At 37.8% G+C, this 72,089-nt stretch overlaps 5 protein-coding genes and 1 long non-coding RNA gene across 13 annotated transcripts in view; 3 read left to right on the forward strand and 3 right to left on the reverse strand.

Annotated features, from left to right (window-relative positions):
• ist1 (IST1 factor associated with ESCRT-III) overlaps positions 1 to 1,799 on the forward strand; it is an 8,805-nt gene extending 7,006 nt beyond the window's left edge. For all 5 annotated transcript variants that reach the window (XM_053634785.1, XM_053634783.1, XM_053634786.1 and 2 more), the window contains exons 9-10: positions 113 to 149; positions 244 to 1,799. In XM_053634785.1, the coding sequence (XP_053490760.1) occupies positions 113 to 149; positions 244 to 410 (204 nt within the window). In that variant the 3' untranslated portion in view covers positions 411 to 1,799. The remainder of the gene's footprint in view (positions 1 to 112; positions 150 to 243) is intronic.
• A 3,793-nt stretch (positions 1,800 to 5,592) lies between these two features.
• LOC128613732 (uncharacterized) lies at positions 5,593 to 7,987 on the reverse strand. Its single transcript, XR_008386930.1, has 3 exons — positions 7,858 to 7,987; positions 6,046 to 6,130; positions 5,593 to 5,909 (listed from the first exon to the last, which is right to left on the reverse strand). It is a non-coding gene; the product is annotated as an uncharacterized LOC128613732 (long non-coding RNA).
• A 2,237-nt stretch (positions 7,988 to 10,224) lies between these two features.
• LOC128613324 (polycystic kidney disease protein 1-like 2) lies at positions 10,225 to 21,405 on the reverse strand. The gene is made up of 17 exons (XM_053633989.1): positions 20,705 to 21,405; positions 18,822 to 18,947; positions 18,608 to 18,682; positions 18,464 to 18,522; positions 18,304 to 18,366; positions 18,029 to 18,172; positions 17,789 to 17,907; positions 16,070 to 16,187; positions 15,752 to 15,880; positions 14,273 to 14,486; positions 13,560 to 13,747; positions 13,210 to 13,440; positions 13,002 to 13,103; positions 12,081 to 12,259; positions 11,766 to 11,909; positions 10,986 to 11,188; positions 10,225 to 10,466 (listed from the first exon to the last, which is right to left on the reverse strand). The coding sequence occupies exons 1-17, from the start codon at positions 21,042 to 21,044 to the stop codon at positions 10,225 to 10,227; spliced, it is 2,676 nt and encodes an 891-aa protein (XP_053489964.1). The 5' UTR covers positions 21,045 to 21,405.
• Positions 21,406 to 24,587: 3,182 nt separating this feature from the next.
• dhodh (dihydroorotate dehydrogenase) lies at positions 24,588 to 34,722 on the forward strand. Of its 4 annotated transcripts, none has more exons than XM_053635284.1 (9): positions 24,588 to 24,658; positions 25,674 to 25,886; positions 26,615 to 26,814; positions 31,425 to 31,507; positions 31,634 to 31,821; positions 32,492 to 32,605; positions 33,393 to 33,546; positions 33,952 to 34,111; positions 34,204 to 34,722. In XM_053635284.1, exons 1-9 carry the CDS (start codon positions 24,641 to 24,643, stop codon positions 34,301 to 34,303), a joined length of 1,230 nt encoding a protein of 409 aa, XP_053491259.1. In that variant the 5' UTR covers positions 24,588 to 24,640; the 3' UTR covers positions 34,304 to 34,722. The 4 variants fall into 4 exon arrangements, with proteins under 4 accessions (XP_053491259.1, XP_053491260.1, XP_053491258.1 ...); XM_053635285.1 differs by having other exon boundaries at positions 24,651 to 24,713; XM_053635283.1 differs by lacking the exon at positions 24,588 to 24,658 and adding an exon at positions 24,887 to 25,077 and having other exon boundaries at positions 31,637 to 31,821.
• A 7,744-nt stretch (positions 34,723 to 42,466) lies between these two features.
• Positions 42,467 to 45,302, reverse strand: LOC128614250 (trace amine-associated receptor 13c-like). The gene is made up of 2 exons (XM_053635634.1): positions 44,976 to 45,302; positions 42,467 to 44,014 (listed from the first exon to the last, which is right to left on the reverse strand). The coding sequence occupies exons 1-2, from the start codon at positions 45,238 to 45,240 to the stop codon at positions 43,149 to 43,151; spliced, it is 1,131 nt and encodes a 376-aa protein (XP_053491609.1). The 5' UTR covers positions 45,241 to 45,302; the 3' UTR covers positions 42,467 to 43,148.
• Positions 45,303 to 60,098: 14,796 nt separating this feature from the next.
• On the forward strand, positions 60,099 to 63,314 carry hp (haptoglobin). Its single transcript, XM_053635415.1, has 4 exons — positions 60,099 to 60,309; positions 60,512 to 60,597; positions 61,214 to 61,500; positions 62,733 to 63,314. Exons 1-4 carry the CDS (start codon positions 60,302 to 60,304, stop codon positions 63,246 to 63,248), a joined length of 897 nt encoding a protein of 298 aa, XP_053491390.1. The 5' UTR covers positions 60,099 to 60,301; the 3' UTR covers positions 63,249 to 63,314.
• The last annotated feature ends 8,775 nt before the right edge of the window (positions 63,315 to 72,089 follow it).

Here is a 72,089-nt window from a genome sequence, read left to right on the forward strand (position 1 = left end):
GATTTCCTTTTCCTTAGAGGAATAACACACTAACCCCAACGTCTAATCTATAATATTCAGAATAGTAGCACGTTTTGAATTCTCTCTAACATGCTTTGTGCTTTTATTGAAGATTGATGAGTTGGCTGATTGTCCCCAGGTTGTCCCAGGTACGTATCCCTATTCCCTGACTACCGAAACCTCACGTCGTGGTTGTAGATGTTCATTTCCTCCAGACACCTCACTGTGCGTTTCTCTGTGCAGCCTCTGGCCCGTCTGCTCAGACCTACGATAACAACATGCTTCCCGAGCTTCCCTCGGTTCCCGACACACTCCCTAACTCGTCCTTTGGCGGCAACAACGGTGCGTCAGACGACATCGACTTTGACGACCTGTCACGGCGCTTTGAGGAGCTCAAGAAGAAGACCTAATCTCTCAGAAGCCCACGTCTGTCCACATGTACGTCCGGTGGATGGAATCTTCAGGAGAAGAGGGCCAAAAAGAAAAAAAGCCCTGATCAGATTATTAACCCCAAATCTTCATCTGGAGCAGTGATTTCTAATTACTTCAGACATCAGTGTAACATTTACCTCATGTGGAAAAAAACACACACAAAAAAAACAAAACGCACTGGTGTCTTTCTGGTGGAGGTTATTTTAATCATAACATCTCAACATGAAGGCTCTGATGGAATTTTCAACACCATAAATCAAGACTTTTCACTAGACTATTGCTATAATCCCTTTTTTTAAGCACTTTCCATATATGGCCTTTCTGTAATGTAATGTAATGTAATATAGCTAGAGCATTGCCACGCCCAGATGGTGTGACGTCATCGCCAGGCCACTGTTTTACTTTGTTACCGTCATTCATCTGGATAAAGGAATATGATTTAGTTATTAATAAGAAGAAAGATTTAATCCAACCCTTAGTGTTCGTACTATGTCAGAGGTGTTGAATGACTCAGCAGTTGTTTTCAGTACTAACAGCACAGACAGGTTGAACCTGTTGCTACCGATCACACCCAGTGTCAAGGTAGGGACTTTTCGAATGACTTAATCCACCACGTGGGCTACGTCACTGTTCAACAGGGCTAATCTGATTCGTCATGTGACCTGAATATCTCTGGAATGACACAGCTACCTTTTAATTTTTAATTTGAATAAATTAGCAAAGCATCACCTGATTACTAAGTGAAATATTAAGAAGTGGCAGACTTGCTTATTTGTACTTAACGCTAGGAATAACCTTATTAGCAGATTTACCATTTTTTGATGAGATGAAAATTTTCACATGGTCTTACCACATGATAAACTGACTCACTGGTTTTTATCTTCGAAGCAAACACTCCCAGAGTATTATTATCTTCGTCATTATATTACCATCTCCTGATCTGTGGCCTTGCCTTTTATTCCAGTTAGGTCCAGTTTCTAAATGTGTGTGTGTGTATATATATATATATATATATATATATATATATATATATATATATATATATATATATATATACACATTTTTTTTTGGTGAAGGTTTTCCTTTTGTTTTACTTGGCTTCTGGAGAGTGTTAATACTTTCGACATATACAAAAACTGTTTTGTTTGTGTAGTTCCGAAGGGTTTTCTTTTTTTTCCCTTTTTTTTTTCCCTCCCCTCTTTCTTTATTCCCCATCCCTGTAACACTACTGTGCACCAATGGGAGCTTTAGGAATGCTTGTTACAAGTTTTACCATGTAGTGGACACATATCAGAAGGTTATATAATAAAGTATATTTGCTCAGAACTTTTCTCACACTATGAATTTTATTAAAAGGACTGATTTGAGCAATGTATTTGTAAGGTACGTTTCTTCATTAACGGCATGTCACCTGATTTTAATTCCACGTGTATTTACCGCGGTACACTTTGTAAAAAAAAAAAAAATAACATCACATGCCAACATTACATTCTCAAAGTCTTCACCAGAGGGTGTGCTAACTTTTAACTACGGCTTAGTTACAGTCTAACCTCAAAGTGCTTTGGATAAGCAGTAGCAGCTTTTTATTATAATTTAAGAGCATCACAGCCGCTTTACATTAATGTCCTATAGCTGTGTTTACTGCATTAAGTACTGAATAAAACGCAGTGGTGTGTAGTGTGATGTGTACCATTCAGAAGTTGTTTATTTGCCTCTAACAGCATGTCCTGAAATGTTTTATTGCTTTTACACCTCAGCAACATGCCAACAGTTGCGATCTTCCTTTAATAAAGAATGACGTGTCGTACTTTTTTCAGTTTATAATTACAATTGTACAACAATTAACTCAGTTTCGCTTATCTGATTGGACGAGCGTTCCAAGAGTGCTTATATTTAGTATAACCGCATTGGGATGTTTCACTGTGTGTATCACTCTGCTAGTGTTTGTTCACCACGTACGATTACATTTCTAGTAGCGGTCTCACTGAATCTGTTCCTACAGTAAAGTTGGTGACATCATCATTGGACGTGGCATACGAAACACAGCAAGCAGCAAGAAACCCCTCTGTCCAGAAGATCTCCCACGGCCGAAACATACCGACTATTACAAACCGCTGACGATGGAGACTCTTTCCTTAAATGTTAAATGAATGTCTTTTTATAGAAAATTTCACCATGATCAATAATTATTATCATTGTTAAACGATATTGTTTTTGGCTTTTTAGTCTATTCTAAATTTTGTTCCAATAATGCACTGTATAGGGAATAGTTTCAGACGTGACAAGAATTAATCCAGGGTCAAGGTTGTAATCGAAAGGTTAATGTTTTAGTCATTGGTTTTGTTAAGTCATGGTTAAAATCAAGCGCTGCAGGACAACTCAAATCTAAGCTGAATAAATCTAAAGTGACCGAATCCTTTATTAAAGCTAAACTCTATTGTTGGTTCAAACCACGACAGTCTTTTACGAGTCCACCAAGCAAGGACACCGATAAGACACTTCAGCACTTTCTTCCTCTCGCTACACTTTTTCTCCCACTCTTTATCTGTTAACTTGCTAACGTGTCATAAGTTCATCCCTGCTGCATGACACACTCATAGAAAAGTACGCAATTTAGATAACCTACGCTCTGTGCAGGTGGCCACACTAGACTCCTTGTTCTTGATTGGGTTATGGTTATGGAACTGCCAATCAGCTGTCAACAAGGCTGATTTCATTCCTGCCTTTGCCACCCACTCCTATCGCAGTGTACTGGCTCTGACTGAGACCTGGCTTCGAATAGGGAACACTGCAACACCTGCTGCCAAAGTGTCCAATTTCAACTTCTCCTACCCCCTCAAACATGGAAATTTACATCTGTCTCCCCCTTGCTCTAACACTTCCTTTGAAGTTCAGGCTGCAGCCATTACTGACCGGGCCAAACTGCACTTTATCGTTATATATCGTCCTCCAGGTCAACTGGGCAAGTTCAGTAAAGAGCCTGGTCCACCATTCTGGATGATGGAACTCCTCTTGTGGTCCTTGGTGACTTTGATATCCACCTAGACAAACTGCATACATCTGACTTTCTTGCTCTCCTTCCCACATTTGACCTGAAGCAGATCCTAACCTTAGCAACTCACAAAGCCGGCAAACAGTTGGACCTCATCCTCACGTGTAACTGCACCACACAAAATCTTCTTATGACTCCTCTCTACACCTCTGACCAGTTCTTTATCCAGTTCTCTATTTCTCTCCCCTCACCCCTCTCACTGCCTCCACCTCTAATCTTCTTTCTTTACAATCTTGGCTCCCTTTCCCCCACACACTTTTCCTCCATTGTTGCCACCTCATTTCCCTGTAATAACCACCTCTCCTCACTGGACTTAAACATGACTCAAACGTCCCCTGACATCATCTGCCTCCAAACCTCCAGGCCAGCTTGCACGTCACCCCTTAGCCCTTGGCTCTTTGTAACGACCGGACCAAGCTCAGGGCAGCAGAAAGGAAATGGCGTAAATCAAATGATCCGACTGACCTAACCAATTACCAAATTATTCTCTCCTCCTTTTCCCATGGTATGTTTACCACTAAAGCTGCATACTACAAGGGAAAGATTGGCAGCTCTACTAACACTCCACCTCCTCCCCCTTCCCCAACTTCTCTGACTGCAAATGACTTTGCCACTTTCTTTTCCAACAAGGTGACAATCAGGAACCAATTCTCCACCCCAGACACCCATAGACAGGCTCCTCCTACATGCAACTCTCAACTCGCCTCCTTCTCCAATCTCAGGGAGACTGATATCTCCAAGCTCTCTAGCCATCCTACAACCTGTCCTCTAGACCCTATCCCTTCTCACCGTTTTCAGGCCATCCATCTCAGCACACATCTCTGCCTGCCTGTCTGACATCTCGGACTGGATGAAGGAACGCTACCTTAAGCTCAGCTTGGCAAAAATGGACCTTCTCGATATCCCTGCCTGCACCTCAATCAACCACAACCTCACCGTACAGCTAGGCTCAACAACACTAAACCAACCATGACAGCCAGAAACCTTGGGTTGTGTTTTGATGACCACTTGAACTTTACAGACCACGTTTCTACAACTGCACAGTCCTGTGTACAAGAAAATAGGACCTTAGCTCACTGATCAGGCCACATAGCTATTAATTCAAACTCTTGTTATCTCAAAACTGGTCTACTGCAACACACTAATCCCAGGCCTCCCAGACAGCTCCATCAAACACCTTCAGATGATTCAGAATGCTGCAGCACGCCTTGCTTTCAACCAGCCCAAAAGAACCCATGTCGCATCCAGCTTCGTCTCCCTCCACTGGCTACCTGTAGCCGCCCGCATCAAATTCAAGGCTTTGATGCTGACAAACAAGACCTTGTCTGGAACAGCACCCCCTTACTTCAACACTCTCCTTGAGGTTTATGTTCCCTCACGCAACCTGCTATCAGTTGCCAATCGACGACCGATGCCTGGTAATACCTATTAAGTGAGGCATGAGGTCCCTTTCCAGGGCCTTCATACTGACAATCCCTCAGTGGTGGAATGAACTTCCAACCTCAATCTGGACAGCAGAATCCGTCACTATCTTCAAAAAACTTCTGCGAACACTTATCTAAGAACTAACTTGTCCCCACGCAACAAACAAATAAATAAATAAACCTACAGGTATGTAAAGTATGTAACACACTGTGAGATTTCGACTCAAAATAAGATATGAGAAGCCATTTATTCCAGAATTTCCATAAAGATACATGAACAATCAAATAGAGAAGGAAATTAAACTGATCTGGTAATGTGTCAATTTCTCTTGGATTTTAGGATGACTGAAATAAACATATGAATAAGGATATATTTACACTTACACCCAACGCTCTGAAATGGAAAACCAGACCACTTTTTCCACTTTGACATTCCCACAAAGCTGTGATGGTGGTTAATTATTATTATTATTATTATTTTTTTTACACATTCTAATGCTAATCATATAATAAAATGCACAGTTGTTAAAGTTTTACTAAGACTATATATTGTAAATAAATTGCAAAAATCAGCGCACTCTGTAAGCAATTCACCAGTGACTCGATTTATTTTAGTGCAGAGGGCTATGGAATTAAATATGGCTCCAATTTGGACGTAAATACCTTAAAGATGACGTTGCACTTTGACCGCTTAAGTTATTTATTTCAAATCCTGTGTGCACGTTGTGTCACTTTATAGTTACTTACAGGTTGCACTGCACTTTTGCATGCATTATGGGTTTTTATTAGGAAAATAAAGATACATATAGTACACATTTATGATACAAAAGATAAAACCTCCACCGTGATTGTTGTTTACATCAAGAGTCAGTTTAGGATTTTTGCATTGGTCAAAATCACATTATCAAAGAGGATCCGTCTACTCGTCCGAGTGCCGGACTTTACTCAGAACCATCAGTGCATGTGGCGTCCGCAGTATGACTCGCATTTTTCACGTTGTTCTGCAAAAATAAACATGATCCATTAATATGACTCTTAATAAGACATTAATAAATATCAGAAGCCAAACCTGCTATTCTTAATAAACCAAGTCATCAAAAATATGCTGAGTTGCATGCACTCTGCTTTAGTTCCTACCGTCTAGCAAAATCTCAACCTCCTGGTTGTCCTCGACTGCCACCGGCCTCAGGATGAGAGCGAGGAAGATGGCCAGACCAACAACCTGTAATTTCAACCAGCATCCATGAGTTACAACATGCTCCATATCAACACACTGCACATACTGATGTCTAGTGATGTCGTGATGTCATGATTGCATGTACTAATGCCATTACTGCATGTAATGGTGTCATTACTGCTTGGAGTGATATTACTGCATGTACTAGTGTTATTATTGTATAATACTGATTTCATTACTGCTTGGACTGATGTTATTACTACATCAATACTGAGGTCATTACTGATCATTACTTCATGTACTAATGCCATTACTGAGGTACTGATATCACTATCATACTGATATCATGATATCACTGATATTATGTATTGAAAGCATTACTAATGTACTGATGTCATTACTGCATGTACTGATCGCATTACTGATGTACTGAAGTCATTACTGCATGTACTGATGTCATTACTGCATGTACTGATGTACTGATCGCATTACTTATGTACTGATGTCATTACTGCATGCACTGATGGCATTACTGATGTACTGATGTCATTACTGCATGTACTGATAGCATTACCGATGTACTGATGTCATTACTGCTGTATTGATAGCATTACTGATGTACTGATGTCATTACTGATGTACTGATGTCATTACTGCATGTACTGATAGCATTACTGATGTACTGATGTAATTGCTGGTGTACTGATGTCATTACTGATGTACTGATGTCATTACTGCATGTACTGATAGCATTACTGATGTACTGATGTCATTACCGATGTACTGATAGCATTACTGCATGTACTGATAGCATTACTGATGTACTGATGTCATTACTGATGTACTGATGTCATTACTGCATGTACTGATAGCATTACTGTTGTACTGATGTCATTACTGATGTCATTACTGATGTACTGATGTCATTACTACATGTAGTGATAGCATTACTGATGTACTGATGTCATTACTGATGTACTGATGTCATTACTGATGTCATTACTGATGTACTGATGTCATTACTGCATGTACTGATAGCATTACTGATGTACTGATGTCATTACTGATGTACTGATGTCATTACTGCATGTACTGATAGCATTACTGATGTACTGATGTCATTACTGATGTCATTACTGATGTACTGATGTCATTACTGCATGTACTGATAGCATTACTGATGTACTGATGTAATTGCTGGTGTACTGATGTCATTACTGATGTACTGATGTCATTACTGCATGTACTGATAGCATTACTGATGTACTGATGTCATTACCGATGTACTGATAGAATTACTGCATGTACTGATAGCATTACTGATGTACTGATGTCATTACTGATGTACTGATGTCATTACTGCATGTACTGATAGCATTACTGTTGTACTGATGTCATTACTGATGTCATTACTGATGTACTGATGTCATTACTACATGTAGTGATAGCATTACTGATGTACTGATGTCATTACTGATGTACTGATGTCATTACTGATGTCATTACTGATGTACTGATGTCATTACTGCATGTACTGATAGCATTACTGATGTACTGATGTCATTACTGATGTACTGATGTCATTACTGCATGTACTGATAGCATTACTGATGTACTGATGTCATTACTGATGTCATTACTGATGTACTGATGTCATTACTGCATGTACTGATAGCATTACTGATGTACTGATGTCATTACTGATGTACTGATGGCATTACTGCATGTACTGATGGTGTTAGTTGATGAGTGACCAAAGCATTCATGTTCACCTTCAGAGGTTGGATGATGAAGATGCTCTGGAACATGGACAGCGACAGGGTGATGACCCATTTAATGGAGGACTCCTTCCCGTACTGAAAGCCGTAGAGCAAGGTGAAGAAGGTCGAGATGCCGCTTATGGCAACGAGAAGACCCCAGCCGATAAAGACAAACCACCAGGGCAGCTTGCAGCCGGTTTTTTTCTTCTTCTCTTGCACAGGCACAAAGCTGAAAATGAAAAATGAATGAGGGGGGGAGTAAATAAAAGTGATAACTAGTACAAAAGTCTCCCAAAGAGGTTTTATTTAATCCAATTTTTATTATTTGGTTTATTACTAGTCCAAAATACTTCATTTAACACATTAAATTCTTAGCTTGTTATGGTTATCTTTATTTGTCAGGATCTACAGTGAAACTAACTGGAAAGGAGTGTAGCGTACCACAGTCGTCGGCGATTTATGGGTTAAAACTGAAATAACGCTCGTAAACAAACTGAATTCCTATTTGAGGCATTACTGCATTTGATTTTTTATTACTGATGAAACGAGAACACTTTTTGGCAGGCGACAGACCTTTAGACCATTAGAGCAATGTTTTGAGCCAAGAGGATTTAAAAAAAATCTGTCCTTAATTATTCTATTTCTTGCTCATTTGTGTGATAAATACTCTAGTAAAGTGTTTCAGGGCATAACACGTACCCCTTGACAAATACAGTATCTCACAAAAGTGAGTACACCCCTAAGTGAAAATGTCCAAATTGGGCCCAAAGTGTCAATATTTTGTGTGGCCACCATTATTTTCCAGCCCTGCCTTAACCCTCTTGGGCATGGAGTTCACCAGAGCTTCACAGGTTGCCACTGGAGTCCTCTTCCACTCCTCCATGATGACATCACGGAGCTGGTGGATGTTAGAGACCTTGTGCTCCTCCACCTTCCGTTTGAGGATGCCCCATAGATGCTCAATACGGTTTAGGTCTGGAGACATGCTTGGCCAGTCCATTACCTTCACCCTCAGCTTCTTTAGCAAGGCAGTGGTCTTCTTGGAGATGTGTTATCATGCATTTCACTTAGGGGTGTACTCACGTTTCTTGCCAGCGGTTTAGACATTAATGGCTGTGTGTTGAGTTTTTGAGGAGACAGCAAATTTACACTGTTACACAAGCTGTACACTCACTACTTTACATTGTAGCAAAGTGTCATTTCTTCAGTGTTGTCACATGAAAAGATATAATCAAATATTTACAAAAATGTGAGGGGTGTACTCACTTTTGTGAGATACCGTATTTAAAGAAATCAACCAAACAAAAGTGTTCAGGAAACATCAAATAAATGAGTGAAGAGCAATGAAGAAGAAAGAAAATGGCTGTAAGAGAGAAGAGAAAAGAAAATAGACACAGAAATCGACTAAAATGTTGTTTTTTTTTGTTGTACAACTATTGTAAAGTTACGCTGCTTCAAGATAAGAGCCCAAAGAACCCTCAAAGAACTCCCTTTTCTAAGAATTTATGTATAATGAATACATTTTTGAATACAAACTCCACATTTCTGTTATTTATTTTCTTACTATCTAGAACCTAGAATTTAAATGGAGCTAAATTCTCCCGCTACTTGTTTTTGTTTTTTTTTTTCACGCGTTCTTTATTGGTTCATTGGATAATCAATTGTTTGTAGATAACTCAGAATTCTGACCTCTGCACTGGGTGAGTGCTGGTCAATGCCTCAGCCTTCTTCAGCATCAGGTTCACCGTGTTCTTGGCCAGATTGAGGTCCTCGGGGTGAGGGAACACTTTCTCTCCGGCGCGATCCAGTAACGACGACAGATGGCATGAAGTGTGAAAGACAAAACGGCTGCAGTGGGCCCAGTGCTGATCCCCGACAGTCTGGCCTGAGTGGACGGAAATGTATGAAAGGTTTTTAGTCTTATCTTCAGAAGAAAGAAAGCATATCACGTATTTCAAAATAGTGTTAACGACGTATTAGATGTAAAGGTGACACAGTGATTAGACGCGTTTCTGTAATGCCTACCTTGTATATGCATTGTGACGTCGTGCATCTGATTAAGCGCAGCGAACAGATCGGCGGTGGTCTCGAGATTTTGCTGCAGTGCAATCACGCAATTTTTGGGGCTTTTGCTGAGGAGACTCACAATATCCTGCGTGTCCTGAAAAAAAGACGACAATTACGTACATAAGATACAGGTGATCCCCTTAGGATGAAATGAAGGCAAAGAAATTCAGGAAAAAGGAAAGGACATCAGTTCTTCTCCCCCCCTGATATCATCCCATGACCGAGGAGATGCAAACGTTTAGTCTTATTAATTGTATTAATAAGTTTAAATCTTTAACATTACATGTTCATTATACAATAAATAATCAAATGTTACGGAGAGCAGAGCAATGACAATATTTCAGAGCTATTTGACTTGAGGACCTTGAGGATAGTCTGCATGGAAGCAGCGGAAGATTTGCTGCTGTTGTTGATCTTGGCCTTGTCCTCGTCTTCTTTTTGCACTCGCGGTTGTATGCTGCGGAATATGGTGACAATGAGGATGTTAATCGGGAACATGAGCAGGGCGCTTTCCACCGCGATCATGATCTGTTGCCAGGTGAGTTCAAAGGACCCTGTGGAAGCAACAGGACAAGGAGTTAGATTCTGTATTTTGAATATATTTCACTCTTTACTATGTAAGGCATAAAACGTGTTGAAGGAAAATAATCAATGACAAGGTGGTGTGATGTAGTGGTTAAGACGCTGGATTACTGATCGGAAGTTCAAACCCCAGCACTGCCAAGCAGTCATTGTTGGGCCCTTGAGCAAGGCCCTTAACCCTCAACTTGCTTGGTTGTATAAATGAGATAAATGTAAGTCGCTCTGGATAAGGGCGTCTACCAAATGCTGTAAATGTAAACCACGGCAATTTGCCAACGATTACCGTTTTTATTTGATTAAAGAACGACACATCGTAATTTTAACCATTTACTGTACAGTATAATTACATGTACCGCTCTATCTGGTCCAATGTGTACTGTATTCCATGTACAACATAGGAAATATGTCGATCATATATGGACTGCACATTAGCGCACGGCCAAAAAAAACGATGATAGTCAAGAGTATGAAATGTTTAACATCACTCTGACCTAACTTAACGATGACAGGAGACTCTCCATCTTTGGGAATGTTCCAGAACATGATGTTGATGACCATGGTGCACAGGAGCAGGCACATACAGCAGGAGACTCGCTGCACTCGGCTGAACGGGCTGTGGCGTGGAGGATTCACGATAGACATCCAAATGTGCTCGTCTCGGAACCCAGTGGATGTCCGCGCGTGGAATAAATTGCTGGAGTGGGTGGGACACACGGAACGGGAGTGTGAGCGGCATTCTTAGAAATAAAGGTTAAATCTAGAACCCTTAAATGTTTTTCAGTTGTCCGTCTAACGGGAGCTTGTATGTAGAACCTTACAGCAGAGTATTTTCCAGTCAGAACGTTCCAGGTAGAACTCATAACCCCTTAAAATCTCAGCTGGTTATTTAGTTATGCGTTTTAAAGCATATTATTCACTAACTATAGTGGAACGTTAGGAAACGTGTCTAAGTATGTAGGTCTGGATCTACTGACTAGCCAACGAATCTATCTATCCATCCGTTGAAGAACCATCAAGAGTGTAATTATAAACCATAATAAAGTGTAATAAAATGATATGAGCACAAAAGTATTAATCAGAACCATGATAGAAAAAAAAAACATAGAGTTCCTCTATGGTTTTTTGGTCTAGCTAGAACTGCTACCCAACCTCTCCAAAGTTCTACATAGAACCTTCCCAAGGTGGAACAAGCTGAAGCTTTTAGGGTGCTAGATGGATGCTTTTCGCTAAATACTTTTCTAAAACAATTTGTATTTAATTCATCATGGTACCCAAAACTGGTGATCTCGTTCTTCTTTGCAGGATTGAAGGTTCTTTTACAAGGTGTGTCGCCGTTGCCCTTTAGCCAGGTATTACACAGGAAGTGCCAGACCTGACGAGTCTGCAAGTCCTGCACTGTCACCTTCTGCAGGTACCTGATGGGAGACAATTCGCTCGAGTTAATATCACCATCATTTTCAATAATTTGGCTTTGTTTTCCAAAATGTACACTGTTTGAGAAAATCTCGTCCCTATCTACCTTCCTGCTTCTGATCTATTCAATGTATTAAAACCCTGTGTGGAAAAACGAAAGAAGACATGTTCACCAGTCTGGACTTCCTCCAGTGTTGTCATGCCACAGTTTAATGTTCTGCAGCTCTCCCAGAGGGAACGGAGTGCTCAGCATGAACATGTCCACTCCTCCTTTCTCAAATGCAGGCTGGTCTGGGTAAGCTAAGTTATGGATGTCGGTCTCGCCATCTGTGCCCTCTACAGTCATCATAACCTGTTCAAAACACACACACACACACACATACATACATAACACGACCGCAGTGTCACCTATGAAAAATATGTCTGGTGGTCTGGGAAAACCAAGGCTGAAAATGACTTTGTGACTTTTTCTTGTATAAGCCATAAGTTTGAACCCCCTGAAACACTTACTGATCATTTCAAATGCTTACTCGTGGGTTTCTGACAGCACACAGACAGCGCAAATGTTTAGATAGTACATGTCAAATCATTCGAAGTGCGCTATAACAGTATTCATGAAAGGTCAGCATTATAGTTTCGCCATATTTAACCTACCCAAACGTCGAATGAACACGTCTCTTAGTCTGTTTAATCACATTTTATCGGGTACCCGGTGCTACGGTGAGAAACAACCTTGAATAATCAAGGATTGTGCTTTTTTTCCTGCTTCTGTTTGAAAGCCAGCTAGCTAGACTCCAGGGATATCGAGGTGAGAGCCGATGAAGGACTGAAGGAGAAAAAGAAGCTTCAATCTGGCTTAATGAGGTAAAATGACATTTGACGCTATGACTAGCATGCTATTTTAAGAATTTTTAGTAGAACTGTCATTAACTGTGACGCCTTTTATTTCCTATGCCTATTAACGGACCTTAAATAACTCAGTGATAAAAAAAAGGAAAAATAAAAATATACATTGTGCTTGTTGGATTCTTGGATTTTAAAGGGATAAGTTCTTGTGATGTGACAAATTGCCCGATCGGATCACTTGTACACACCTTGGCCGTGGTTCCTGCTTGCTTCCGGTTTCCTGTCTGTATATTCAGCAGGTAGTTATAATGAGCACATGGATGATTGTCCTCCAGCAGCATTACCTTGCGCTGAAAAGATACAGAAAGAAAGTATTCTCATCTCTCTCTCTCTCTCTCTCCCTCTGGTTAGCATTATCATAATTTCAGATCATATGAGGATGGAAGTGGTCTGTACCGTTCTCTGTGCTTTTTTGTCAGCATACCGTGCCCAGGCCACAAGGATCAGATAGAGGAAAAAGAAAGCACCTAGGACAGAGGCAACCACATAATTCTGATTGATGGTGGCGAAGAGCGCAGCTGTTTTTGACAGGTCTATCGGATTGGGCATCACGAAGAAGGAGCTCCCGTAGAAAGTGTTGTGGTTACACAAGCAGTGAGTCATGTTCGGTAGTGTTTTAGGACCAACCTGTGTGAAAGAGTTGACACAGTTATCACACACCGCACACTGTTATCTCCAATCACTTGGATTATATTGGTACTCCGTTTGTAATTCTGTGCCATCTTTATAGATAATGACACACTTACCCAGCAGCCATCTCTGCTCCAATCATTTTGGTTTACATCCCAGTACACGCACTTAAAGTTCATAAGCGTGACATTGACGGTCACAGGACGGCTTGACGTGTAGTTGAACACGGTTATGTTCACATACATGGTCCCGTTAGTAGTACCGTTCAGCATCTCGGGGTGGATGAGCCAGCGATAATTATCGCCTTCACGTGTGACAGTGAGAAAAGAGAAATAAAAATCACATGCGAATCACACGGCGTATACAAACATGCAAAAACGACATGATTACTGAGAAGGAAGTTGCATTAAAGCTATATTTAACAATCAAGATTTGAACTCTAGGACTTTTTATGCGAGCAATATTTTGTTGTTTTTTAAAACAACCAAAAAATAAATGAATGAACTATTTATAAACTATAAATTTCCTTCTTCGGTCCACATTTTCTATTCCAAATTCTTTTCAGGCTTAAAGGAAAGTGCTTGGGTATAAAGGAGGTGGTCTAGACGCTCCTGAAAACCCCACACAAACCACTACTTCTAAAGAAGAATCTGGCAACCCCGGAGACGTAAACTACACTCAGGATGTTTGTATGTTCTTTTTTTTTTTTTTTTTAAGTTTTCTATTGCATATATGCCATCTGAAAGCCTGATGGCTTAAATAATCTCAAAGATTTCTATAAACCTTGATTTTTTAAAATTTTTTTTTTGCTTTCCAAAACACTCCTTACCATGGCCAGTCAGGATGGTGCGCTGACTGAGATTGTTTGATTGGTAAGTGGAAGACAGGAGCAACAGAAGAGAGACATTTTGATCTGGTACTGCAGTTACAAGGACAGTTGAGTTTGGATCAGTGATGTTGAAGGATGTGATGAGAGCAAACCCATATTTCACAGGCATGCTTGCAATTGCTGGCTCAGTGGCTCCAGGACGTGGGAGAAATATCTGCACAGGGGAGAGAGAAGAATGTGTAATTTATGCCATTACATGATTCAGATGTGAAATTTAGTCGTGGTTTTTACAGACTTCACATGTTAATGTTTCATACATTTTTCACAGCTGGGGTTTTTCCCATGTAAATTTTCCCCACGATTCATTTTTCAATGTATTTATTTTCAGGTGACTTTTTGTTTTCTTTTTAGATAATTGTTTATTTTGCATGATTTTCCCCATATGATTCAGTCTTTACATGAGTCATTTATTTTCATGTATGATTCCCCAGCCCCCCTCATGTTTTTTTTTTTCAGAATTCTTTTTTTTTTATGATTCATTTGTTTCGCAGGTGCTTTTGCACTTGATTCATTTATATCACCTGATTGTTTTCACATGACATTTATTTTACGTCATTTTTTCACATGATTCAGTTTTCACATGATTCATTTATTTTACGTGTCATTTTTTCACATGATTCAGTTTTCACATGATTCATTTATTTTACGTGTCATTTTTTCCACATGATTCAGTTTTCACATGATTCATTTATTTTACGTGTCATTTTTTCACATGATTCAGTTTTCACATGATTCATTTATTTTACGTGTCATTTTTTCACATGATTCAGTTTTCACATGATTCATTTATTTTACATGTCATTTTTCCACATGATTCAGTTTTCACATGATTCATTTATTTTACGTCATTTTTCCACATGATTCAGTTTTCACATGATTCATTTATTTTACGTGTCATTTTTTCCACATGATTCAGTTTTCACGATTAATTTATTTTACGTGTCATTTTTTCCACATGATTCAGTTTCACATGATTCATTTATTTTACGCGTCATTTTTTCCACGTGATTCAGTTTTCACATGATTCATTTATTTTACGTCATTTTTTCCACATGATTCAGTTTTCACATGATTCATTTATTTTACGTGTCATTTTTTCCACATGATTCAATTTTCACATGATTCATTTATTTTCACATAGGATACATTTTTCATGAATCAATTATTGTCATGTGATTTACATGATTTTTTTTACATGATTCATTGTGTGCATGATTTATTTATATCACCTGACTCTTTTCACATGATTCATTCATTTTCTTCGCGTTATTCACAGGTTGTGCTTACTTAGTTCACTTGTGCAAGTTCAGGGCATACCATATAATCATATACACCTGTGAAATAGATGTAATTTTTTTTTCTAATGGTGAGCCTTGTAGTGTAAAATGAGGGCTCAGTAAAGAGGTCACCGGAACTCACCTCGATGAAACTTGACAGATTGCTGAGTTTGACATTAGACTGCCCATCCGAGAGTGAGAGGCTGCAGATAGTGCCAGTCAGGCTAAAGTTTGATTCCGCAGCCATTGGGTTTGTATTATAACTGAACATCTGCACAGAGATGAACAAAAACAAACACATTTTAAACAAAGAAAATGGTGGAAATTATATTAGAGCTTTTATTATAGGTATTAGGTCCTCGAATGCTGCCATATCTTCAGCAGACAGCTGAAAATCAGCGCTATGTGCTACTTGCCTACACAGACATGCCAGTAAAAGTCTCTGATTGGCTGAACAAACCTGAACGTCGATAGGGCTGTTCGGCAGCTGTGACTTAAATGTATCCAAAGAGGGAAACTGGACAACACTCGTGTCCGTACTCCCAAGCGACAAGTTTTCCATATTTTCTGGGTTCTGTCTTTAAAAGAGAGAGAGAGAAAATGTGTATGAAATTACAAACCTATTCTTTAAAAGATTTTTAAAAATGTTTTTATTAACCAGGTAAGTACTGTATGGCTTCATAACACCAGCATAAGCTTTTTATGACAACTTACATAAACCTACATAAACATTTACAAAGGTGTTTTAGCAACACGCATCAGCTGAAAAAGACTGCCTTCTTCAATTTTTATTTTGAACTCTTGGATTAAAAGGTTTATATCGAGTGTCACGAAGGGCTTATGCAGGTGTCCTGTAGCCTTATGAACACTACCATTAATTAAAAACTGAAGAAGCAGTGATTTATTTGGAGGCAGAAATTTATTGAAATAATCCTTTACAAATGATTATGTAGGTTTATGTCAGTTGTCATGAAGGGCTTATTCAGATGTTGTGCAGCCTTATGAACACTACCCTTATGTAAAAATTGAAGAGTGCCGTCATTATGTCAGCTGATGTTTATTGAAATAAACCTTTACAAATGATTATGTAGGTTTATTCCAGGGGTAATGAAGGGCTTATGCAGGTGTTATGTATGTAGGCCTTATGAACTCTACCTTAAGTAAAAAAAAAATAAAAAAAAATGAAGGCAGTCTATATGTCAACTGATGCCTGTTTTTGAAACTCTTAAAATAATTATATACATTTATGTCAGTTGTAACGAAGGGCTTATGTAGCTGTCATGTAGCCTTATGAACACTACCCTTAAGTAAAAATTGAAGAAAGTAGTATTTATGTCAGCTGACAGTTATTGGAATAAGCCTTTATAAACGATTATGTAGGTTTATGTGAGTTGTCATGAAGGGCTTATTCAGGTCTCATGAACATTACAATTATGTCAAAATTGAAGGTAGATTAAATATCAGCTGATATTTCATGGAATAAGCCATTATAAATGTTTAGACAGTTTTAAGTCAGTTGTTGTGAAGAGCTTACGCTGGTGTCATGTAGACCTATGTCAGCTGACATTTAGTGGAATAAGCCATTATAAATAATTACATTGTTTTTTATATAGTTTTTATTATGTCAGTTGTCATGAAGGGCTTATGCAAGTGTTTCACGTAGCTGTATGAACCCCAGCCTTATATAAAAAGTAAAGAAGGCAGTTTTTATGTCAGCCATTATAAATTGCTGTGCAGGTTTATGTCAGTTGTTGGGAAGGGCTTATACAGGTTACATGTAGCCTAATGAACCCTTAAGTAAAGATTACAATGCCGTCTTTATGTCAGCTGATGCCTCTTGTTGAAGCTCTTAAAATGATTATATAAGCTCATGTCAGTTGTCATGAAAAGTTTACGCAGGTAAACTTGAAGAAACTTGAAAACACCTGAAGAAGAAGAAGGCAGTTCTTATGTCAGCTGGCGTTTATTGGAATATAAATGCTTATGTAGGTTTATGTAAGATGTCATGAAAGGTTTATGTAGGTGAGCAATACCTTGAGTAAAGTGTTACAAAAAACGTTTTTATGCAGTACTTGAAAGTATGTATCATATACTTACCCAGTTAATACCTACAAGAAAACCTAATCCCAGTATATAACAAATCAAAGTTTGTAAGAGTGTAAATATAAAATATACCTACTTGGTTGCAAAAAGCGTGCCTGATACAAAATCCAAGACATATATAATACCAGTGTCTTGCTTTGTCAGTATATTTATCTCCTGATAAATCTGGACAGCCAGAATAAGCAGCTCCTCAAGCTGTTTGATTCAAAGACACACACATTAAAAAAATAAAAAAAGAACAGCACATATCGGTGGTTATGAAATGCTATATGCGTCCCCAGAAATTCTCCCTCTTTTTTTTTGTTCTTTTGCTTACATATTCTGGGCTGTCATCTGGTCCACACTGCTCGATGGTGTACAAAATGATGCCTCCGGTACAATTAATAGTGAGGCTCTTGCTCTGGTCATCTATTTTTGTAAGTATCTTCATGGCTTTTAGTATACTGTTTAGGTATTTCTTCTGCGAGTTGAAAAGAGTATAACTGAGATCACACACTCACTGACAAATGATTTTTTTTTTCCATCTGACACTGAAAGAATCATGATAGAGTTATTTTTAGAAATGGCTCAGAGTATTTGGAGACATGTCACCTTTGAATCATGCGTTATCTCCACCGGTTCGTTCGCAATTTTGACTAATATGTTCTTAGCGAGCTGCAAAATACATGACAAGATTAACGGCAAAGAATATTACAAATCGCCTCATAGATATGTAATGACTTTTTTTTTTTAATGTATAAAATTCACTGACATCGAAGAGAGCTTGCAAGTCCGATGTTGATGAATCCATTTGTGTTAACCATTCAATTACTGAAAAGAAAGAGAAAGAAATGTTCAAAGATCTTTCTACAGAATATAAGGTCCCATATTTTACTGTCATATCACAACGGTTTACTCGTGTTATCCGTGCTCCTCCGGACCCGGATGCTCCTCTGCTCTTGCATATTTTCATCTTCATCTGCTTGGGAATCTGTAAGAGCACAGCATCTGTTATCTTCGGTTTCATTTAAAGAACCGGATATACCTTGTGTTACATAACACAGTGGAGTTGGTATTTCTATTGGCTCAAAATACATGTAAAAAGCGTCATATGGAAATTTTGTTTTTACCGTGAGTACACAGGTAACCCAAGGTCATATTGCAGTAGGGCGTGGTCACCAGCTGTAATGGCTCCATTATCGCGTAGGTGCAAAAAGGTGGACTGGGTCTATCAGCAGGTTGAGCAGTGGGCATTGCTGCACATTTAGCATATGAAGAAAAAAAAACATTTACTCTTTATATTTACAGCGCATAAATAAATAAGAGATATGGTCATGCAGGTAAATAGTAAATATGTGTTTATGTTTCATTCCTTAAACAACATGCTGATTCAAGCATATTATTCAGTACAGACTACGAACAGAAGTGAAATGAACATTAAAATAGAGGCAGTTACTGAAGTTACTTATTACAGTAACCACAAACATTTGCATATATTTAGAACAAAATGAAAAAGTAAAGAAAGGTATTTTTAAAGCAATTTCACAATGAATTTGACATCAGTGCCTTTATTATCACGTAGGCCTAGGTGATACGATGACGTAATATCAATATTGTGATAAATATTGATCAATATTGTGATAAATTATGTCACAAAACACTTTTGTGGATACTGTAATATTGTAATTTTCTTTAATAATTACAAATTGACTGCTGATTTGATGTTCAAATTTTGTATCTTAATTAAAGAATTCTCCTTTTAGAGTTAAATATATATTTTTTTTATAAATAAAAGTTATTTTTAAGACATTATTTGACAAACATTTTATAGACATTATCAAACATTTGTTTTCACAATACCATTATGACAAATCTCAAGATATCACTTCGAAACTTTTGCATCCGATAGTGCCTACACATTCTTCCTGACATTCCTGCTAGATTAGTTACGCTGAGTTCTTCAAATCAATTTTTTCCCCCAAACAGTTTTTCTCTTCATTTTGGATTGTAGAGTTAACGCAGGATCAACCCACATTTCATTCGGAACAGTTTGGAAGTCTGTTGTCTTTCGAGCGATTGTGAAAAACACATACATTTTCACTTTTTTCTATTTAAAAAAAAAAAAACCATGGGGGATGCAAACATTTGCTCTCAAGCGTAAAACTAGATGTTCCACTCTGAAGGATCGGAAAGTTTAAAACCTTTAATCCAATTCGACATAATTACGGTAGTAGTTTTATTATGAAGAACGAACTACCGTGTACATATCACTGCAAGATCTGTGCTTATAATCCGAATCAAAATCTCTAATATGTAATTTTCTAAATATGACATAATCTGTAGTAGAAGTGTGTGCAGGATTGATAATCTCATTCCTGTCTACTTCTGAAGAAATTCGGACGCACTTGACTAATCCTGTGAGCTCCCGGAGAAATTATTTTTGTTTGCTTCTGCAATATTTTTTAACGAAACTACCTGGTTTCATCTAATAATCTAATTATAAACCCTGAATACAAACAAATTAGCCATTTACACCAGCTGACCAGAATAAAGCAGAGACTGAAGATGCATTATAGAAGCAGCTCCCATATTAATGAACGTAGACTTTCTTTTTTCCACCATCTTCATATTTGACGCAGTTGCTCCACTATCATGAGAGTAGAATACTTAAACTACGACTATGTTGGGTGGCCAGTCCCGTTGGACACCCTGAGAAATTAAGACTCTGATTCCAAGTGACTAGGTTCAAGACAAAAGCCATTTACTCTGGCTTTGTCATGTAATACCATTTATTTTGATTGGCTAATTAGCTTGAGAAAGAGATAAGGGACATCTGAGACCAATCACAGGCATGTGTTACTAATAATACTATTATTGTACCATCTGTGACAAAGAAAGAGCTTCGAATGTCAAACATTTAAAGTCAATCCTAGACAATAATTCCATCCTACAATATTTGTTACAAACTGGTGAGAAACTGGACAGGATTTTTATTATTTTTTTTCCTACTCACCCTGAATAACACATTCAGCGTAAGATCCTGTCAAACCTTCACCGACCCAAAAGCCTGGAGCTGTGGTCTGGACGTCTTTCAACACTTTGGAAAAGAAATCCTTGATCTCACAGTCCAGATACTTCAGAAGTTTCCCTCCTTGAGTCTCGCAGATTTCATTCGCCCGTCCCCATGACTGTGGGTTTGCGACGAATTCGTACGATACGTTCTGAAAAATGGCCTCGTTGATATATCGGTCGTCTGATACATCTCGGGATGTCGTCAGGGACACGGCGTGAGCGGATAAGAGAAAAGTCCCTGAAATCCAGCAATAAATGCAGAATTGCTTTAGGAAAGGCATCGTGGGAAGAGCGAAAACGAGCAAACTTCACTTCCAGCCAAGACTTCGTAGACTGGAAAACAGGGAGCTTCAGTCCATCTTAGGCAAATCGACAGCAACTCTCTTTGTGAAAACAGTGCATGTGAGCTAACTTCCTCATTTTCATTAGGAAAATGATAGGAGACACTCAAACTACATGCAAAGTCTGATTTCAGCTTGCCTCACAGATTGGTTTTTGGGTTGCTTAGACTGTGCAGTACAAAACGAAATGATACTGGTTTTTGACTGAATTTAAGTGAAGAAAAGAAATACAACAATTGCTTTTGGCTGATTGATGGCCTACTTGAGCAAAATATAGTTTCACAATTGGATAAATTTGTAAAAAAAAAATATATATATATATATATATATATATATATATACATTATACATTAGTGTATAGGCCTCATTTTTAAGCTGTCAATGTTTATCTTGTGGAAATCCCAATTGTCCGAGATGAAAAGTGTATTTCTGAATTAGGATTGGAACATATGAACATTCGGTACATTGTCATATCACTGTCCACAACTCTATTACAATAAAGAGTAAATGAAACTGATATTTCTATATCATCCCTGCCTGTTTTCATTCTGGCTATAGGTTACCTTTGATTTCATATGTGACACATAAATGCTGCTGTAAATAACATTTTTAAGCAAGAGATCAAAGGTTTTTGTGACAATTTTCACATTTCAATATAGAGAACAGTGTGTTCAATGGTAAAATGAACTTATTTTGTATGCATATTATCAATGAGGAGGTTCCAGTGCTCCCTCCTTCTCTGCACTGCATGTGACGTCGGTGATGCGCACATCTCAGTCAGGAAGTTAAAGGTTATATACGTGCGTATGGGTGTGTGTGTGTGTGTGTTTGTGTGTGTGTGTTCGTGATTTTACCCTATTGTCAATACTGCTACATTCGTAGATCTGTATTTCTGTTTGATGCTGAGGATCTTATCCTGACACAACTTGTATACAGGGTGAATTCAGATACAGTGCCCGCCACTATTATTGGCACCCTTGGTAAATATGAGCAAAGTTTGTCTTTATTGTTTAACCTTTTGATTTTTTATTCAAATTTTTTTTTACAAAAATATTCTGCTCTCATGGATATCGAACAATTGCAAACAAAACACAGGTTTATTAAAAAAAAAATCTTTGTTAAATATAGGTGTGCAACAATTATTGGCACCCTTTTAGTCAATACTTTGTGCTACCTCCCTTTGCCAAGATAAAAGCTATGAGTCTTCTCCTATAACGCCTGATGAGGTTGGAGAATACATGGCGAGGGATCTGAGATCATTCCTCCATACAGAATCTCCCCAGATCCTTCAAATTTCAAGGTCCATGCTGGAGGACTCTCCTCTTCAGTTCACCACACAAGTTTTCTATGGGTTTCAGGTCAGGGGACTGGGATGGCCGTGGTAGGACCTTGATTTTGTGGTCAGTAAACTATTTTTGTATTGTGTTTGATGTATGTTTTGGATCATTGTCCTGCTGGAAGATCCAACCATGGCCCATTTTAAGCTTTCTGGCAGTGGCAGTCAGGATTTCATTTAATATTGATGGAGTCCATGATGCCATGTATCCTAACAAAATGTCCAGGTCCTCTGGCAAAAACACAGCCCCAAAACATTAAAGAGCCTCTCTAATAGCTACCTCTCTGTGTGCCAAAACCACCTTTCATCTGACCATAGAACCCGATCCCAATTGAAGTTCCAGTAATGTCTGGCAAACTGAATCTACTTGAGTTTGTTTTTGGATGAGAGTAGAGGCTTTTTCTTGAAACCCTTCCAAACAACTTGTGGTGATGTAGGTGACTTTGGATTGTAGTTTTGGAGACTTTCTGACCCCAAGATGCAACTAACTTCTGCAATTCTCCAGCTGAGATCCTTGAATATGTTTTGGCCACTCGAACCATTCTCTTCACAGTGCAACAATATAGACACACGTCCAATTCTAGATTGATTCATAACATTTTCAGTTGACTGGAACTTCTTAATTATTGCCCTGATGGTGGAAATGGGCATTTTCAATGCTTGTGCTATTTTCTTATAGCCACTTCCCATTTTGTGAAGCTCAACAACCTTTTGCCGCACATCACAGCTATATTCCTTGGTCTTACCCATTGTTATGAATAACTAAGGGAATTTGGTCTGTGTGTTACCTCATATTTATATCCCTGTGAAACAGGAAATCATGGTTGAACAATTTCCTGTGCCTAGTCAAAAAAAATAAAATATCTACTAAAAAAAATAAAATATCAATGGGAATATACTTCAAATATATTTTTCTCATATCAGTTCATAGGGGTGGCAATAATTGTTGCACACCTATATGTAACGAATATATTTTTATTTTGGATAAACCTGTGTTTTGTTTGCAATCGTTTGATATCCATGAGAGCAGAGTATTTTTTTATGAATCTTTTGAACAAAAGATCAAACAATAAAGACAATTTTTCCACAGCCTTCTTTGCTCATATTTACAAAGGGTGCCAATATTAGTGGAGGGCACTGTATATCGGGCCAGTTTTTGAATTTCCACATTGTCTAAGCTCTTTTGTCATAAGTAAAACTAAATACCCAACACATGATACATTTCTGAAATCCTCAAGGTGTTCTCTATCTACATGGGAAGGAAACATGTTTCATCATGTTCTAAAGAAGGATATTTGACCCATTTTTTAATGATGTTTGGTCGTTCAGTCCAAGGTCAGACTGTTTAATGCTCAGAGATATAAAGAAAAACCCAAAAGCTACATGCCAGAATATTCTTGAGATGTTAGGCCATCAGTCCAGGAGTTTAAGCTGGGTCAAAATTGGGTCATACAACAGGACAATGATCCAAAGCACACCATCAAATAGAAATCTGAATGGCTAAAGAAGAAAAAATCAAGGTGTTGGAATGGCCAAGTCAAACTCCAGACCTCAACTCCATTGAAATGATGTAGTGGGATATTAAGAGAGCTTATAAAGAAAAAGCCCTCAAACATCATTGAACTGAGGCGATGTTGTAAAGAAGAGCGGGCAAAATTTCCACAACGACAAGAGGCTGATAAACTCCTATAGAAAACGTTTACTTCAAGTTATTGTTGCTAAAGGTGGTTTTACATGTTACTGAATTATAAGCTGTATTTATTTTTTCTCAAATGCTTTCTGAATGTTGGTTTACTGTACTTTTTGCGGAAAAAAGACTACATACTGAAATCTGTTCTGCTTTTTATGTTGTCACTTGAGGTTATTTCTTTGTATATAGAGGTTGGTGAGCATGACAGGATTGTTATTTCGATAGATAGAATTGAAGGAGGGTGTACTTTCTTTTCCCCCTGAACCATTTGCTCAGTTTAAAAAAAATAAAATAAAATAAAAACCCATCAAGGGCGTAGTTTATTATAAATATAGACCAAAGTGACATATTTAATTATTAGTTTGTTTCTTTAATTACACGTTTAATGCAATACGTCACTTTGGACTAATACTACAATGCACACCTTATAAGTGGCAAACATCGCGAGAACTCAGGAGAGTTGAGTCAAATCACGTGACTACCCATCCTGCGTTTACAACGTGAGTGATCATGGCCGGGCAGCTGAAGGTAACTTAGCATTCAGGATTAAAACAACCACAACACTACAAGAATACCAGAAAAAGTGCGACAAATACTATAATGCGATATATAAATATTATATAGCATGACGTGTTTAACCCGTGACTTTTACCAGTTCAGACTGAATATTAGACATGATGAGTTTTCCCTCTCAGATTCTCTTCTATCGTGTGTTAATTCATGACTAATTCACGACTTTCACAATTCCGAGGCGATGAACGGTGTACTTTGAGAAGTTGTGAACAATCGTGTCACACACGTAGACATTACTGGTGCTGATGAATGTCCTCTTGCCATGTGATTGCTGCCCTTCTGGGTTCTGCCTTGTGCGCATGCGCAGTATGTTGGCGATTTGTTATCGCGATACTGGCCTTTTGCGATATCGCAGTCTGGAATATGTAAATGATGTAAGTGAGTTTTACAAATCAAAGCACTTTTATGATATTCTGAGATAATCCTGATTAATTCCAAATGTTCGTGAAGAATCACAACATTCATGCGATCAGAGAGATGTGAATAGTTTGGGTCCTATTTATACAGGACGTGGATAGTAGTAAACTGGCAGATTTTCCTAAATTCATCCATTCATCCATATTCGTATTCCTGTCTCACGCCCAGTTTTCCTGGGATGGGCTCCCGGTTCCACCATGACCTTGACCAGAATAAAGTGTTCACTGAAGAATGAATGAATGAATGAATGAATTAGCACACACCTGAGGCCACTGAGGTATAGACAGTAATCCATTTTAAAGGATATAGTGCAGGATAATGTCTAATGTTTAAAGGAAATGTGTTGCGCTATTGACTGGCAGTTTCCTATTGTTACTATAGTTTGATTCTTCCTTTCACTGTTTTACCTGTCAGAAGTCATTGTCCAAGTCTGAGACATATCGACGAAACATGACCATGAACTGCTTTGTTAACTAATAGGGTCATAAAAATCAGGTTTAATGTCCTTCTTTTCAGTTTAGTCATCCAGACTCCTTTTTTTCCCCCACCACAGGAGCGTCTGAAGGACGCTGTAAAGATCCTGGGATGTGGCAGCACCTTATTCCTGGGATACCTGACCGCAACCGGGGACGAGCGCTTCTACGCTACCACCCTCATGCCCGTGCTGCAAAGACTTGTGGGAGCAGAAACAGCTCACGTCATGGCTGTGCGGTTACTCAGCCTGGGCCTGGTGCCCAGAAGTCGCTACCAGGATCCTGCATCACTGGTGAGTGTACAAAATGTCTATTACTAATACTATACGCTATTACTATAATTATTTTAAATGACTAGTGTTAGAATAGCTGATGTACTTTTAACAGCCTGATGCTTGGATTGTGTTCTGCTTCAGTTATCGATGGAATTTTTTTTGTCCCAAGCTTTCGATACAATTTGACATGCATCATGTGACCGTTTGTACAAAGTAGGCCTGTCACGATAATTACATTTTCGACTTATCGTACGATATATTTTTCTGACCTATCACCTATTTCCCATTGTGTTTACATGCGTGTTTGTTTACATAAGAGTGAATGTCACCAACATTTTAGCTGTTCGCACTGTCAAATTAAAATTCCAACTTGGAATATTCGTCGAATTTAAGATAAAAACGCACATTCGAATGCAAAAACTGTCTGCATTCGAGTTTAAGACGTGTATTAAAACACAGACAGTGAATAACTAAAGCATAAGGAAATCGCAGTATTGTATTCCCGTGTCTGAATGTTCCCAAGAATTAAAAGTTCATGGTTCTTTGAAAGGGTGTACTTGCATTATTATGCTCTTATATTATCATTATATCAGTTGCATAAAATGGTCTTAAGATGACAATAATATCGTTAATTGCGATTATTTCTGGGACAGTGTATCGTCCAACAAAAGCAGTTATTATAACAGGTCTAGTACCAAGCCTTAGCAATATCAATCTAATTAGAAATTTTTTATGTGCTAATCCAGGAGGTAAATGTGATGGGACGGAGGTTCGGGAATCCTGTTGGGATCGCAGCAGGCTTTGATAAGCACGGTGAGGCCGTGGATGCTCTGTATCGGTTGGGCTTCGGCTTTGTCGAGGTGGGCACGGTCACCCCGAAACCACAGGAGGGAAATCCAAAACCCCGCGTGTTCAGACTCGAGGCTGACCAGGCGGTTATTAACAGGTATGAGGCAGCTTTGAGCTTTGTTCCCCTTCTGCAACGTCTGACGCAATTTATACAGCTTTCTGCTGCTTGGCCTGTCACGTTGCACTGCTTAACTATTGCAGATGACCCAAAACGCAATAGTGCACCTGATCTTCAGTCAACCAAAACATGTCTGCTCTAATCCTGTTTATACTGCAGTGCTTTTGAATCGAATCTGATTGGTCAGATGATGTCGATTAACTCCGACATCAGTGCCAGCTGTAATTCAAAAGATTTAACAATAGCTAAAAAGCATGCCGAAGCATGTCCGAGGTGTCCAGGTGATATTTTGACGCAGAATTCAAAATATTTAACACGTAAATAATGCATTTAGAATGTGAAGTAGTTCAAACGAGCAGGAAAAAAAAAAAAACGATCTTTGCATGTAGACATGACTGGCTGCTAGGATTGTATTCTGCCGCACCTTTAAAGTGTCTTTGAGTAAAAGTGTAAAAGTGCCAAAAGCAATAAATGTAAATGTGGCTTGCTGAATTGGAAATGGGGGAAGGTACAAGTGTGCAATGTCACGGTAACATCATGGTGATCGAGGACGTGGAAACCCATTTATACACGTGTCGTTATAAGAGAAGCAAATTGAAATGAACCTTGGGTCGCTTGTTGTTTTTAGTCTTTGGGTTAAGTTGTTTGGGGATATTTGTAGCTTCATGTGCCAAAACTTTTGGAAAAATGGCCTCAAATTTTTCGTGACGTCAGAATGGGCAATATTGTAGGTTCACAAGCCCTCATAAGCAAAATGAGTGTAGGATTTATGTAAATAAGATGCAGGCTATTTGAATAGTTGCACATGTACATCAGGATGCATTTTAGAATATTTTTACACAAACACGTCCTAGGCTACGAAATGAATGAAAAATTTCCGTCCGTGTGGCTTGGGACTAGCTTTGATGCACACTGGACACCACAATCATCCATTTTAGCAAGTTCCTCACAGGCAGGTTAAGTGGACGAGCCTGTGCTCTTGACGTAAACGAGCGCAATGTGTACACACTCCCGGTTTTGAATGGCAAATTCTCTCTCTCTCTCTCTTTGGTACGCATATTGCATAAGATTGGAAAAAGGTGCCCTTAGATGTGCGACAATCCCGAAATCTGAAGTCACGCAAAAACTCCATTTTTTTTTTTTTACTTTCATCATAAGGTAATATTACAATCAGCAGGTCAGTTGTGTGGTATCGCTAGAAAATGGTTATTTAGTTTGCTACAGTTAAAATTAAGGCTTTGTTAGTAACACATCTAGCAACTATTTCACAATCTGAAGCAGTTTAATACAGTGAGGAACACAAAGCATTTAAATTTGCATTAAGCGATTATTAAAAAAAAATAATAAAAAAAAAAAAGTACGGAATTGAACAGTGTACTCTTCGTTAAAGAGTTTTCCTCTTTTCTTTTTAAAGAGGACAAAATCTTTCATATATATATATATATATATATATATATATATATATATATGTGTGTGTGTGTGTGTGTGTGTGTGTGTATATCTATATATATTTATATATATTATTTTGATCAATATTGAGATCTCAATTATTTATCATGATTATTTATTGATTTTAGGGACAACATATTTTTATTGTACTTTCACATTTAAATAAACAGCCTGCTGCTTTCACCTCCATGTTGTGCTACGTTCCTGCTAATGTCCAAATCTTTGCATCAAATAAGACTGCGCCTTAAAGCGCATCATCTCGTAGAAGCAAAATGTAAATAAAATTGTACCCAAAATATAGGATACGTAAAAATGCCATCAACCAAATGAAAATATGCATCAAATATAACAACATGCGACTAAATGAAAACGATTCAGGCGAATGCAGAAAAGGCAACAACAGTGTTTACAGGAGGAGAGACGCAAGACAGTTTCTTTTAGGAGATTACAAAAATTTAGGAGCACATTTGAAGCTTAGTGTGTTTTTTTTTTTTTGTTTGTTTGTTTTTTTTTTTTTTAAGAGATGGTAGCGTTAATGTGCCACGTTATAACACACAAGTAGGCATGAGAACCTGAGCTCGTCAATTATGACAGAATTTCGGAAGATAGTGTGGGATCAATAAAAGATGGCGGTTTGTGAGATCGGGAAGTTGAGAGAAGCAGATGATGTTCAGTGTTACTCGTCATCATAATGGCTTCTCTGCAGTATTTCCACACTTGTTCGGTTGACTGAGGAGTTGAAAAGCAGTGTGAAAGTAACTGTAGATGCATTTTGGACTTCCTGTAGTTTTTATTCCGATTGTATTCTACAACTCCGAACAGGTCACTCGCACCGGTGCGAATAAATATTTAGTCACAGTCGCACAAAGTACTTCAGTCGCAAATACGAGTGAAATAGTTGCACTGTAGAGCCCTGAGTTTATCTGCAAAGTTTTTTCCCGTTCGGCGTGATGATGTTTAATGTCCCCGACAACCTCTGTAGTGCCATTTAGCATCGTGCTAGCTAGTGTCATGATTTCCCCTCGCGCAAGAGCTGGAGCTCGCAGAGAAACTGGCAGCTCGAGCACTAAAATGCTGACCCCGTTTCCGGATTTTGGCGCTACAAATTGACGTCATCCCTGCACCGCCCTATGTGATTGGCTGTAAGCGCTTGATTTGAGTGGAGAAAACAGCGGAGTTTTCTATGAGCGGAGGACGAACTTTAAACGTCAGTATCACAGTCGATCATGTTCATTTAATCGTGGGCAGTCAATATCGTAATCCCGATCGATATCCGATTAATCGTGCAGCCCTAGTGTGTGTGTATGTATATGTGTATATATGTATGTATATGTGTGTGTGTGTGTGTGTGTGTGTGTGTGTGTGTGTATATGTGTATATATATATATATATATATATATATATATATATATAAAAATAAAATATGCGTGTATCATGTGCCATCAGGGGTAATTTACCTTCTATGTAAACGTTTTAGGTAATTTATTTAAATAAAAATAGAAATCAGTATCTACTTTTACTCTTCAGCTCTGTTTTTTTATTATTATTTTTTCATTATTAGCAAAACTAAATATCATGAAATATTGTGGATCATAAACTCACTATTGGCAGATTATATTTTATTAGACCGAACATGTCGACTGTTCTTATAGTTATTTAATTCATTCATTCATTCAATCACTCCCAATCTGGCAACCCCACATAAACATATGATATTTTTTGCCTTTTCATCCATTCCTATTGTCCTGTATATAATGAAGTATGTTATATAATTAGCACTTGAGACAGATTGTATTATAAAACCACTAGGAACTTAATAAAACTAAACAGCTGTATAAATATTGGCTCCCCTCTGTCATGCTCTTGCTTTTGGAAAACAGTGTGATCTCATTAAAGACCATACAAAGCCCAATAGCAACACAAGTCTATACAGCCACCTCTTTGTCCTTCCTGTGTTTCCAGCCTGACATTAAATATTGCCTTCAGCTTTACAGTTTATTTGCCTCGACTCAATTGCTGGGGGGGGATTCTATTTGTTGCCATGGTAACCCATAATTGATGAGTCTTAACGACTCAGCGCAGCGATCACGGTCACTGGAGCTGTTTGCTTTGCTCGCATTTCAACAGCAATCAAAATACTGTCATGCTTTCAGGCGGAAAGGAAAAGACGTCAGCCGGTTTATAATTAATTCGCATTACACTTTAATAAAGTGTTGAGTCAGACGCACACGAGCGCAGGAGTGAGGCATAGGAAGGCTGCGTTTTTATGAGCAGAAACGTTTTCCCTGTGGAAAAAGTCAGCTACAAATGAAAACACTCCGTTATATTATATTTGATATTTTATTCTGATACGATTCAGTATCAGTATGGTTTTGTTTTCATTATTCAGTATATATTAAGTTAGGAATAAAACACATGCGAGTGCTGTTATAGGAAAATAATCAACAATGGGGTGATGTGATTCACCCAGATGCCATGCAGCGTTGTTAATACCACCCTGAAGCTGATTATTTGTCATCAACATCACATCTCAAAGCATTTAAATAGTCTTGTACCACAATTTTTATTTCATAAAGAATGGCACATCTTGTTTTTAAAAAAAAAAATTAAAAAATCCATTTATAGTTACTTTTAAATGTTATCACTTGTGCTATAGTGGCTGTAAACTTTCTTTCCTTCACCAGCCCCTCTTTTTTCCTCTCTCTCCTATGTCATGTTACCGAGGAACCCGGAACTCGTAACTCACTGACTGTTATAAAGCACTGATGCTGGAGACTCCTTCTATAAGCGTAAAACAAATGTCTCCTTACAGAAAATATCACCATGTCAATGATTCTGTTTTTCTTTAGTAAATAAACAACACGTCATTCATGCATTTGTTATTATTATTATTATTATTATTATTATTATTACTAGTAGTAGTAGTAGTAGTAGTAGTACTAGTATTATGTGAAATGTCTACCATACAAGTCCCTGTGAATGAGCTGTTACTATAGAAACAATAACGTATTAGAACAAGCGCATTAATATAAAACTGATAAAACCAGAGCTGCACTCTCGTATAAAAATATTGACTGGTATTACATTAGTAATGATGTCATCACTAGTTATGTATGTATGTATGTTTGCGTGTTTTTCAGATACGGCTTCAACAGCTGTGGCGTTCTAGCTGTTCAGGAGAGATTAAAAGCCAGACAAGGAGTTCAGTCTGAGCTCACTAAAGGTAAACCTGAGACATCCTATCGCCTTGCTATGAACATTAGAGCCACAGAGCAATCGCTTCATTTCATTTCCTGTTATTTGAGTGGAAAAGTCTCAATAAACCGGAATTATTATTATACGATCTCAGCAGGCAAGCCACTGGGCATCAACCTGGGGAAGAACAAGCTGTCCACAGACGCTGTGGCTGATTATCTGGAGGGAGTGAGGACGCTTGGTCCCCTCGCTGACTACCTGGTAGTGAACGTGAGCAGCCCGAATACTCCGGGCCTCAGGGACCTGCAGGGGAAGAAAGAACTGCGCCATCTACTGGACAAGGTAGAACTGAGCTCGGTTACCGAATGCAAATGACTGTCCTTGTCTGGCAAGGCTTACCTGATGTAAGCAGGGTTGATTACTATCTGTGTTGCAAAAAAAAAGTACATTCATACATGCGTTTCTTAGGCTAATATTGTGGTTTGAAATGGACATGACGTCACTCTTTTTATTATTATTTTTTCCTTCTTGTAATTATTTATTTTGTTATTCAGTGCTCAGTGTTTGTGACATCAGATATTTGCAACAAGAACAACACAGACAAAAAAAAGCAAACAGAATGAAGGTGGGGGGAGTGTAGCAGCTCCTCGAGTAGAAAACAAATGTTCTGATGTCTTTGCTTAAAAACTCCCAGTCTGCGTCAAATACGCTCAGAACTGCGTTCGGACATTGCTCTTATGTAAAATAATTCATGACAAAATCAATACACAAGCAAATGCAGCATCGTCCAAAAAAAACCCCCAAACAAATCAGATTTGGTCAGTAAAGTTGACTGTTGGATAGATTAGATTTACCCTGTCTAGTTATAAAATTGAAATTATGGTGTGTAACAGCTGGGACTGGATTTTTAAAAAAAAGTGTCACCTGGGCAGTCGGGATTTACTGTACAGTACACTGTGTCATTGTACAGTGTGTGTGTGTGTGTGTGTGTGTTTTACGAATGCGAACTCAGGTACTGAAAGCGAGAGACACTCTGCAAGGAGCGAATCGGCCGCCAGTAATGGTTAAGATTGCTCCGGATCTCTCCCAGCAGGACAAGCAGGACATTGCAGAGGTCATCACAGAGGTCACTTCTTTCTTTCCACTTAATGAATAATTATCATTTTATAATTTTAATTATACATATATAATATATACTACCGGACATTTACATAGTGTGCGTGCGTGCTTGCGCGCATGCAGGGTATTTTATTTTATTTTTTTTATAAAATCATATTCCTAAAAAAGTAAAGCAAATAAAACGCAGTATTCCATACCGCTGCTGAATTCTCGAATCTGATTGGTTGACTCATTTACATTGATACAGTAGTGCCTGCTGTAATGATATTTAAAGTTTAAAAAATGTGTCATCATCGTTACGGTGAAGTTTTCTGTAAGGCGGCATTTAGTTAGCGTTTATGGAAGGAGTCTCCAGTGTCAGCGCAGCATCAGAGTCTGAGTCAGAGGTGTGTGTGGTTTCTCAGTAACATGACATTTTTGTTTTATTAACTTCGAGAGAGCAACTTATACTGTAACATGAGTCAGTACAGGATGTTCCACAATATGAAATGTAATTGTAAACAGATTAAAAAAAACAAAACAACAACAACTATGAAGTAGTGTTGTTTAATAAATAAGCTGTAGGCTTTGGAAACCTTTTTGGGTAGAAGAGCAATAAAGCACTTCGGAATGCACTGTTATGGAAAAATAATCAACTTAAGGGTGGTAACAATAAATCTGCTTCGTGTTGGGCCACATGACACCAACTGATGGTTGATTTATTTTCCTGTAACAGCATGCCTCAAGTGTTGTTTTCCTTACCTTTTATCGCTGTTGTGTCTGAACGTTTGTTTCCGTGTGCTTTTGTGTGTTAGCTTGGTGTGGACGGTTTAATCGTCTCCAACACCACAGTGTCCAGGCCTGAGACCCTGCAGGACCACAACAGGAACGAGGTGGGGGGTCTGAGCGGGCAGCCGCTTAAAGGACGGTCCACCCGTACAGTACGGGAGATGTACACCTTAACGAAAGGTATAAATAAATAAATAAATAAATAAATAAATAACACATCCATGGGCAATAAATTAGGAACTATTATTTACACACACCAATTAATCAAATCACTTCTTTTGTCCAAGCCATTTTTGACCACGTTAAACCCCTTTTGAGACATTATGTCTGAGATTTACGATAAATCCCTCGTGACATCTTTGCGTTATCACCAGGCTCAAAGGTCAACACGTATCCAAACATCTTATCTACATGTTTTTGTTCTGCGAACATTTAGCAAAGCATCCGTAATACGAAACGGAAGCTTATTAGCAATGGATCTTTTTATATGGTCTTTTATGTGGAGATTTGTGATGGAAATGTAAAAGTCTGAACACTGAAACCGTTTTTTGCGTAACTGGAAACGAGCATTTCTTCATGTTGTAGGGAAGGTGCCCATAGTCGGTGTAGGTGGAGTGGCTAGCGGACAGGACGCCCTGGATAAGATCCGTGCCGGAGCATCTCTGGTTCAGCTCTACACAGCGCTGGTGTATCAGGGTCCTCCGGTCGTAACCAAGATCAAAAGAGAACTGCACGAGCTGTTAACGTAAGTACGCTCTGCGGTTCCTGTTTCCGGCCTGTCTTTCATGAGGTGGTGTTTTTTATTTTATTTTTTGAAATATTGTGTGTCTCTTGCAGGGAACAGGGATTCAGTAGTGTATCAGAAGCAGTAGGTGCTGATCACAGGACGTCTGATGGCATGACATCATCACACACCGAAGGAGTGACAGTGAATTAGGCTCTAAAGCATAGCTCATACGTAACTCGCCAGCTCAGTGGAGTGTCTCAGACTGGTGTTCGGTGGCGGAGTCGGGTTTCCAATGTCAGATTTTCTCCTTTATCTGATCGGATTTGTGGCTTCAGACCACCGACGTATGAATCTCAGCTGAAATGTTTTGAATGTGGGCCAGCATGGAATTGAAAGGGTCTGGGTATATGAGGTGACGTGATGAAACTCAAGTCAAGTGCCAGCAGTGCGACCCAAGATGGAGTGCAAACTGTTTTGTGACTGACTTAAAAACAAAAACGAAACGTACTTTTACCAGAGGACTTATTCCTGAAGCATGAACAAGCTGGACATGGACAACTTTTGTAAAGGTTTTGTGATGTGCCCTGTCAGATTTTTATAATGTAATAATAATAAATATCATTTGACCACTTGTGGGGTTGCCATTCAAATTTCTGAGCAATCTATGTGGATAAATCTTTGAATAAAATGATCAGGTAGGGTTGCCAGGTCCAGTTTAAATATGGAGATAAAAGAAAATTTTTAAAGGGCACTTTAAAAGTTAAAGCACATTCGCCTCACACCTCCAGGGTCGGGGGGTCGAGTCCCGCTGGGGCCATGTGTGTGCGGAGTTTGCATGTTCTCCCCGTGCTGCGTGGGTTTCCGGGGGGTACTCCGGTTTCCTCCCACAGTCCAAAGACATGCATGGTAGGCTGATTGGGATGTCTAAAGTGTCTGTAGTGTATGAATAGGTGTGTGAGTGTGTATGTGATAGTGCCCTGTGATGGACTGTCACCCTGTCCAGGGTGTACCCCGCCTTGTGCCCGATGCTCCCTGGGATAGGCTCCAGGTTTCCCCGTGACCCTGAAAAGGATAAGCGGTATAGAAGATGGATGGATGGATGGAGAAACTGAATGGCTGGCTCAATTGTGATACAACTTCTCTCAGAGACACAAAACTACTTCCTGAAAAAGTTCCCCCTCTTTCACTGTGATTTGTCCTTGCAGTCTACACAAAGTCTCAACAGGGTGCCACAATTGCATTATCTTTGAGATTTGGTGCTGTCATTTTTCTAAGGAAGGATCCAGTTTCCCTTCTTTCCTTCTCTGAGCTGTAGTGTGCAGTTTTGACAAATAACCCACAGTCACTTCAGCGAGCGCTTTATTGAAGATTGTCTGCCTGCCTTGAAGAGTCCTGCTTTTTACGTTCCCTGGATTGGATTGACAGATGAGGTCTTTGGCTGATTGTTGGTGTTGGTTTTTCTCCCCCCGTGGGGCAGGAGGTCACATGGAGGTAGAAACTAGTCTGAATAGTTTTAACATCCAACACCTCTCTGTGTGAAGTGGATGGTGAGCGAGTGTGTGTGAATATGAATTGCTTTAAAATTAGTTTAACCTTCTTTTGAAGTTTTCAAAGTAGCTTCAAGGATCTCAAAGATGTCAGAGAATTTTCTAGGCCTTTATTCGCTTCAGCTCAGCTCTTATGGCTCCGAAAGCGTCCTTCCCTTTTCCAGCTCTGCGTTCAAAATGTCACTGGTAGCTCAGTGGTTAAGGCATCAGACTATTGCTCGGAAGGTCTAATCACAGCACCACCAAGCTGCCGCTGTTGGGCCCTTGAGCAAGGCCCTTAACCCTCAACTGCTCAGTTGTATAAATGAGATATATGTAAGTCACTCTGGATAAGGGCGTCTTCCAATAAAATGTAAGTATAAATGTAAAGATATCAGACATGCTGGGGTGTGGGCGGAGCATCTGAAGCTGTTAGTAGAGCTGCCTGCTGGAAAGGAGAGTAAATGTCATTACCTTCCCTGTATGACATTTACAAAAGAGTTCTTCACAATGATAGATCTAGTCAGTATAAAGATATTCAATAAAATTACTCAGACACACATTTGTGTGCCTTGTGAAGGACATTAGATGTGCTGCAGGGGCGTCAAGATAAACGCTACAAAAAAAAAAAAAAAAGGATGTGAGGAATTCATAGACAAAGAGTCAGGACGTCTCCCGCTGAGAAGGTAACGTGACATCTTTGACACAGAGAAAAGAAAAGCGAACATATTATTGTACTGTTTATTGGGTAGTTTTTTAATCAATGCAGTTCAGTCCATAACAGTAAGATAATAATGCATGCTCTGGACCCAAACCAGGTTAAATCGTGCTAGCTGATTTATTCATGCGTCCTGTGTACAGCCTAAGGCAACATTCAGACCAGCTGCTTCCTCGTGGGTGGAATGTGCGCTGGCCTGATTCACCTGGATTTGATGACAGAACATCTATAGCATCCTCAGAGGTGGACACGGGTCAGAACCTAAGACCAGAGATGTCAAGTATGACCCCGTCAGTTCGTCCACCTGGTTTAAGAATAAGAGAGATGAAAGATGCGTGGCTTGTAATATCACAAATACAGAGATACTCTAAAGATTTGCACTTTGCAAAAACAGTTTATCATCCTTGCTTCAGTGGATAATCACATGTAGATTTGTACCCAAGATCTGATGCTGGAATCATAAACCCTATCCTATGCTCATCCCAGGACTCTGTCTGCGATTATACCAGGATTCACTATCTGTGAAAAAACGTTAATTGAATCAAATTAACTGGTGTTGGTATGAGGATTTACTCTCACAGCTAAGGCTGGTTGTTGATGTTTGTTGCCTCCTGCTAGCTAATCCAGTCTTGTACCGTATATTACTGAGCAATCTGTAGTGTTTATGTTCCTTACTGATTTTGAGATTTGGAAATGATTGTCCTGAGGCTCACAGTAATACTACACTGAGACGAACTTTGTGTGATTTGTGTCTCAGATGGGGATTTGTGGCTGGAAAAAGACACCGCCTGAGGACTCTGGAGCAGATGCAAGCAGCCCAGCCTCTACTGCAGCCATCATTACATTGCATGATATGGTTCACATATCTCTATGCTATGTTATATTTGGTTGTACAATTTCTGACAAAGGTCAGAATTTGCGATGCAGCAATAAATTGTTTTCAGAGTCAGTATGAGAACATTTTCTGGTATTTGTCAATAATAATAATAATAATAATAATACGGAGACTGATACCAAAAAGAGTACTCTATTAGATATTATTCAATTAGGGATGTCGGAACATTTTATTTAGCTCTGTTTACATCGATTGCTGCTATGTACTGCTACATTACATTCATATGGACGTTGAAATCACCTGTAATTAATGCATATTCATAGTCAGTTAATATCCTAGAAAGCAGTTCCCCCAAAATCATCAAGAAAACCTTTGTTAAGTCTAGGAGGGTGATAGATAACTAATAAAATAACAGATTGATCACCCCTGAGATGCACTGCAAGGTACTCAAATGTTTCAAATTTCCCCGGAGAAATCTGTTTGCAACATAAAGTATGACAGCATAGACAGGCAACACCCCAACCCTTCTTATTCATTCTAGGGACACAAAAGAATTTAAAACCCTGGGGTGGGGTCATTAAGTACAAAGTTGTAGATGCTGTCGAGCCATGTTTCTGTCAGGAAAAGAAAATCCAGCTCATGTTTTTCAACAAGTTGGCTAATTAGAAAAGACCACAGAGATGTGATTGTTCAGTATAATAATCACACCTTAATTAAATGACATGTATTTGAGGACCTCTTCTGTTTCCTATGGCCGCGCCCCCAAATATTGCAAATGGCCGAAATATTCTGGAAAGGAGCATGGTTACTTACATATCAGGTATGGTGTATCATTGTTCCATTTAAATTTCTTTCTTTTTTTTTATTCATAATGTGCATCTCTTACTTGAATGCATGAATGCATGAATGAATGAATGAATGCTCTACAGGCCATATTTTTTTGCTTTCGTTCATTTTCAGCCCAGCACACACGAACCAATCTTGCTAAATGGTAAAAAAAAAAGGTAAATGGCACACTTATATAGCGCTTTTATCCAAAGCACTTTACACTGTCTCATTCACCCAATCACAGTCACACACCAATGGTAGCAGAGCTGCCATGCAAGGCGCTAACTTGCCATCGGGAGCAACTTGGGGTTCAGTGTCTTGCCCAAGGACACTTCAGTATGTGGAGTCACATGGGCCGGGAATCGAACCGCCAACCCTACGATTAGTGCACAACCCGCTCTACCACCTGATCCACAGCCGCCCAAGCGATTTGGTTTTTTTGGTTGTTTCTACAGTATATGAGTCAGCAGTTAAGGCTTCTGTCCTCAGATCTCTGTAAATCAAGAATACCTGCAAACGGAGGTAGTTTGTGGTCCAAAACCACAGGTAGCCTTTATTCAGTTGTTTTCCACCCACTGTATTTTGATTAAAAAACTGCATCTCGGCTTGGAAAGGAAAAGATTGAAGAAAACAGTGGATGACTAAATGGTGCAAGCTGCCTTTCCCTGTCGCCTTGCCAACTGCACTGTTTTTAAATAACTGATTTCCATAGTTGCCTAGAAAAGGAGTGTGACCATGTGAAAGCAGCAGCCATCAAGCAATGCTGGTGTGACCAGCTGCAAAGAATTACAAGACTGATCTGCATGTAACGCTGTGTTTACGGAGTGCAAATCGATGTTGGTTAACTCAAACAGTCCTAAAACATATATTCCTCCATTTTAAATTCAAGTCTAAACAGTGTTTATTCTGTTACAGTATGTGATGTACCAATGTTTAAGGCTTAAGGTTTAAAAAGTCACATTTCACATTCTGTCTGGAGTGGCACATGAAAAGTGGCTGTGCTCTGACAAGCCTCGAGTATCTTTCTGCTTATGATCAAGCTCACGCCAAAGTCACCTTGAATATCTTAGCACTTTGCCCAGTGCCTGCCTATTCAAAACTGTGATGTACGCAAATGTCTGAGAGCTTTCTTCCTTCCCTTGGTGTTCTGAGTGCAAATTCTGTTTATTTCCTTTCCCTAAAAATAGCCTTAATTTATATGTCATGTGTGTAATTCTAGAAGAGAGATTTTAGCCAAGCATAAAGTGGTAGAGTACAAGAATAAGAGTAAAGAGCTGTACGTTTCTGTTGTTTAATAATACAGCATGATCTGGTTTTCATCTAGAAATATCTTTTCAGTGTTAATATTCCTGTTTTATGGCCCTGTAGTTTTCCTATTATTGTGTGACTGCAGAGCAAGCTACAGTACAGGGTGAAACTAAACTCAGTGCAAACCTGCCTTAATTATTTTAACTGTCATTTATTATCGACGTCTATGTAATGTAAAGTCACCTGCTTTAACACATCACAAATCGTACTGATTTGACATTTGATATGAAGACTTAAAAATGTATATATCTGAAATAAAAGACATTTTTTTTTTACGGCTTTTCTTAATTTAAAAGCCTTATAAAATGTCTGGACAACCTTCGCAATTTTACCCTATCCCACTTCACTAACTTTGAACTTCTATTTATATCACAGCACTGCTAGATTCTTGAATCTGATTGGTCAGAAGATGTTAACGTATAAATTAAGCAATATCGCACAATTGCGAGTGCGATATTGTTTTTAATATATCAGTCCTATAAACAAGAAATTAACATTTTGGACAAAATATGGCTAAATGTTCTGTTTATTTTTGCTCCACTAATGGAAATAGATCCCGTTTAATATGTTCTGGCAGAAAAACTTGGGGACAAAAATAAGTAAATAAATAAACAAATGACACCTGATATACTAAAATCTTATTTTTCAGCACACACTTTTCATTGATATGCATTACATCTTGGTTTTGCATTTATTTATTTTATTTATTCCCCTAGGTTTGAAATGACATTTTTCATTACTGATTTATGCACCCAGGTTTGAAACGGTCTTCTTGTCACCACCTAGCTAACAAATTAGCATTTGTCTTTTGTCTTTCAGTTTTGTAAGTATATGAGCCTGCTATGTGACTAAATGTAAATGGAATTTCATAAGATGTCTATTTGAAGCCAAGTTAAAATAGCACTGGCCGTACAGTACAACTGTTACACTCCTAAACACCACGAAAAGAAATTTAACAGCAGTAGCTAAACTAGCCAACTTCTTAAACACACAGTGGCATGCCAGATAAGTAATTAGTTTAGATTAGCAGCAGTTATTAAATATGTAAACATGTTCTCTAACAAGCTAGCTCATATTAGTGTAAGTAAGTGTATGTAGTTAACGTGCTAGCAAGCTAACATATTAGCAATAACCTATTAACAATATCTAACTTACTGTATACAGTGTAAATCGCTAGCCAAGAATGCTAGCTACCAACATTAGGCTAATTATTATGCAATTAAAAGTCTTCATTGGCCAGCTAGCTAACATTACGCATTTGATTACATAACCAATAGCCAAGTTTGCTTGCTACCAACATTAGACTAACTTTAATATAATTAAAAGTGTTTGATGAGAAGTTAGCTAACATTGCTAAGCTTTTTTTTGTCTGTGTAAACCAGTAGCCAAGTTTGCTAGCAAGTCTTAACTTTCACACATGTGGATTGGTCGCTTCTGATAGAGCTAAAGGTGAGCATCTGGAATTATTTCAGAATCTTTTAAAGGTTTCAAAACTTTTTAAGGCAAAGTCAAGAGAAATGTTAAAATGCTGAGCTAGTAACATGACCAAACAATTCGTTAATGAATCAGTCTACTGCTGACGAAGAACATTTAAGCAGTGTCCTGGATGTCCAGCCCTGTCTCCTGACATTAACTTCATCGAGTGCACAAAGCCTTTCAAGTTTCTCAAATGTTGACATTTATTTGGGTATTTAAAAAAAACAAAAACAAACATGTCATCATCTCATGAACGATGAAATATAATAAGAACCACAGCAAAGATACTCACTGAAACTTCAACACTTTAACCAAAACCTTTTTCTCTTTTGTTCTGAGAACAGTTAATATTAAAGATCTATAGATGTAGATTTAAATATGTGGTTGTGATGACTTTTGAATATTTTTTCCATACACAGTACATCATTTCATGAAGTATAGACAGTTTTGAAAAAATATAAATGGCTAATGGGGACAATTATAAATATGAAATATAAATATAAATACATTACTAATACAGTAATCCACTCACCGTTGTAAATAGATTGAAATGGATGTAATGTACCAGTTTTTTATTTTTATTTTTACGCTTCCTGTTCTATAACATGACAATTCAAAAACAGTGAACATATACAAGGCAACTGTGTCTTTTTGATCCTGACTGTTACACCATGAAAATGGTTCCCGATATTCAGGATAACGCTGCATTTGGAATTTCCAACCTCCGACTAGGAAAGACCAAAGAAAACGCCACCGAAACCACAGAAACTTTGCAAGGTCTTCTTAACTGCAAGTTCAGAATCTGATGTCATGTCAACATGGCTGCTCACACTATCAGTAGCAAATAAAGCAATGTTTACACTGCGTAAAGACTGACCAAACTTTAAATTAGTTTCTAATAGTATTTACTTTAGCTCAATCAACATCAACACACAATGGGGTTCAATCTATTACACTGACCATATAGTTAGCTGTATTGAAAATAAATACAGCATAAACTTATCAGTAATGTTATCTGGCAAGCTTGTTGCTAACAAGACACACAGTTTCATGGACGCGTCCATGTTTTTTCCTACATTGTAGCTCAAAAACACTGAGTTTGAGTCCGAGTTCGACTTAAGTTAAGTTAAGAGTTAAGAGTTAAGTTATGCACTTAAGAATGCAGCAAAGTTCCTGAAATAACAGCAAATAAAAGACAATTGTTTAGGACTAATTAGAAAATAAACATCCATAAAAGTCCATAAAAATCAGCTCATACAAAATCAACAATGCAAAAATTAATTCACAATAAATAAAAATAATAAATAAATCATTTCCTGTACAATTTTCTGGTTCGAAATTAAATAAAGTTGATAATATACATTATTCTGGAATAGTTAAATGATTCCTAAAATGTGATTTCCTTTGACATGGACTTTAGACTTTTGAGGTTTGGATGCTGATTTAATTTTTAAAAAATTTTTTCAGTATCAGAAATGTAGCAACCTGAAATGTGTTTCAGTTCAAGAAAACCTGTTACACGTCACTCCGGTTGAATTCTGGAAAATAGCTAAAATTGAAAAATTCATGAAAAATTTTGCCTATTTTTGCAGGTAATATACAGTGGGGTCCAAAAGTCTGAGACCCATTGGAAATCTGGGATTTTTTTAAAACTGAAAATAAACAGAAAGTTTTTAGAATTTAGAAAATTCTAAAACAACAAAAAAGGAGATGTGCAACATGTTGTTTATTCAATATTCAAGATTCTGCACTATGTATAGGTCTCTATTTAAATCTAAGCAAATTAGTGATTTGTTAAGTCCTTTGTACAAAAGGTGAGATTTTCCATGAGTCTTATCCCTTCCATTGAAGAAAGTTGCTGTATTAAATTAGAAAAGAAAACGTAAATATATTTAACCACGACTACATGGAAAAGTTTTATTGCCTTGGCGTCTGACTGAAAAGATCATGTTGTGTAACCAGACTTTAAAATGTTAGATCGTTACTACTGATGGATACACTTCCGAAATTGCAACATATTTCAGTTCAGTAACTATATATTCTAGTTAAAAAAAAAAAGAAGTAAAAATTTGACCGTGTGAAAGGTTTCCCCAGGCATGTCTTTGTAAAATGGAATAAATATTCCACTCAACAATGATGTCATGACAAATCTATAATAAAAATTTAACCAGCAATAACAACAATTCTTTATATACAAAAAGCAAATCCAGCCACAATCCCTGGAGTTGATTTGTTTTTTGGCTTTTCAAAAGCCAGGTGAAAAAATTCCTGAAAGGACCCCACCATCCTCATGGGCACATGATCAGGAATCAAAAAGTGTAGGTGATGTAGGTAGACCTGGGATTGAGTCTATACTTGGAAATGTTAGCTCTTCTCAGAGTGTGGTGGCGAACGGTCCCTATGAAAAAGAAGCGACACCCCTTTCCTAAAGCGATGATCCCTGACACTGTAGATAATCACATTACAGCAGCTGTTCCCTGCCAGGATCCAGAAGGCGAAGAAGGAGAAGTTGCACCAGGTGTAGCCAACCACGTCGCCCAGCACAAAGATGGCAATGGGTGAGAATGAAGCGGAAAAAGCAAAGGTGAGGATGCCAATAGTTTTGGCTGCCTTGATGTCTGAAAAGGAGGGTTTGTAGGAGCAGGTGCTTGCGCCTCCCTCAAGCCCCTCTGAGAGGAGCTTGCGCTTGCGTGTGTAGCGGCAGATTCTAGTGAACGACAGAATGTTAACAATCAAAGTGCTGCCCAGGAGTGTGAAGTCAAAGGCTGGAAATAGCAGCAATATGTTGGTGTCAGCCGGCAACTGAAGACCCACCACGAGCGGGACATAGATACACATCCGACTGCACTCATTGTACTCCATAGTAAAGCTGCTGCTCAAGATTAGGGGCGACACCGCAAGCAGGAAGCTGCCAGTCCATGAGGCGAGGATCAGGAGCAAAGTCCGCCGCCGGGTCACGAGTGTATCTTTCTGTAATGGCCATAAGATGGCCACACTGCGCTCCACAGTCATCAAGAAGATAGTGCTGATAGAGACGAAAGTGCAGCCAGCGAACATTGGGCCGATCATCATGCAGGGCTGCCAGGAGCTGGAAACATCTCGTGCTGAGACCATAGATCCACTCTGGTACCACATAGGAGGGGTGCTGGTCACCATGATGGATATCTCAGTGTAAATGGAGAATGGCACCACCACCATGCCGACCATCATGTCAGCTATGGCCAGAGATACTGCAAAAAAAGACAAAGGCACAAATAAATGATAGACCGTCATAAACGCTGATAAATACCTGATAATGTTAGCTGAGATAAAGACTTTTGTCAATTTTTATTCCAAGTTTACATTACAACAAGTGTAGAGATGGAAAGCAACTTACTTAAAAGTAACAATGTACAATTACTTTGAAGTAACAAAGTGTGATTGCTTTGAAGTAACAGCAGACTATTACATTGAAGTAACAAAGTACAATTACTTTGAAGTTACAATGTACAATGACTATGATGTAACAAAGTAGGATTACTTTGAAATAACAAAGTATGATTGCTTTGAAGTAACAATGTACAATTACTTTGAAGTTGCAATGTACAATTACTTTGAGGTAACAAAGTGTGATTGCTTTGAAGTAACAGCATACTATTACTTTGAAGTAACAAAGTACAATTACTTTGAAGTTACAATGTACAATGACTTTGATGTAACAAAGTAGGATTACTTTGAAATAACAAAGTATGATTGCTTTGAAGTAACAATGTACAATTACTTTGAAGTTTCAATGTACATTTACTTTGAGGTAACAATGCAGGATTACTTTGAAGTACCAACGTACAATTACTTTGAAGTAAAAAATTAGGATTACTTTGAAGTAACAACATACAATGCACAATTCAAAGTAATAAAATACGAGTAGATGTATTTATTTATTTATTTATTTATTTATTTATATATTTATTGGCGATAGTAAAAGATTCAAGTTAATCTGAGATTATTCGGTATGTGGTCTGTATTCAAGTGTTTAATTTATTTATTATTAAAAAATTTAAGATGAAAGATTTCATTTGTTTATGTTTAAACACACCTTACAATGGCAATATATTCAAATAACCTTTAGAAAGCAAACTTCATACTGCCCTCTTTTGGACTCCTTGTTGTACTACTAACTCTTCGACAATCAGAGCATGTAAATGTGGGTACCTTTGAGGTAGCCCTGTGGTGTGCGGGACTGGCGCGTCTGCATGAACACTGTGAGCGTCACCATGTTGCCGACGACAATGGCGAAGGCCAGGCCGACCATAAACGCTACAGTCAGTGTACGGTTCAGTAATCCACAGCAGCACATGGTGCAGGGAGGCTCTGGAGAACGAGTCACTCCTGGAGATCCAGCTGATGTGTGATTAGAAACATTGATTAGCACACCGACACCCCAGGGCAAGCTGAGGTTTGCCGTCACTGATGCCATTTTGTACTATTAGTCCCTTTATTGAAGGGTCAAAGTGAAGTGGATTTGTTGCTGGGGCCTTTGCGATTAGCTTTACCACAACCCTATAGAATGGCAGAAAGAGAGAAAATACAGTGAGGTACTGTAGCTCTGTCAGTAAACACTGGTATGATTCCTTTTATTTTTGTTGCTTTGTGTTGTGACTTTTTAGAATTTTTATAAACAATTTTCGTTAACAGCCTCATCAAATGAATCAAGATTCTACAGGTGATCAGTAATAAATCAGGTACCCAGTCGAAATAATGGAGTGGCTAGCACTTATTTGTACAAGTAAAGTAATGATTCAATTACTGAACCTCCTCAGTTTCTTTCCTATGCACGAGCCAGCTTAGTGGAGCTAGATCCTGACAGTTAATTATAGCTTGTCACGGGAAAGGAATTAATAATGATGGTGGAGTGTAAGTTAGATTCGATAATGTAGTTGTAGATGGTTTAATGAGTGACCAATCCCCTTACTCCAGCTGCTGCCTCTGTCAGTATTTCTAATCTCCTCAGGCAGTCCTTGCACTAACAGTATACTTAGCATGCTAAACATTAAGTGCTAAGCAGAAGCCCAGCTGCTGCTCCTTGCTAGATATGACAGGATCCCAGCAGGACCACTGACTGGCTCCTACACATACATACTCATCAATACTGACACACTCCAATGGTTTCTCACTGTCTGAAGTGTTTCGTAAGACCTGCATTTAGTTTGTAAGTTTGTAGCAATGTAATAGTGAACATGGATTTCCTTCACTCAACTGTCTTCTCAATTAGCAGAAGAGAATTTGAGAAGCTTGAGGAAATATAGATGGGTTAAACATTGGAATGAAGCAATTCTCTCAGTAGGTATTCTTATTCTCACATTAATATTTGAACACTATAACAGTTTTAGCTGCAATCCTTGGGGTCCAAGCACCAATTACATATAGCAGGTCAGTGCCCAACCAGTTTTAAATAGACTGCTCCAGTACTGAACTTATTTAAAATTCAGTCCATTATAGAGTATGTTTAAGGCATTTTATCCACTCAGAATAATAGATTTGATACATTACAGCTAAACGGAATCTAATTAAGTCAACTTTAAAATATTCATTTCCAGACTCTCCAGATTGTTGTGAGCTAAAGAAAAAATGTGACTACTTCTAAAAAACAATCTAATAATCTAGCAAACCAATTGTATCTATGTATTAGAGATACAGTATTATCCATTTTGTAAAACAGTGACTCCCCCTAGTGGCCAATTTTTGATTGATTTATTTGTTTGTTTATTGGGTTTTTTCCCCTAGTGGCCAATTTTTATTAGGTTACATTTTGTGAAGTTACGCCATTGCTTACACTGTCACACGGCTTCTGAAAGCTAATGGCACTACCTGAGGTAAGCACATCGCCACCAGGCTGTGTATTAGAACTGAAAGGCTGGAGTCTTCTACCTTCACTAGATAAGGTTGTATAGAAAAACATCAACACAGACTCCTTTCATTTCCTTAAAAGGTTTACATGGCGCCTGTGCCTTAGCTCCATGCTTTTGTATAATACTTCTCTGAGTGTGAGTAAAGACGGTTAAAAAAAAAGAAGAAGAAATAACAGTCAGAGGGTGTCAGTTTGATACGTCCACAATCTCCGTTCTTAAAGCCTGCTCTTCTGTTTGTTCCACCTTACTAACATGTCCCTTGAGACAGATTTTGTTCCTTGGAAACTCAAAACAATTCATCTCAGTCCACTTCTCAGAAATACAATCCATGTCCCTAATAAACATCAGGATTAAAAACCAATTTCCAATGTAAACTAATGATAACCACGGACCATTCTGCTCTCCCGCCTTTCCTCTGTTGGTATTTCTGACTCTGATACAAACATAAGAAAAAACCCATTTAAGCAGCTTGTCATATTACTAAGAACCCACAAAAAACAAACGCCTTCATACTGAAGACTTTCCTGTGTCAGAAAACTTAAGGAACAGCTTTATATCTGACTGTTACGAAGTATTGACATGTGACACTCCTTCCATGAATGCTATATAAACATCTCCTCACAGAATACTTAACAAATACACATGTTTTTTAATCCGTTTAAATGTGGAACATCCACCATGCAAGTCCCTGTGTATGTTGGTACTATAGAAAAGCTAACATTAGCTTTGTAGAAATTTTGTCAACATTTTTAGACCAATCAGAATGAAGCATTAAAAAGCACTGTAGTGTAATAATACATAGTCATTAGTAAACATAAGGTGTCCCTCAAGGATTAGTCCTCAGTCTCCTTGTTTTTGTCATGTATATGCTTCCCAGATATATTCACATGTACACAGTCTTCCACTGTTAAGCAGATGATATAGATAAGTATTATATATTGAATCTCAGGAGACCCTGAGGTTAAGAACCTGTGGGTTACTGGGTTAATTTGAGCCACGTTTGTAGGCAGTGTTTTTATGTATATATCCGGGATGGGGGATATGGAAGAAATTCAGCATCTTTATGACACTAACCAGGGTAGGAACATTGCTGTCAAGCTGTGCGCTAGAACCAAAGTCATGTGGAAAAGCTGGGTGGTTTGTACCATGGGCTTTGAATCTTTCGCTGTCATCATTCTCATGACCTACACTTAACAGAACTAACGCCGTCTCTCTTTCCTCTAGCCTTAGCACCCTCCATCTCACTCATGAGGATTACATTATCCACTTTTTTCCCTTTGGTGCATTTATTTCACACTCCACATTCACCTCTTTAGGTGCTGCACACTGATACAGATTGTAATGTGCCTGAATGTGATGCTAGATGTTCAGTCAAGGTGCTTGTTCAGTTCTTGGGTACAGATCTTTTCTTCACATCCTAATATACCAGTAAAAAAAATAATTTGTTATTGCAGTAGAATCCAGTGACAGAAATGCCAAGGAAAGAATGGATTTAACCTCCATGAAAAACAAAATATGACCAATGTCCCAAAAAATGTGATCTGTGTAAAACTGTGCTATTGAATTTTTTCTTAATAATTAATGAATGTGATCTTTAAACCCAAGCCATGTTGTATGTGATTTGAATAGATATGTGAAAATAAATATTAAGAAGTACAATCTGAGAATATTAACAACAACAACACTAATAATAATAATAATAATAATAATAATAAACTCAAGAAGCCTTAATGATCCTTTAGTTTGTATCTCTGGGGTAACATTAAAGCTTCTGTGTAGAACTTCACATAGAGTGTTTATCCAGAACCATGTAGAACCATTTAGGACCCTAAAGACCCTTAACTATCCAAATAACTCCAAAAAAAAATAATTTTAAAGATTAATTTGTACATTTAATTGAATTTCTCCAATGCATAAGTTATATGTTCAGTTCATTCTTACCTTCATTTCATAGCCTGCTAGTTCTTGCCGTGTGAAAAGACAGTGAAATAATGTCCATTGATCCACAGGATGCATGTAAAAGTCCAGAAGTTACATTGAGTTAAGTCCAGGATCAGTCCAGACATCAACAGATGTTGAGCATCAAATTCACTGAAATACATCTTACGAACTTGCTCACAGGAGAGATTTCTGCTCCCTCCTCAGGTCCCTTGCTTCTCTCTCACTCATTTCTCTCTCTCTCTCTCTCTCTCTCTCTCTCTCTCTCTCTCTCAAACACACACTCCTCCCCTGGATTGCTTCATCCAATGGTCCAATGGTCTCTCCATTCTCTTTATTCATCTCATCACATGCCCCTGATTCCTGTGCCACACCTTCTCTCTTTCTCTTTTATGGTCTTTTCTGATGGCTTTTCCTCCAGTACACTCTAATCAAGGGGTGGTTCTCTTAGAGCTCAAAGGCTGATTCTTTACTTATTTCCTTTAACATCCACATGCCTGCTCTTCATCTCACACTCACACACACACACACACACACACACACACACACACACACACACTTACACACATACATACATGCACAGTATACAGTATAATCCATAATATGGGTCACTTTCTTTCCACCACAGTGCCCACTATTATGTGTAATTACCTCCCTAAAAGCATACATATATACATTGTTGGATGCAGTCTCCCGGTAATCAGTGACACATACATAAGCAGATACAGGAGTAGGGCCTCCAGCATTATGAAGGACTCCTCCCATCATGCCAACAGACTATTTGTCCTTCTCCCCTCAGGCTGGAGGCTGCGCAGCATCAGAACTAGGATGACCAGGTTAAAAAACAGAAGCTGTTAGACTATTAAACTCTGCCACACATCAGAACTGATAAACTGAAGGTTTTTTTTCATGTCTTTTGCTATGCTGCTAATTTCTCAGGTTTTAGTGCGTATATATTTGTGTGTATGATTGGGTATTTATGTTTATTTATTTATGACGGAGTTATTACTTGTGAGTGGTTTTAACCGGACCTTTGGTACTTCATTTCGTTCCAGTTCATGTACATGTGTTGGAATGACAATAAAAATCCTTGAATACTTGCATCAACTATTGTAGTCCAGTTTCCTCCCCCAGTCCAAAGACACACGTTGTAGGCTGATTGGCATTTCCAAATTGTCCGTAGTGTGTGAATGGGTGTATGATTTTGCCCTGTGATGGGTTGGCACCCCGTTCAGGGTGTCCCCCTCCTTGTGCCCTGAGTTCCCTGGGATAGGCTCCAGGCTCTCCCATGACCCTGTGTACTATAGGATAAGTGGTATGGAAAATGGATGGATGGGTGGATGGAAGTGTTCCACCCTCATTATTCAGTAGTTTATAAAATAACACTTGATCCAGCACTGTCACATTCAGCTCCAGATCCAGTCTGGACTTTATAGTTCTCGTAACTCACCTGTGTTCCAACTCACCTGTTTCTCATTTCCTATAAATCACTCAGTGGATATAAACAGCACACTTTCACTCAGTTATTTGCAAGGTTTTGCCATTTCATTGAGTAATTCTGAACATTTTTTCTTTGTCTTTGTAGTTTCCACTTTTTTTTTTGATCATGTCATTTTTTTCTTGTTTTTAAAAAAAAACAAACAAAAAAAACACTTATTAGATGTGTTCGACTTCATGTGGCGCTGCGCAGACCGATCAGCGGCTGACTTGAAGCAGTGCATGCCGGTTAGAATTTTGGTCCGACTTGAGACGTCACGTCACTGTCACGTATGGCATCAGAGTACCACTATAGCAATACGAGAGCAGCCGGCTACCTCAGCCAGCTCAGCTTCTCCAGAGCGGCTTCACGAGCTCTGATGACGACACAGCAATTTCACGATTGGCCAGACTCACCGACGTGCTTTTCATGTTTAGTCTGACACCTTCAGGCTCACAAATACACATTTTTATAACAGTTAAAACACTTTTCATGTAATCTTAATGCTATATTGTGTCATGTGTATCAAAATAAAACTGATTAAAAAAAAATAGACCCTACTTTATTGGTTTTTAAATAATACAAGCTTATATTGAGCTTTCTTCTTGTACATACAGGAACTGTATTAACTTAACCTATTCAGTGAAAACCAGTGTTTCTGGTTGCTACATGTGAAATTCAGATGTCTGTTTATCTGAGGAATATTACATCTAATCCACTTCGTCTGCGATAAAGGAAGCAAACACCAGGCGAGCGCCACTATGGGAAGCACTATGTGTCCGAATTGACGGTTCCGTTTTCAACTCCTTCCCCAAATGCAAGCGGGAACTCTTGCCGATCGGTTCCATCCAGCCGAACTCGAACACACCTTTCGTTATTAACGACTATACTTGCAACTACATCTGACTGGCGTCCGAGTCCATGACAAGCACATCCTATTATTTTGCATTATATATATATATATATATATATATATATATATATATATATATATATATATATATATATATATATATATATATATATATGTGTATGTATGTATATATATATTTTATAACCTGCTCTGATGGTTAATTGCACACACATGTTAATGTACCCATGAGATACTAAATCAAGGTTGTGATATTCTTCTCAACAAGTTCCACCCCATGTGTGCAAATATAGCTCAAAGTCTGAATACCGATGTCGTCAATTTCAGTATCAACGCCTCATTAGTAACTTGTGAGTAACTGAACTCTGAATACGATCCCTGAGGAGCACAATTCAGTTTGCATTTCGATTTAATCGAAACTGTCCAGGTGGAGAGAGTATTTCGGTCGACAAAATAAATATAGTCCATCTATTCAAATCTCCACTAGAGAGGAAGTCAGAAATAAATATTCAGCTAAGTTAAAATAAACCCCATGCTGTTCCCAAACATTCACCACGAAAAGCAAAGTAAATGGATGTCCACGTGAGGCAGGTAGTCCAAAACTGTTACATGCTGAGGAAGTCACACAGCTTAATATGTTTTCCACTGAAAGCTAGAAAACTGGAGAACATTATTTTAACCAGTGTGTTCTATTTCGGTGAAAATGCTCCATTTCAAAGTGTTTCTAAAGGTGTTCCAAGGCTGAGAAAGTCACTGGATAGGTGCAGAAAACAATGCACAGAGAAATCTAACTTCGAACTCTGCTGTTCACGTGTAGGACTCGGACGTAACTGATGACTTCACTCAGGAGCCTGCTGGGAATATTGACAGTCATTCCTGAAGAGAGTCCAAAGCCAGGAACAACCCAGTTACATCTCCAGCCATCTTCCATCGCAATAATACTTTGATAGACATGTTTGGGGACATTGTGCTTGATCACCTGGAAAGCTACCCATACACACTTTGTCTTTTGTCACACTTTGTAACGAGGGAATTTCTCCAGTGTGGGATTAATCAAGTTTATCTTATCTTATCTCGTATCTTATCTTTTGTTTGTATGCGCTGCATGTATACTATCCCGTACATTTCACTTTTTACAGAGGGTGATGTTACAGTTAGGCCAGGAAAAACTCAGTCCAAAACTGTGGCCTTAATACATGCTCTGGTTTTTGTTGTTGTTTTTATTATTATTATTATTATTATTATTTTAAATCTGTTTGTGGTTTAGTTAAGACATTTATCTCATGTAGTGCAGTATAAGTAGAACCTTCTGAGTTCTGTTTTAATGTGGAAGGTAATTTCCGCACTCAGACAAGACGGGATGTTACGTTTTGGCAATATGTTTGCTATTCTAAATGCAATAATTCAAAGTCATTACAGACTGCAAAGTTGAAATGTGTAATCAATTCATCAGAGAAATGTCTTTTGTGCAGCTTTAGTAGCCTACTATTTTCCGTGTAGAACTTTAAGTACTTTATACAACCCCAATTCTGAAAAAGTTGGGACAGTATGGAAAATGCTAATCAAAACAAATAGGAGTGATTTGTAAATGTGCTTTGACTTGTATTTAAAAAAAAAAAAAAAAAAAGTACAAAGACAAGGTATTTGATATTTTACCTAATCAACTGCATAGTTTTTTGAAGATAAGCGTTTATTTTGAAATTCATGCATGCAGAACACTCCAAAAAGGTTGGGACGGGGCAGTTAAGACTAATAGCATTGTGACAAGTTGAAATAAGAAGGTGATGTGGAACAGGTGAGCATGTGTGGCGCATTATGAAGCGCAAACACTTAATAAGTGTTATTAAAAGAAAAAGTTGATGTTAGACATTCGACTGACCCAACTTTTTTGGAGTGTGTTGCAGTCATCAGATTTGAAATGAGTGAAATAAATTAAATTCACAAAGTAAAACATCAAATAATGTGTTAATAATGTGTTTTCTATATAGCACAGGGTTATATAGTACTGAATTGAATTTTCAAATGACTCTTTTTTTTTGGGGGGGGGGAGGGGGGTGTAAAATGAGATTAATTCAAATCTGTCAAGTGTGAAGCAGTTTTTTTTTTTTCTTTACAGGTATGAGTACACATACAATAAGTTGTAATTAATTTTCTCAACGCAACCGATTTCCTAAATTTAATTAAGTGGAGAGAACACAGATAAGCTTGTTTGTTGGAAGTTAAGTCGCTTCACATTGTTCTGTAATTGCAATTTAATAAGACTAAGCTAGTCCAACATAAAAAAATTAATCTACTGACCACAACAATTTTTCTTTTGTTTTAATAACTTAATTGTCAGTGTAACTCAAAAATTTCACACATACATAACTAAATAAATGTTTTCAGTTTGGTATGACGTTTACTTACTTAATTTTCTTAAGCAACAGGTTTCAACACCTTTTTAAAGTAAAGTCAACTAATCACTGTTTACAGGGAATGTTTGCTTGTCCAAAAATGTCGAAAAAGCCAACAATTTCCATGCGGTGTACTTATCTTTTCACATGACTGTAATAAATTGGACACACAACTTATTATGACAACGAGATACGAAATTGAGGTCATAATGAAATGAAATTATAATGTATGCATGCAGTGTAGTTTTTTTTTAAATTATTTTTTAAAGCTGTCCTTGTGTTATTTTGAATGAATAAATCCAGCAAATGAATGAATTCATAATTAATTCATAACATCACATTTTTAATGTTCCCATTTAACGTTAGCCTGTAAATTCTTGCGTGTATTACGTTGTCCAAATGTTTAAACATTAACGTTTCTCTAAATGTTGACTTTTCATAGTTCATATTCGCCAGACTCTTTGGAAAACTATATTGTAAAGAAAAAAAAGAAAAGAACGTGCACATGACTGTCTGTTCTGTTCATGAGGTAAACATACATGTGATTTATCCCAGCCTGGAATGGAGATTGCGTGTTTTACCTTTTATAAATCATGCGTGAGTGGACATGATATGACTACAGAGCAGATCTGTGGTGTGTTTTTGGGGAACGATGGCACTAATGATACTCAACTCATCCTCTCCTTTCCTCGCTCAGACACAGATGTTTTATATCCCTTGAGATACATTGTCAAGTCAAGATCTTGTGAGCTTCCTGGAAAATCACACCATCTGACACGGCATGCAACCTTGATGGAATTCTTGATGTTATCCTTCTCACCTCACATCATGAGGATCTGGCCAATTCTGTTAGAAAGGACATTCAGGTGCTCGTTCAGTTCCTTGTCATCTAGAGATCTACAACACGCTCCTACATTTCATTCGACTCCTGCAACTGATTCTTACACTAGCTGCCTGTGAACAACATCATCATGCAAAACAATGATGCTTGCCTAGAAAGCTGAAAACAGACTCTCAACTACCTGAAGGAGCTTCCATTTGAGCCTCTAGCAAAGTTCAACTGAACCTACCATCCCTCAAGGTACAAGGAAGACGTGCATCGAAACTCCTCTCTGTCTTGGCAACCAGTAACTGAAAAAATCCAAATCCTGCCTCGAGCACTAATTTTAAAGCATCTCAACTGTTTTGGTTGCTGCTCTACCTCTTTTTACTATCTTCTCTCTCTAGCCTGATAGTATTCTTAGACTCTGACCTATTTGTTCTAGCATAAAGATATTTTCTTTTTAAATAAAGCAGATGATAAGGGTGTTTACGAAATGCAAAAAATTTTAATACGAACGTACAGTGAATGTATAAATTGTACAACTGTAAACAATTATACAAAATTATGCACAAAAACCTGGGCCTGCAGTTTTTGTACAGCTAAACACTGACCTTTTACAAAAATATGTGCCCCCCCATGTGTCAGCTTGCTGAATGAATTTTCGTACATGCATCATGATCGTCACGTCATTGAACGTAATAGAGGTTTGGATGGATGCATGTGCAGATACGAGCTTTTATTAAAGAGAGGCAGACAGAGAAATCCAAATCATGAGATAATAGCGTGGTCAAAAAACAGGCAATAGGTCAGACGATCGGTTATACTGAATAGGTTAAACACAAAACAGCTGAGATTAATGATGACACGTACAGGAAACAGCCAATGACAATACAGGGGTGGAGACAGGACAAATCATAACAAAACACACGTGTCAAAAGCAAACAAAGTCAGTGTCACTGAAAACCCAAAAGCATGCGCTCGCTTTGAGTGCGCGCTTTGAGCTCGGACATCGAGCTCGCGCTTCGGGTTTCCGAGCACGCTACAGCGCTAGCTTGAGGGGAGATTGTGACAATGATGTTCAAAGCATTTTCTTTTCTTCTTCTTCTTCTTCTTTTTTTTTTTTTTTTTTACAAATTAAGCTACATTCAAATAAAGTTTCATGACTGTGAAATACACTTCTCACCTACAAATTCTTTCCAGGTCTACAATGGATGTGAAAAGTCTACACACTCGTGTAAAAATATCAGGTTTTTGTAAAGTAAAATAATGACACTGAGTTAAAATGTGCAATCTAATGTGCAGTTAGTCAGAAATTTTATAAAGTCAAGTCAGAAATTTTACAGGGACAAAAGAAAAAGAAAAAAAACTTACAATAACCTCTAAGCATTGTTTGCTCACACATCATTCAATACTCCGAAGACTGTCTCACCAGGCCAATCACCATCAATACAAACAGAGTTCTGATGCTCGCACACGCTTGTTTTCAGAATCAATGAATGGGTGAAACGAGAGTGTGCTGTGCTACTGTGCGTCTATTAATAGTATACGCAGATGTGAGTATTTCGCTACCTCACAGACTTATGGGAAGTGTAGTCACCCCGTTACACTACAATGTAAAAAAAATGCTGTTAGACATATATAGGCTCATCTTCCATTGATTTATTCGCCTTTCTAGATCATGGTGCAGAACGTTCTTTCCTGATTTAGCTCCTAAATGTGGAAGAACTACAAGAAGCTAACAGAGACCCATTGAGACAGGAATCATACTGTGCCATGTTGGGGAGGAGGAGCGGACATGACAGTTAATGACAGGGTGCCAGATTCTTGGTTTTTATGTCAAATTGGGTTAGTTTTATAATATTCTGTGGCCACCAAGATCTTATTTTATAGGAATAATCAGCATTAAATAAATCCAAACAAAGGCAAAGTGTGAATTCAGAAAGTGTGTATATGATGTACAGAACTATTTCTATTGTGAAATATTCTGCAAAGATTTGGAGAAGGAAAGGGGACTTATGGGGTCACTATGGACGTGAATAGACGCATTCACAATTTGACTATTTTTCTTACCTTTTGATGCTGAACGTGAAAGTAAATCTGTGAAGCTGTGAAAGTAACTGTATTGTAGGAGGTTGCATTGGAGTACAGCGGTTTTGTCGTTTTATATTATATTAAGAATGATATTAAATTCATGCCCCGGGGCTTTTTTATTTTTTTATAACAAGGATGTGTTTAGAAAGAAGATCTCAGTCAGAGATAATCAACATAAATGATTTGAACTCTCTGACACATGAGCCCAGCAGCCTGTGAGCTATTCTGATTAGGTTACATTACAGGCTGTTACTTTGTTCTGTGTCCCAAATGTATCTAAGCTTGATAGAAATACACTGGTTTCCTGTTCATTTCATAAATGATGCAAAATAACTGAAGTCAAATTGAACCCTTCGTTCAGTCTTAATTAAGGACACAGAATAGAGATGGTACCTGAGTTGGGTGTAACTTTGTAACGTGTTACTGTAATCTAATGGCTTTTTAATGACTTTTTCTGATAACGCAGTAATGTAACGCACTACATTTTACATTTATGTAATTTTTTTTTTTTTTTACAGCTACTGAAGTCAAGACAATTACATTACTTGCTTTACAAATATATTGTTAAGAAACCAATATTTTAAATAAATCCCATTTTGCCCCGAAGATGTTTTTCTTTAGCCTTAAATAATTGTCCACTTGGAGCAGTTTGTCACTACGTACAGTAACTGAACGTCAGTAAAAGAAGACCGCCTGTAATTTGATATCTTCAGTGAATGGAGGGTTTACAGGAAAATACATGGAAACACTCGTGTCTTTTTTAAAAAAAGAGTAAAGGGGTTGAAACTGAAACAGTAACATCAAGATGTGTAAATGTCTGTATGAGTTCCAGTTTATGTGAATATGATATGAGCAGAGCATAAGGAAAGATTATGTACTTTGCATGGCAATAAAGTGATAGCTTAGCTCTGCCTCCCCTTGGCTAGCGACACCAAACTAGCCTAGTTAGAAAAGTTTTATATTTTATCTTTCTGGTCGTCCTACAAACAGTGACAACACTTGAGGCAAGTTTTATGATAGTTTTTGTGATCATGTCATATACTGGCGTGCACTAAAATCACTGAAAGAACTGTGTTTCACTTTGTAGTGTATTTTTGTAGGTTTGATAGGTTTTGAAAGTAACGTGAAAATAAATAAAGTAATTAGTAATCTGATTACTTTTTACATGCTGTAATCAGTAATTTAATCAGATTATAATTTTAAAGTAGTAATTAGTAATCTGTCGTGGATTACTTTTTTTTGAGTGACTTACCCATCACTGGATGTCACCAATCTGAAACCCAGGATCGATATTGGTCCAATAGCAGCAAAAAATGGTGGATCGGATACTGGAGCAAAGATATCGAGGTGTCAGATCCTGTATAAATAGCAAAGATTTGGAAAAGTTATTTATTTCTGGAACAGGAAATGTGTACAGACTTTGGGAGGATTGATTTTATTATATTTATACTTTATATGTTCACAATATAAGGGATTTTTGGGTGAAAGAAATAAGATGGGTATGGGTATTGAAAATCAGAAATCAGACGGTATGGGCATTGAAAATCAGAAATCAGACGGGTATGGGTATTGAAAATCAGAAATCAGACGGGTATGGGTATTGAAAATCAGAAATCAGATGGGTATGGGTATTGAAAATCAGAAATCAGACGGGTATGGTATTGAAAATCAGAAATCAGACGGGTATGGGTATTGAAAATCAGAAATCAGACGGGTATGGGTATTGAAAATCGGAAATCAGACGGGTATGGGTATTGAAAATCAGAAATCAGATGGTATGGGTATTGAAAATCAGAAATCAGATGGGTATGGGTATTGAAAATCAGAAATCAGACGGGTATGGGTATTGAAAATCGGAAATCAGACGGGTATGGGTATTGAAAATCAGAAATCAGACGGGTATGGGTATTGAAAATCGGAAATCAGACGGGCATGGGTATTGAAAATCGGAAATCGGACGGGTATGGGTATTGAAAATCAGAAATCAGATGGTATGGGTATTGAAAATCAGAAATCAGATGGTATGGGTACTGAAAATCAGAAATCAGACAGGAGATCCTAATCAAATCTTTAAATGAAAATGAAGTCTTTAAAATGCTAGAACTTTACTTGTGATTACGTAATTCAGGTAAATCAGAACATTGCTTTGGATTAGGTATGTTTAGTTAGTATATAATGGGAGGCTCATTATTCACTGGCTCTCTTCAAGTTGACAAATCTTTGGACTTTGTCCTGTAGCGGGAAAAACCTGGACGTGTCATATCTGTTGACTCTCTGACACAGTGTCCCTGACTAATATTACACTCGTGTCCCTCACTGCCATTATTTATCAACCAAACATGGATAGTCATGGCATTGTGCAAATGTAGTATCTTGTGAAATTATAAATTGATTGTAATATGTCTTTAAATAATCAGCATGTACAAATACAAAACACAAAACATTTTTCAATTTTGCTAAAATAAAAGCAACTGAAATGAATTTATGAAAAATACACCTGGACTCAAAATTGTGAGTGGACTCAAAAATCTTCTCTTGTTTATATATAATCAATGTTTGGCTCTAATTAGTTAAAGCAGCAAGAAAATCAAATCAATTCAATTCAGTGTCCTTTGTCTAGAGCTTTTAACAATGGACGCTGTCACAAAGCAGATTTACAGAAATCTAAAAATTCTGGATATAGACGTTAAGTTTATACATTTATCCCTAATGGGCTAAAGCCAGTGGCGACTTCTGATTATAAATAATTCCCTGCTATAACTGTGTACTACATGGTTAAAAAGTGCCATTGTATAACCAGTGGGGAAAAAAGAGTATTTTGTTGTTACATGTTCCATAGAAGAGAGATTTTCTTAGTACTTTTGCTGTAAACTGATTAAGAGAGTGTTGTGTATGGACTCAGTTAGTGACCAATCATGTGGTGCGTGGAAAAATGTATTGAACAGGAACTGCATGCTACGCTAAATAATTAGCTAACTTAGCTAACGATAAATACTTTTAATAATTATGGTAATGGTGTGATGGTATTATGGAAGGAACATCTGTGAAACCAAATGCCTCACTGTTATAAATTATTGCGGAAATTGAAAGAAAGAAAGAAAGAAAGAAAGAAAATTAACTAACTAGCTAATGGTTAATACTTTTAATATTTATTATATTTATCATATCATTATATTTTGACAGGTTTGGGTGTAAAATTAACTGATACTGAAATCCCAGTAGATACCTGGGAGGCTAGCTAGCATCCGTACTAATGGCATGAAGACACTAAGGACATTTAATGATTTACTTAAAATGTTTTATATATGTAAATGAATTATTTACTTTCAGTCTATTATTTGGGTAAATTCACAAGCTAAATTTTCCTCCTCCCATGATCTTCAGGAAATTCAGAGAATATAACATACTTTAACTTTACATACATATATATTAATGTAATATCAGTTACACACAAATGGTACCCTAATTGTGGAATCACCCAACTAGCTAACTTAGCTAATACTAGTCATGTTTGGCTATTTGGGATGGCAAAAGGACATTGAAGGTGTTTCTAAACTAATGTATAGTCGTGCGTCATGATATTTATAATCAGGGTAAAGATGTCCTTAGGTCATTTTTGCATTATACATTCTACATAATTTGTAAAAACAAAATAATGTGTAAAATGCTAAAGAAAGCTCTTAGTTGTGCAGAAATAGTAATAAATATGAAATAAACAGCGATTAATTATTAGCTAATTGCTCAGTCCTGGTGCTTGTGTACTTTGTCTGCTCTATATGTCACTTGCTGATTGAAACCTGCACTCTAAAGTTATTCACCTGTCTCTGTTCCCCAAATATCGATCCAAATCTTTGTGCTTCACCAAGCTGGAGCTTCTGTAATTGCAAAATCTCTGAATCAGCATTGTGTGATCAGCAAGAACAGAGGCAGGTCAGTAGGTATAAATATGTAGAACCACAATCTCATAGATAAGTCCTGCTTCCATCTAGTACACAACAAAATTCCTCTGGAAACATCTTTGCTTAAAGAAAAGGCCATGAAGTGGTACGTTCCTATTTTTCTTCTTTAATCCTATTGGGAGGATTTAGTATTTAGAGATTAGACAATTAAAACCTCATTCAGGAATGAACAACAATGACAGGGCAGGTTTTATTATTGTACAAGAAATGATTCAGTGCTACAAAATGTAAACTCCCTGGTCGTAAACTTCAATGCATGAGTGTCTATGTGCTCTTGTTCTCCGCAGGTTCTCTGTAGCTGTTTTCCTCGTTGGTTTAATGATCTGTCTATCAGAGTCACGTGTGGTGGATGGCATAAAAGAACACACTGAAGGTAAGATTATTAGCTTAGCATTCAGTAAAGAATTTCCCATAATAAGATTCATAACACAGTGCTCTTGAATTCTCAAACCTGATTGGTCAGAAGGTGTTGATTAGTTCTGGCTGCAGGTTTATGTTAATGCGCTTGTTTCTAACATGTCATTGGTTCTATAGTAAGAACTTACACAGAGATTTGTATGGCACACTGTATATATAAACTGATTTAATTGTTGATATAGTGGTGAGACGTTTATTTTATGTTAGTCGCTTATATCGGAATTGTATGTATTTTCACTTGATATGATTTCTAGCTAAGAAAAAAAATGTGACTGTCTAATGCTGAATTCAAAAACTGTATAGTCAGTACAATAGAAGAAGAAGCCTTTATTTGTCAAATATGCATTACAGCTTGTTAGGTAGTTGGGGTCAGAGATGATACAGCATCCCTGGAGCAGAGAGGGTTAAGGGCCTTCTCAAGGGCCCAAAAGTGGCAAATTAGTGGTGTTGGGGGTTGAAACCTCGACGAATAACATATTTGACAACTAATAAGTCAACATTTCCAGTTATTACTCTTTTTTTTGCACCAGAAGCCTTCAGATACTGATGACACTGTTGTATCATTTTAACAGCGAACATCGATGCAGCTCTGAGGACCAGGCGTATGGTAGGGGGTCTCCTCACCCCTGGCCATGTTCCCTGGCAGGCCTTGGTCTACCTCAGTGACAGCAAGCTGGATGGAGGTATCGGTGGAGGAGCTCTTATTGCCCCTCAGTGGATTCTGACTGCTGGAAGGAATCTCTTTGTGAGGAAGACACAAAAAGATACCAGGGGAAAAGAGCCCTTGATCCCAAAAGTCTATCTGGGCATCGTCCGGCGTGCCAAAGCTGATTCTGCTTCTGAAGTGGCAGTGAAGAAGGTGAAAGATTCTCTCTATAAAGCAGTGTAAAACTGTAAACTGTATATTGAGTGAACCAGTAGCCCATGGCTCTAGCAAGCATTAGCCCTGATGCTCTAAGATTCGGGGTTATTATTTGGGGGTTTGGGGGTGATACAAGGAGATTTGTTCTGCATTCAGCATACATACCAAATGGTGAACTAATAAATATATCTTCACTAATTTCAGATGTTTATTGATACATATGCTTGCAATACAGAAAAGGAAGTAATTAAGTTTTTCCTTGTTATATTAACAACAAAACAAAATGGCGCCAATTCTTGCAGTTATGTGGGAACAGGAACTGAACTACCGAATCAGCATTTTTTTTTTTTTTTTTTTTTTTTACATCTTGTAAACTTGAGTATCATTGAGTATCAAACTTGAGTTTCCAAGTAGGAAAATTGGTATTTGCCAGTTTGGGACCACACGTTTAGCATCTTCAGGGTGGGAATATGCAATAACTAAATTGGAGCCAATTAATATTTAAATTTTTTACCTCAGTGCAGTCTGCTTTATTATGGGTGAAAAATCATTATTCATTTTTGTCATTCAGCATGTTTTCTGACCAGAACAAATCTATGATTCTATCTAGCCAATATCAAAGTATTAAAAACTAAAGTTATTCAATCACTGTTAGAAAAAAAGGAAGAAAGAAATGTTTATATCCATCCATCAATCTATCCACCAATCCATCTATCCACCCATCCATTTCCCTGCCCTTATTTTTTTCTATTTTTTTCTAAATATTGCCAGAATATTGATTGTACCCCAATTTATTACCTAATTGTTTAAAAAATATATATATTGCCTAAATATTGCCCTAAATTTCTACCTTAATCAATGCCTCAGTTTCTTTACCCAATTCATACTTGCTGAAATATTGTCTCAAGGTTCAAGGTTAAGTTTTTGCCTCAGTGCTCTAAATATTGACCTGCATTTGTACCCTAATTTATTGCCTCAATTAGTTAGATATGGCATAAATACTGCTCCAATTTCATACCCTAAATTCTTGCCTCAATATTTTAACTAATGCCTTCATTTTTCACCCAATTTATTACCTCACTTTTCTACATATGGCATAAATATTGACCTGATTTTCTACTCTAATACATTGCTTCAATATTCTAACTGTTGCCCTAATTTTCTACCCCCATTTTCAAACTAGTGCCTAAATTTGCCTTCATTTTCTACCTCCTTCTCATTCACTACAGGTGTTTCTACATCCAGCTTTCCAGAATGCCTCAGATGTAGACAACGACCTGGCACTGATCCAGTTGAAAGAACCAGTGAGCTACACTGACACCATTTTCCCCATTCCTCTGCCGGAGAAAGATGACAACCTGGAGGAGAGTGAAGGACAGAGGGGCGTCATTGCTGGTTGGGGCTGGGGACCGCTTCTCACATTCTCTGAAAGCCTCAAGTTCCTCTCACTTCCAGTTATCCCAGGTAACGCGAAGGACGGTAAGATCTGGACAACACGCACTGAATTCCAGGAGAATGTTTGTTATGGAGATGCAGGTGGAGCTCTGGCTCTCCTTAACCATGTTACGAAAAAAGTCTATGCTGCTGGAATCCTTTCATACGATGAGCCGTGTACAAGAAACGAGGAAGCTGTCTTTATGAAGATCTCGACATACCTGCCATGGATCCACAGTGTGATGAGGGCTGACTCAGACAGGTTTTCGTCTCTCCGTACCTCCATCATGAATGATCTGCTTTCAAAGTAACCATAGACTCTTTACAGTTGTGTGTAAGAGTAAAACTGTCAATAAATAAATATATTCAAGAGGTGAGATTTGTCTTTTCTATTATTTATTTTTTTGCCAAAAATGTATTTTAGTTCAGCCAGCCTATTCTATCCTGCTACTAGGAGCATCAAGCATGCATTCGTGGAAGCCTATTCACTACATCTATCTGTTCAAGGACTAGGCCTACATTTTAATGCTGAATTATGTCACTAATTCATTATATTATGCAATGGACGAAAGTTAACAGGAATGAGTTACAGTGCTGTTGTTAATGTCTCAGCTTGCCTTGGCTGTTTTATTCATGGCCAATCAAGCCAGAGCATTGTGGAATGTCAATTCAGGACATTTCTAAGTCATTTTTAATAGCCATATTTATGCCCTTCAAACCAAGTGATTATGATTTGTTGTGAGTTGCCTTAGTAATATGTCCTTTTCTGGAGGGGATATTCACAGGTATAGAATGTGATGTCAAGTTGCAGAAGCAGCTCAAGTTCTCTTGATTTTTTTCTCTCTAAAGCTACAGTGAAGGCAAACAATCTCCCCCTCTCTTTTATCTTTAGATAGCAAGTTAGGCTAGTTAATTATTTAATACTAGCTAGGAATGGTAAAGGCGTTGTTATGGGTGATGGGTATGCCTTGTGAGCAGCTTTTGTCAAATCAGCACAAAAAGCATTCTAGTCAGCACTTATTCTGTATACGGTGAATGTAGCATTAGAGAATCGGAGATACACAGTGTATTCATTGGTGTAACAGAAAACGTTTGCTCTGTCGTCAGGAATTCGAATCCCTACGATGACACTGCCATCCATGGCCCAGGAGTCAAGAGAGCAAAATTGTCCGTTGTGTCAGGATGGAAGGGATGGCATTTACTCTCTCTCTCCTGTCAATCAGAGTGATATTAGCCATTTTTTGATGCGTCATGTATGCAGAACAGGGCAGATAGCATGTTCCGCCGCGTATGTTCCACTTTCCTTTACTGCAGCATGAGCAGAAGTTCGAAAAGATGTAGAGGTTGGCTTTACGTGTCTCGGAGGAAGCACATGTTTGCTCCACCATCCTGGTTAGTGATTTTTCATGTCTTAGGGAAGACTTTTATTTCGCAGAATGTTACAGCTCTTCCTAGTACATGCTAGTCAACACCCAACATTCACCTAAAAGAGCAGTTCAAATAGTCGACTCATTTGCGGTCGACTCTGTCATGTCACAGCAAACTAGTGACTACATTTCCCATCCTGCACTGCAGCCGCCATGGACTGAAATTCCCAGAACACTCGTTCATTCTAATCACGCACACTTTGCATCCAATCTCACACACAATCACACCACAGTTTAAAATGACTTTCGAGGCTTTCACTCTTTGCGAAGTATTGAGTGTTATCACCATACCAAACGTTTGTTCCCTGTTCCTCATTTTGAGTCCTGTTCTTTGATCTTGTTTCTGGTTTCTCCTTCTCGATTCTTGCCTTGCCTCATTTATACCTGTTTGCTGATCGCCTGACTCATTGACTGTTTTTGACCACATTATTATCTCATGATTTGGATTTGTCTGCCTGCCTCTCTTTATTAAACGCTCTTATCTGCACTTGCATCCGTCCTAACCTTCATTACGTTAATACCGTGACAGACACTACTAGTCCTTTGTGAATGTTTTAGTAAATGTGGATGTCTTGTTTACATACAGCAGCTGTGACTGAGCCTCTTAAGATTGGGTATTCCAAGAGAAAATGAGGCAGGGTTACAGCTGAACACACATCAGCATCTCCTCCACCTCCATCAACAGCTCCCGTTACACCTCTATGATTTTCCCATCTCATACTGATACAACATTCAGTGTCTACATCCTGTATGTACCCTAAAGCCACTCAATGAGCGATGAAAGCATTTTTAATGTGTCAAGACAGATTAGAAAACCAGTTCTAACTCTCTCAGGCTCAATTGGTATTTACCATGGAAATAAAGGTTTGCATAAAAGAATCATACTCAAATCAATTTTAACACTGTCCCTACCTTTTTTTTTTTTCTCAAAGGTGTATGTGACAAATTTATTGAAGTAAAGTGCTGGCTGTACAATATAACACAAAAGAAAGCCAAATATAATACATGCGCTACAGTGGCTAAGAATTAGGGTCGCTCCTGTTCATAAGGATGACGAAACTGTGATTTTGCAAGATTGATGATTCAGAAAGCCCAGCTCGCAAGTCATTTACTCCATAATGGTGAAGGAAGTTGAATAAATAAGATCTTAGTGAAACCCAGAATAAATATATACAAATGCAGTCTGGATTAAATCGTTAATTTAGTTCCTCCAGTGGATGAACAGTCTGATCACATCCTGAATCAGTGCACAAGTGTGTGTGTGGGTGTGTATGTGTGTGCACACACGTGCATGCTGAAAGTTCATTGAGTTTAGTTGCACCTCAGTCAAAGTCCTCATTTTCTTCTTTTACTTCTCGAAACTCCAATTGTGTTTGTGTTTGTATTTGTGTGTGTGTGTGGGTGTGGGTGTGGGTGTGTGGGTGGGTGTGTAGGTAGGTGTTCATCTGGTCTATTAAGTTGCTTGAGAAGCACTTTGAAAAGATGCCATGGCTTTACACTTTAAATTCAATTTTACATTCAATTTAATAGACACAATAGTCACAATCACAAACTGATAGCTGCAGTTACGGCAACACGGCAGATGGCGCCTTGGTAAACTTGAATGATTTTACTTTACAAAAACTTTTGAAGTTTTACATCATAACGTTGTCGTGAATATATACAGTTCACTTGAAGCTTAATCACGGTGATGAACTTAACGTTCCCATCTCATTTTAGAAAAGCACTACTGAAAATGAGTTAAAATGACGGAAAATGATTAATAACTAATTACAGAAAAAAAAATCTTTGATTATATTTGAAATTATTTAAAAATGTAGATTAGTGTTTTTTTTTTCTTTTTAATCTCTGCATGGAGAAAAAAAAAATTATAATCTGAGAGTAAATTAGAACCATCTTAAGATACGAGGAGATGCTGTATCGGTTCAAGCCACCACAATTAAATGCACTTCATGACACTTGCCAGTGTTTTCTGCCTCCAGTGTATGAGACAGTTCTTCCTCTGCTGATTTCTCCCGCTGTCTCAAGACTTTATTTACTAAACTCACAAATAACGAGTCCTAATTTGTGTATGCTTTTAGACAGAAATGCACACACATTTAACAAAAAACAAACAATTCGGTGAAATATTTGTGTGTGTGTGTGTGTGTGTGTGTGTGTGTTAAAGCGTCTTTAAAGCTGTGATGGGTTGAGATCTCAAGGGGACTTTAAAATTTAAATTTTAGTATTAAAAGTGAGGAGAAACATTGAAAAATCGTTATGATATAAATGATATGTGTGTTCTCTTCATTAAGCAAATAATGTTTAAATGCAGTTGAGAAGCATTCTGATTACTTAATTAAGGCATGATTTTCACATTACGACTTGTAAGTGGTTTTAATTTATCTTTAAATGGCTGAAACAGGCTTATGCAAATTTTATACCTGCCTTTCAGTCCTACTAATTTGCACACTCGATCTTCATTCCCAAGTGACTCTCAGGCTTAGCGAATCACACTGCAGACTCCAAATGCAATAAGACCGGCCTGATTTTGCAAATGTAACACTATTACGCACACACCGCTTTCACTTCTTCTTCCCTTATGCAAATGTCAAGTGCGTGTCATTGTGATCTGCAGGTGCGGCTCTTCGCTAATAAACAGACAGGCTGCTTCCTCTGATAAGCTCCACATAGGCGCATTGTGAAAGTGCTGCTGCATATTAAAAGGCATGTGGCTTTCAAGTCAAATTTATAGTAAGGATTGAAGCTTCACTTTAAGTGGCATATTTGGAATGATGTCTTTTTAGAAAGAAAAAAAAACCCACATGTTTGTTGGATGCTTTAGTTCATAAAAGTCACGATGGACAGAAACTAGGAGGCTGACAGCCTGGATCACAAAATCTCTCAATCAGGAGTTTTGGAGAAAAAAGTAAAGAGAGAGAGAGATATAAAAGCATAACATTCCCATCCAATTTTACAACTGAAATGATGTCAGATTAGTCCTACTAGCATAGTGGATCACTTCTACATTTTCTACCCCTCTCTAACTGATACAAAAGATACAGTTTGGAGGAAGAAGACACATTAAAAGAATCTTATTCAAATAAAACGAATAAAATTGAATGCTGATGAACCAAAATCCATTTTAGCCAAAGTCTGTATATCATGACATAAAGCCAGATGTTTAGCATTTTTACTGATGTTATGACCGTGTAGATCATTATAAATGCCTATTGACTACTGTTGTTGTAAGTGTTGTGATCATTATTCACTCATTATAGATGAAAGTGTCCTTTACTGGTCTCTTGAAGCATAAAGGTTTCAAATAACGTGTTTCATGAAAGTAACTGCAATTTTAATAAAACTAAGCATACTTTAATTCAATTCGATTCAATATATATATATATATATATATATATATATATATATATATATATATATACATGGAGTACTATTGAGATTGTTAAATGAGTGTAGTGAGTGCTTAAAGGAAAAATCCAGCATGAACGACTTGCATTTTAATCTTTATAATAACTTTCGATCTTCAATGTTGTTCAAGGTTTACTTTGTAATGAGGTTGACCTTTGAAGTTAAAACTTCTTTCTTTGGTTCACAGTTAGAAGGAGAGCCTCCTGACATATAGAAAGTCTTTTAGTGCTGCTAGATCAGTCTATCTCTCCACCCTAATTGAAGATCACAAAAATAACCCTAGATTCTAATTCAATACTGTAGCAAAATGAACTAGGAATAAAACTACAACAGAAACATGCACACAATCATTATATAGCAGTGATGATTTCATGAATAGTTTCATTGGCAAAATTGAAAATATTAGACAAACAACTCAGGCTATTAATTTAAAACCAGACAGGCTTATAGCTAACTCTGTAGATAATAATATAACAATATCAGATCAACGCTTAGATGTTTTAATTATTCCAAAAGTAATTAATGTACCAGTCAGGATTTAGGCCTCATCATATCACAGAGACAGCACTGGTTAATGTGGTAAATGACCTACTACTGGCCTCTGATCAGTGTTGTCTCCTTGCTTGTGTTGCTTTACCTTAATGCAGCTTTTGATACCATTTATCATCTATTCTCCTTAATAGACTAGAAAACGGTGTTGTCTTATTTGATCAGTTCATACATGTAAATAGTGACTTCTCTATGCACACTAAGGTAAAGGGTCTGTAAGGGTCTGCAAGGGTCTGTGTTAGGCCCACTTTTCTTTTCTTTTCTTTATATATGCTATCTCTGGGTCCAATTATTCGTAGACACGGAATTAGCTTCCATTGTTATGCTGATGACACACAGTTGTAAGTTTCAGCAAAACCAGATGAGACACCAGCTTAATAAATACTGGATGCTTATTAACTTCCTTTTACTTAACCCTTGTGCGTCAATTAAAAAAAAGTTACACATATGTCCATAGAGGACAAAAATGTCCATGTCGAAAAACTGTCATAAAAATATTATATATATATTAATATTTTTTCCACTTTCACTGACGTCGATTTTTTATTTTTTTTTTACCAACATCAGTTCTAATCATAATTATCAATTACCATAATTACCATTTTCTGAATTGTAACTGTTTAAATGCTGGTTTGTTTACATAATGCCACACATGTTTTGTTTTATGTAAAAAAGAAAAAGAGTAATTATTTTCCATATTCCATACTAAATGCTAAGCAGTATTTTTTCTTTGATTATAACAGTATTTGATATGTCAATGATTAACAACATTAATTTTGATGCATTCATATCGTTTATGCAGTGTCAGCTTAAAAAAAAACAAAAAACTACCACTCAGGTCCATAAAGGACAAAAATGTCCATGTCAAAAAAACTGTCATAGAAATATTATATATTAATATTTTTAAAAATATTTGTTATACTAGGACCACATGCAGCTTGAAGTAAGCTTTCTGATTACACAGTGTCCTTTCTGTTTCATCATGTACAGCAGTAAAAGACCTCGGTGTGATTATTGACTCCACTCTTTCATTTGATGCTCATGTAGATAATATTACCAGGATAGCCTTCTTTCATCTCAGAAATATTGCTAAGATAAGAAATATAATGTCACTTCACGATGCAGAAAAATTAGTACATGTTTTTGTTATCTCTAGGTTGGATTATTGTAATGCCTTACTGTCTGGATGTTCCAGTAGGAGCATAAACAAACTCCAGTTAGTCCAGAATGCAGCTGCAAGAGTCCTTACCAGAACCAGAGGAGATGACCACATCACCCCGATCTTATCCACACTGCACTGGCTCCCAGTCAAATGTACAAAAAAAATACTACTATTGACCTATAAAGTACTAAATAGTCTTGCCCCACAGTACCTGAGTGAACGTTTGCTCTTTTATGAGCTGCCACACCAACATTGATCAAAAGGTGCAGGCTATTTGTTGGTACCTTGAATAGTGAAGGCTACAGCAGGGGGAAGAGCTTTCTCTTATAAAGCCCCACATTTATGGAACAGCCTTCCTCACACACAGTCTCAGTGTTTAAGTCCAGGCTGAAACCATATTTGTTTAGTCAAGCCTTTATGAATAGTTTGTTCATAGGTAAGGGAGCAGGTCTAGAGGGCTCACAGGTATAGAGTGTTGTGGTGAACTGGGATGTTTGGATGATGGCCCCTTCTGCTCTCTGGACCTGCCCGTTCCATGCTGATGCCCTACTTCTGATTGGAGTTCTCATCAATTGGAAGTCACATGCTGATGCTGAGGATGGCCCCACATGGTGCAGCCTAAAGAGCATTGAGATTACTGAGGATGGTACCACAGAAAAACCATAAAGATGGCTTTGAACCTCAATTCATATGAACATTTATGCTATAATGGTTTAGGACTTTAGGAATTGCTATGATATCTTTAGGACTGCAAGTCTCCATCGGTGAACAGTGGATAAGTTCAACAAAACAGACTTCATGTAAAAACTGTAATGAATTTCCTGATTACGCAACTGCACTATATGACCATGCAGTATTAGCAGAATGGATATAGAAGGGACAACCCTGGGAGCAAAAGCCTCCAGAGACCTTTAGCGTAGTACACCAGAGTCTTCTTCCTTTTTAAAAAAAGGAATCACTGATCACCATTGTTCCCAACACCCAATCACTGATCACCATTGTTCTGAACACCCAATCACTGATCACCATTGTTCTGAACACCCAATCACTGATCACCATTGTTCTGAACACCCAGTCACTGGTCATAATTGTTCCCAACACCCAGTCACTGATTAGCATTGTTCTGAACACCCAGTCAGTGGTCACCATTGTTCCCAACACCCAGTCAGTGGTCACCATTGTTCCCAACACCCAGTGACTGGTCACCATTGTTCCCAACACCAGTCACTGATCACCATTGTTCTGAACAAAAGTCACTGGTCACCATTGTTCCCAACACCCAGTCACTGATCACCATTGTTCTGAGCACCCAGTAACTGATCATCATTGTTCTGAACACCCAGTCACTGATCACCATTGTTCCCAACAAAGTCACTGATCACAATTATTTGTCCCACACGCACACTTCTTTATTCTTCTTCTTCACTCTTCTTGACTATATTTACAAGTGGTTACTGAAGATGAGCGAATGAATGATTTAAGCAAGTTAAATGTCTTGAGAAAAGCCAGCTTATTTTTTTAAAAAAAAGTTTTTATTTTACTGATTAACGTCATACAGTAGATTTCAACAATACATCTTAGGAAATCACAAACATCGGCTTGGCAAAAAAGACTCAGACTTAAAAGATTCAAAGTATAGACTCAGTGTGCCTTAGCAGGTACAGAGTGTGAGTTTCACTGAGAAATAGCAGAAGAATATAGAAGATACACTTTCTAAGTCAGGAATGTGTGCTCAGTGATTCCACAAGTTAAAGACATACCAGCTTGTCTTCGTTTGATTTTAGTTTCTTGGACTAATGCACTGATTACTCTCTTAAATCTTATACACTGGTCACACATGACTGGATCTCACTTTGATGTCTTAACATATAACATGTGCTAAAAAAAAGTTGTTTTTTTTTTAATTAGCTTGCTAAATTAGCTAGTCAAGAATATTGAAAATGAGCATTCTAGGAGCCATTTATGGATTTGTGTAATTTTCTTAGACACCTCTAGGGGGGCATGTGTATTTATGTGAGTGAGAGTGCGAAGAACGTCTAACAAACCTTTTGACCGTGACCATGAAGGACTTTTATGGACTTGAAAGGATATTTAATTTTAAAGTGTAAACCAAGTCATAGAATAACCGCTTCCTTTTCTTTTGTTGTTTGCATTAGTGATTGATGAAAGAACTGATAATAAATAGATTGAAATATCCAATTTATTATTATTATTAATATTTTTCAAAGGTATGGACATTTGCATTTCATTTTTATTTGTTCAAGACAGCAAACGCATCAAAAACGACCAACTGGGGAGCAGGTTTTGATTTGTTGGGCTTTTAAATCTACAGACTGAATTGGATGAAATTGAAGACTATAGGACAAGTGATGGTTCCTTGAGAAACTGCACGACCACGAGGATGCCGCTATTTACTCAGGTTTGTACTGCACAAGTGGCATATGAACTATGAGTAGTGCAGTAAAGTTAGTTTTATGTTTGACATTACATTCTCCATGTTTATCACATCCTCAAGCCAAACCAACTTTGAAATGCATGAATAGGTTTTCTTTGCACAGTACAAAGCTAAATAATATATATATATATATATATATATATATATATAT

The sequence above is a fragment of the Ictalurus furcatus genome, chromosome 10 (assembly GCF_023375685.1).
Source record: "Ictalurus furcatus strain D&B chromosome 10, Billie_1.0, whole genome shotgun sequence".
Classification (NCBI taxonomy): Eukaryota; Metazoa; Chordata; class Actinopteri; order Siluriformes; family Ictaluridae; genus Ictalurus; species Ictalurus furcatus.

Excerpts from the sequence above, each read along its gene's own strand:
- LOC128614250 (XM_053635634.1), bottom strand. The coding sequence starts at position 45,240 with ATGGCATCAGTGACGGCAAACCTCAGCTTGCCCTGGGGTGTCGGTGTG. Across the intron at positions 44,015-44,975 it reads ACCACAGGGCTACCTCAAAG|TATCTCTGGCCATAGCTGAC; the intron begins GTACCCACATTT and ends CTTTTTTTGCAG.
- dhodh (XM_053635282.1), top strand. The coding sequence starts at position 24,949 with ATGAATGTCCTCTTGCCATGTGATTGCTGCCCTTCTGGGTTCTGCCTT. Across the intron at positions 25,887-26,614 it reads ACCAGGATCCTGCATCACTG|GAGGTAAATGTGATGGGACG; the intron begins GTGAGTGTACAA and ends GTGCTAATCCAG. Across the intron at positions 33,547-33,951 it reads GATGTACACCTTAACGAAAG|GGAAGGTGCCCATAGTCGGT; the intron begins GTATAAATAAAT and ends TTCATGTTGTAG.
- LOC128613324 (XM_053633989.1), bottom strand. The coding sequence starts at position 21,044 with ATGCCTTTCCTAAAGCAATTCTGCATTTATTGCTGGATTTCAGGGACT. Across the intron at positions 17,908-18,028 it reads CAGATGACAGCCCAGAATAT|CTTGAGGAGCTGCTTATTCT; the intron begins GTAAGCAAAAGA and ends TGAATCAAACAG. Across the intron at positions 10,467-10,985 it reads TCCTGTCATCGTTAAGTTAG|GGTCCTTTGAACTCACCTGG; the intron begins GTCAGAGTGATG and ends TTGCTTCCACAG.
- hp (XM_053635415.1), top strand. Across the intron at positions 60,598-61,213 it reads CATAAAAGAACACACTGAAG|CGAACATCGATGCAGCTCTG; the intron begins GTAAGATTATTA and ends TCATTTTAACAG. Across the intron at positions 61,501-62,732 it reads CTGAAGTGGCAGTGAAGAAG|GTGTTTCTACATCCAGCTTT; the intron begins GTGAAAGATTCT and ends CATTCACTACAG.